The sequence below is a fragment of the Diadema antillarum genome, unplaced genomic scaffold (genome assembly GCF_040938485.1).
Source record: "Diadema antillarum isolate AM-2024a unplaced genomic scaffold, OU_Dant_1.0 scf00000000, whole genome shotgun sequence".
In the NCBI taxonomy this organism is placed as follows: domain Eukaryota; kingdom Metazoa; phylum Echinodermata; class Echinoidea; order Diadematoida; family Diadematidae; genus Diadema; species Diadema antillarum.
The window spans coordinates 296621-357869 of record NW_027270889.1 but is presented as its reverse complement, the minus strand read 5'-3'; the positions used below and the strand labels follow the sequence as shown (position 1 = coordinate 357869).

At 39.2% G+C, this 61249-nt stretch overlaps 1 protein-coding gene across 1 annotated transcript; it reads left to right on the top strand.

The window, feature by feature from the left end:
* Positions 1–33637: 33637 nt before the first annotated feature.
* LOC139717668 (uncharacterized) lies at positions 33638–57319 on the top strand. Its single transcript, XM_071629512.1, has 30 exons — positions 33638–38216; positions 38967–39005; positions 39404–39478; positions 39786–40067; positions 40622–40783; positions 41705–41843; positions 42184–42289; positions 42583–42733; positions 42939–43013; positions 43457–43597; positions 43955–44167; positions 44601–44780; positions 45240–45506; positions 45853–46051; positions 46668–46819; positions 47348–47580; positions 47947–48174; positions 48869–48977; positions 49412–49510; positions 50182–50342; positions 51177–51368; positions 51818–51944; positions 52135–52359; positions 52794–52944; positions 53465–53647; positions 54450–54610; positions 54837–55130; positions 55622–55690; positions 56520–56701; positions 57204–57319. Exons 1-30 carry the CDS (start codon positions 33638–33640, stop codon positions 57309–57311), a joined length of 9282 nt encoding a protein of 3093 aa, XP_071485613.1. The 3' UTR covers positions 57312–57319.
* Positions 57320–61249: the final 3930 nt, after the last annotated feature.

Sequence of the window (61249 nt, the reverse complement as noted above, 5' to 3'; positions counted from 1 at the left end):
TGCATGGGAATTCAGGAAGCTTTGTAAAGTATGATACTTTTATAAATAAATGTTTGTGGTAGAATTATTTCTCATTTACTTGGTAATTACTACTGTGGGAGAATTGCAGTCTGTTAAAACAATTAAATGACAATATACAAGTCACCATGGCAAACTGGTATTGCTTTTGTTAAACTGTTTTTAAGTTTTCCTATTATTTATAGATCATGGATCAACAGATTTTCATAAAAACACCCCGGCCCCCATCCTTTCTTTATGCCCCTGAGGCCTGCCGTTACCATGCCATAATCGGAATGAACAGATTTCCAGCAATCATATCACCCCTATCCGACAGAATATCTGCTCTGGTGAAAACATTATTTTAAATAGATATGCACTGAGACTTTTAGCCTGAAACAAGGCTAACTTTCCAGTAACCTGGCGTGGCGTTAATGTACACTTAACTACGTGTAGTAACCAGACGTTACGTGTGCCTACACCTCGCGTAACGCGTGGTGGAGTACGTGTAGTGCCAGGTACAACCACACGTTACGCCAGGGTACACGTCGCGTAACGTGTACCCACACGTCGCGTAACGCGTGCCTCACCACACGTAACGTGTGGTGGGGGCACGCGTAACGCCAGGTCAGGCTTCACTGTGCAAAGCCCATAGGCGAGCTCGACCTGGCGTTACGCGTACCCATACCACACGTTACGTGTGATGAGGCACGCGTTACGCGACGTGTGGGTACACGTTACGCGACGCGTACCCTGGCGTAACGTGTGGTTGTACCTGGCACTACACGTACTCCACCACGCGTTACGCGAGGTGTAGGCACACGTAACGGCTTGTTACTACACGTAGTCAAGTGTACCCTAAGGGGCCGCCAGGCTACTGGAAAGTTAGCCGTGCGCAAGGCTTTATATCCTTTAAAAAATAATAAAATAAAAATTGTAATACAGGTCTATACTTTAGTAGTCAGTCTACAGACTACAGTACATTATCATTATCTTTTATCTATCATTGTTACAAATCGTGCCTTTTATAATTTTCATCACCATTGACAATAAATTACCTTTCATATGATATACAGTAAGCTAACGTTGGCTGTGGCAGACTGCATGCCCATTGAAGAATGTAGACGTACCCTGTACCGCACCACCGCACGCGAAGTATCCGACCTAGCTAGGCCTACTCTGAATGTACTCGACATTGAATTGCACCCCTCTGTGACAGTAAGTTCATTTGATTTTTTGATATTGATTAATAGCAATACAAACTATTTGTCTACTACACTAATGTGTCTCATGTCATACAGAACTGCAGTTAATAGGAAAACTGTAGGTACACGATTAGAAAATACACTCCAAAATTACTCGACTTGTCCGTCTTCCAAGTTCCAGCCTTGTAGTAGTTGTACTTTCACTTTTCCTGACGGAGTGGCCCGCCGAAGCTCTGGGGGAGCGCGCCCGTCGTGATTGCCATGAATGAATATGTGACCTTGTGGGTTATACTATAGACGCTGATGATCTACCGTCGTATCCATGACCAAATCTCAATAATTACACAGAACCAAACTACATTAGCGCCTTATTTTGTACTAATAGTAGGCTCCTATGAATAGACTAGTAGACCTAGCGTTAGACCTACTTATTGTGAACAAGTAGGACTAGGAATATGCCTAAATATTGCTAGAGTCTATTCTGTTTAACGTTACACTCATACAGTATAAGATAGAATCCATGTATATATATATATATATATGTAAATATGTATGATATAGGTATGTTGATCAGTACGTTGGAGATTCGTGGAACACGAATGTAATAGACATGGAGTATTTCCCCAGCATACTGTATTACTAGCAAAGGCATAATATTTTGTTTTTTTAAATTCTTCACACATTGCTTATTTTCACATAATTAATGACATACAATGCACATGGGCCACGTTACTCCCCCCCCCCCCCCCCCCAGTTCACTTATGTTTTGAATTCTTAGGCAAAGAATATCTATTGATAAGCACTGTAATCTTCCTAGACTAGACTATTTTACTGATCACTAGCCTGAACAGACGCCGTGCAAAGCATTATATGGCATCGCAACTTCATTTACAGCGACATGGCTGTGTATGATCACATTTAAAAAAATGTGAAGTTAAAATCAATACATTAGAAAGGGTTGGGAACCACTTTGCTGTAATAAAGTCAAAGAAGATTGTGATGTTAGCCTGGACCATAGCAGCAGTACGTCATGTCAGAAAAGATAAGATAAATGTTAAAGATATCTTGGGCTGACAACAGTTGTTAGTGTGTTACCAATATGTATGCCATTAAAAAGGAAAAATCAGAAAATCAAAATATACAGTGAACTGCATTTACTCACAAGATGATGAAATTGGATCTTGAGGTGTTCAAATTTCTGTCAGGTGGCATATTTGTAACATGTTTTATTTTTCTTCACTTTGCTGGCTGAATCAGTTCTTAAACTATAAACAGTATGTTGTGTCTGCAGAATATCTAATGTGGATATGAATGTAGACGTATTATGTATGTGTGTCCCAATTGGAAGTTTATCATTGGTCAGTAACTAATATCATACTCCTCTTGGTCATCAAATTTCACTTTCCCATTCCTATTTCTCGTAACAAAACAATCTGTGATCATTCCTTCTCCCCACAACCCTCTCCCACTCACACAAAAATGTCATATGACAGGTGATCATAGACGGTTATGGGCAAGTAAACAAGCTTTTCTTTTTCATTCAGGTTGACTGAGTAGTGTGTGATCCTTAAGTCAGTAGGCACAAGTCAAAGCCAATAAACCTTGAATGCTACTTTGTAAGGTTAATCTAGATCTTTTACCCTTATTCTAAATCACTTAACTCCTCAAAATCCTTTGCCTTGATGATTTTTTGGACGTCAAGTTGTTGCTGTCTGAGGATGTTGACTATTTCATACTTTCATGGAATTTCAGTTTCCACAGTGATTGTTATTTTTTTGTTTGGGCAAAGGGTTGTGATCTGTCATTTACCACTGTCCTGAAGTTGTGTCCAATCGAATTATCAAAGTTTCTATTGTGTCTTATCACCATGATGTAGCTCAAGAAGTGCCTGGGACTGTATTGACATGACTTGAGAGGAAGACTGTCAGTCCATGCTTCACCCAGACATTGCCAATCTTCCTCATGTGTGTTTTGCTCATTAAAATCTAGAAAAGCAAGTAGCTAAGTGGTGAGTATGTCATCAAGTACATCAACTGATATAATGTATTATGAGTCACAATTTCTAATGAATTTATACAGTAAGTAAACCTGTAAATTTACACGAGGTTCAGGGTTCTTGTACATGGAATATGGGAGGATATTTCTGTTCAGAGCAAACAGCTACAGTGTAAGAAACAGTTTAACATTTGAGATAACATTTTTTTCTTCGTTTGTTTTTACCACCTTTTGACGCCTTTACCAAAGAAATAGGTCAAAAGTGAAACCTGCAATAGTGAGTCCCATCTCCCTGGAAATATGAACTGTTGTTACACCATGAGATTTGTCTTGTGTGGAAGAGTTAGCCACTCAGTATTGTTTATTACTTGTGTTAAGATTCAGTCAAAACTTTATGTTGTATGAATGATAATAAATTAAAATTTATAAAAAAATAATAAGAAATACACAAGTACATGCTTACATTAAGTTTTCACTTTCCAGTTGGTAATCTCTCATTAGGCATGAATTAAGCAAATACCAATTTCCAAATCTTGTGACAGAAATGCATACATGTTTACAAATTTCATGTGTGCAGTTTATGGGTTTAAGGCATAGTTGCAGTACGTGAGAATGTAATGCACATTACATTCTCATGTACTCATGTACATGTATAGTGTTTAATGAATCAGCATATGAACTCTGAAATTTCATATGCAGACATTTTGTGATGTGATGTTTACTGAATATTACCTCATTGAAAATAATATTCGTGACAGAAATGACTCAAAGTGTGTGAATGAGGGGTTGAGACATTACTCTATCTTCAGGCTCCTTTATTGAGTGCTTGAGGGCACTAAAACCCCTACAAATATGATTTGTTTGATGAATTCAGGCTTTCAAGTCATAGATGCTTGGGGATGTTGACTATTTCATACTTTCAGGGAATATCATTGTCCTGGGTTTAGTATTTTATTTGTTGTTGTTGTGGGGGGGGGGTGATCTGTCACCTGCCACTGTGCTGAAGTTGAGTGTAATGAAGTTATGAAAGGTTGACTCTTGTGTTTATTACTATGAATTAGCTCAAGAAATGCATCAGCTGGGGAATTGATCGACATTCAGAGGGAGACTATCAGTCCACCCATTGCCAAGCCATACTTCAACAAGACAGTGCCAATCTCCTTGACGTGCATTTGCTCTTCTGGTAGCTGGAAAAAAACAAGGAGTTATGTGGTGAGTGTTTTCATTGAGTACGTGAACTCATCCAAAGTACTATCATTGTGTTAACCTCAACTGTTTAGGAAGATAAAAGAGGGGGGAAGGGATGGATGGGGGTAATCTTAGTTAGGCTCCTCCCAGGCCCCCCCCCCCCCCCTCCAGATCTCAACAGTGTGATTGCAATTTGTAGTTGACAGTATTCGGAGCATGAAAAGATGTTATTCATTGATTTTAATCGAGATAAGCAAAAATAATCATGCTGTTGTGAAATTTGACTGAAAGCACAAATTTCTTTCCAACTGTATCACGTTTTTGAGCATATCTTGGTCTGACATGCATGTACATATTTTATATGCAATTTCCTCCTGGGTATCTAAAATTTGGTCTCTAAAGGGAGAATGCGGCAGACACTTGAAATGAAGAAGTTGTGAAACATCACAGCCATAGTTTTTCTGCAAAGACGACAGTGCTAGGAATGCCGAGGGGGACCTTCTAGCCCCCTCCTTGACAGTTTATAGTGAGGGTTAAAACCAATACTTTATATCATATTCTGGTTCTTACCTGTGTCATGCAAGAACACGAGCTAGTGTCAGTTTGGCATTTGAAGTTATTATTTTTTTTTTAAAAGGACCTATTGGTGTCTTAACCAATAGGTAAGAAAAAAGAACTTGCACTGATAGCAACATTAGGTTATTGGAGCATTGGATTTGTCTTGCATACAAGAATTTAGCCACTTGGTAATTATTTATTATTGATCTAAAGATGTTGAGAAAGCCATATACATTAAACTGTTGAAATATGATTGAATGAGTGTACAACGCTATGGAAATGTATCAGTAATTTTAATGAATTCACACACAAACCAACTCACAAGAACATGTGTATACCAATTTTTACTTCCCAATTGGTATTCTCACAATAGGTATGAATTACTGGTAAGCAAATTTTAATTTCAGATATATGGTGGCAGAAATGCACACGTGTCTACAAATGAATGCAGAGCTGCACAGACTATTTACAATACATAAGAATAATAATGCATAACATAATGATGAGACAATAACACTTTATGGCAGTTCATATGCAGGAATTTTGCAATGCAGTTTGACTATGAATAATGATTTACTCCATTGAAAGGACATTTTTTAAAAAATCTATTTCATATTCTGTGTATAAAGAGGTGAGACATCATCTCATATTAAGTCTCACTTTGCTTAAAAGATGAAAATGTTCTTCATTTTCTGATAATGATCAACTACAGCAGTCTACATAATTCAGATATCTTTTGGCCTATTGTAATGCATGAAATAGGCCTTCACAAGAGTTTTCATATTTGCTATGTCAAATCTTCCTGTTTATTTGTTTGTTTTTTTTTTTCTTTAATATGGGGAGGTTAACATCTCAGTGCATATATCTTAACACAAGACATGTGTTAGATTCTTGGGAGATGTTTTATGTGTGAAGTATAATCTCATTCTCTTTTTCCACTTTTTTTTTTGAAATTTCTTGTCTCTTTTGAAGGTATAACTCAGTTGACTCAATCATCATACTCGACAAGCTTGAACTTGGAAGGTGGTACTATTTAAGCACGCAAAGAATCTTGTGGATATTTCCCTTCTGGAAGAGCTCATTCTTTGTATAGTACACAGATGATGAGGCACAATGTCATTCTTTGTGTGGTTAAGCCAGTAGTCAAGGAATGGTGTGGAGCATCCACATAGAATATATGTTACAGCGCCATGCTTTGTTCATTTCTGTGGCAAGAAATGATCTCATCACTTAACTGTGCCCTATGTCCAGGGTATGTTGATGCACAGAAATGGGAGCCTTAGTTTCAACATTTCTTGAGAGTTTAGTGACGGTAATGGCTCCTTATATTGAATAATCTGACCATGCAACTAATCACAATAGCAGGTCAATATCGATTTCTGTTGTTGTTGTTGTTTGTCTCTGCAAGTGAAATTGTATACTACAGTTCTGAAACTCCAACTGTCCTAGAGGTCTTGCAAATAATTTCAATTTTAGCACTTTTTCACAGGCTCTGCTATTTTACATTGAACAACTCTTTCATATTATCTCTGAGGAGTAACATAATATGACTGTCTCTTCAAAACTCAGCAAGGCATGCATTCTCATTATCTACCTTTTCAAATTTACGATGTGCTTTCATTCTGGAATTTACTCTTTAATATAACTCAAAACTGACGATTTCTTTCACTTTGAGAGCATTAACTAAAGGGACGGTGTATAAAATGGTGATTGTGCACGCAGCTTTGTTCTTGGTCTACAGTGTAAAATGTATATAAGCATTCAGTATGGAAAGGACAAGATGATTGTTTGGCAACAAGTAGATTTTTTTAGTGGGGCATAATGCATTTCTCATATACTAGTAGTGTAATGAAATCATGTGCTTTTATGACTAATGATGTGACTGCATCAAATATGCAGACTGTGGTTGTGCTTTGTACATGGCGAAAGCCACAGATAACAAATGACATAATTATGTGAATAAGAATGTTTATATGTGCATGTATGTGTAGCCCAGTGGCTACTAGCGCACAAAATTGCCCGGTGACGCAAAAGTACACAGCCCTATACAGCCCCCTTCTTTGAGTTTATGCAATCAGGGAGGTCCCTGATGAAATCCTTTGTTTTGCTTCCTGTCAGACTACCTTTGTTTTCTCGTCGTCAATGCCCCTTCCCAAGAAAAGAGTGATTAACAGCAGTTTATGAGTTTAGCAATCAACTCCCCCATAACAGGTCCATAATCTTCAGCACCAGAGCCCCACTCCAAATAACTGAACGTAACTAGTGTGAGGAGGCGCCTCACACCCTAATTTTCATGTGCACTGATTCCGGTGTCTTAAGAAGTAGTCAAACAAATTAGAGACCATTGGTGAGCAATGCGGGCACTGGCTCTTTGTCTCCTGCCCCTTGTTTGATATCGTTAATTATAATTATTCAAGCGGAAATTGACAGGAAACACTACAGAAGATTTTGCATAGAAAATAATGGGAGGAGCTAATGGGACATGTCACCAATGGGGGTTTAATTATTTTGTGGAGACCACTCCCAAAGATCAGATTTAACCAAATGAAATAGTGGTAGGAAAAGAAAATGTGAATAGTTAATTAGGTATAAAAGAGCATGTTTGAGAGTTGTGAGTGTCAAAACTTGGTGAGTGTCAAAACTTGGTGAGTGTCAAGCTTAGTGAATGACTGAGCTGAGAGGAGAGAAGTGGCAAGCAAAATTTGACCGAGCTCCTACACATTATGTAGAGAAGCAATTAAGAGCGTCAGAGAATTTTGGAACTTTGAGAGTTGTGTGAAGCTTGAGGAGACAGGAGCAGATTTTTGGTTGGAGACCACTCAGATAGAGTTGGAAACCCCCTTCCTTCACCCACCATGTCCTCTCCAAACTAATTATTAACCTGCACTGACACTGTGTACCTCGCTGACATAGAACTGTGAGCGTCATCACGATGATGTTAATCGGACTGTTCACATGATTTCATTCGGCTCGCCCAAAGTCAGAGTGTAATGAACTCGAGCGACAACTGGTTTGTTGGCGTCATGGTCATGATGGTTGGAGCGTTCCATCCGACTGAGGCAAAGCATGGACCTATTGTAGTAGGTCCATGGGCAAAGTAAAGTAACAGCGACTGTGTTGATGCTGGACTCCCCACGCCCCTGGTGATGAACCGGCTGATGAGTTTGTGATAAGGGCAGATTTCCGACTGGACACCCCAGCTCATCGACGATGACGAGATCGACATGCGGAGGTCTTCATGAGTCGACCAAACAGACGTCGAGCTAAATGGCCACACCCCCACTCATTTCATTTACCCAACTAACCAAACCCCTTCCCCTTCCGTAGAGTAAAATGGTCGTAAAGAGTCTCCTGTTAATGAGTATTAAAGAGATGAGTGCGAGAGAGAGGTCCAGTTATATTATGTATTATTGATTAGTGTTGCTAGGGTGACAAAATGTCGTTCCGTATACATTTGCAGAAAATGTGTCATGAGTTGTAAAAAGGAAATTGTTTGTGAGCCATTCATTATTTCAGGCCTACGGGAAGGCCGGTGAATAAATATGCTGTTTGAAGCATTAGAGTTAATTATATAAAATTGAACCCTTGTTTATATTTTGTCCTCACCCCTGTGGAGAAATATTAGGCCCCTTTTAAAATTTTGGGATTGAAAGTTGATGATGATTGGTGTCTATGTAATTACCTAACCCCCGACCAGTACAGAGAGAAGCTAACAGACCAGACCAACATTTATCCGCCTCTGTACAACATTGGTCACCCCCTTGCCACAATTTGGGGTTTGTGGGGGGGGGGGGGGGGGGGGGGGAGGAGGGTTAGATATGTATGTGTCAATATACATATCAGGGGTGGATCCAGGAATTCTGTAAAAGGGGAGGGGGCACAACTAATATTCCTGGTGCCAATTTCAGGTTTCATTTCATTTTTTTCTTTTTACATCTTGTGTTTTTAACGAAAAATAAAGGGGGGGGGGGTGGTGTAGGCCAGTTGCGCACCCTGGATCTGCCACTGCATATATCTATATTTTGTGTACATGTGTTATACATCCACATATATATATATATATATATATATATATATACATGTGTGTGTGTGTGTGTGTGTGTGTGTGTGTATAGATAGCTTATGTCGGATACATTCAATCTTTAAAAGAAAAGTAAACAACCACTGCAAAAATACTAATAAAAAGATTTTCAATGCAGAAGTATAGCAGTTTGATTAATGAGTAAAAGTTGTCGCAGATATCGACATTCGTCGCAAGGTTAAGAGCTGTGACAAAATTTCACCAGATTTTGTTTGGTGGTGCTAATGAATAGTTTCATTCTCCAAATATATGTTTGTTTTCATTGTTTCCAATTGGATGATTTTGGGGAACAATGCAATGGTGTGCCAGGTTCCTTGAGTGACATGTTTATCCTTCACTGTTTACAGACTGCGACATGCACACAATGACTGTAACAAAGCAATTTAGAAATAACTTTCAATAACTGTGAATAGTAATAGTGATCTGCCAACACTTGACGATAGCTCAAATACACGCAATTAGTGAGCCGTGAGATCTACTTCCATTTTCTAGGCAAGGAAGACATGTAAGAACAATGGAAATACTCACAAATTTTCAGTGACCCGGCCGTTCATCTATTACTGTTGTCCCTAGACCAAGGATAATGTTCAGCCTTGTATTAGGTTATTGCAACAAAACCAACATTTCAAGTACACATTGTAATACATATAACTGAAATTGGACCAAGAATCAGAAGCATGTTCATTGGTACATACTAGAAGTGGCATGAGTATATGGACCATGGCAGTAATTGCATTACTGTATTTTATTGATATGTGCATTACATAATTAAAATGGGGATTTCATTAAAAATATGATTAAAAAAAGCATTGTAAAATTTGATAGGAGAACAATTGTTTTGTTGTTGTGAGTTGAAATGATTGCATGAAAGACAGTGATGGTTATCTGATGCATGTGATTGTGATAAAAGGGGGAATCTTGGAAACTGGCAAATTTTTCTGATAGATTCCATATTCCTTAGATCCACAAGTTAAAGTGAAAGTAGTAATCAAGTAATATAAAAAACTGAATTGTATGTATGTGATCGTTTGTGTGTGTGTGTGTGTGTGTGTGTGTGTGTGTGTGTTTATGTGTGTATGTAAGGTGTGAGTGACTGTGTCCATCAGTGTGTAGCAGCTCAAATTTTCTCTGCCTTTCTCTGCTCCACAAGCTCTCTTCTCTCCTCTCCTTTCCGATCTCCCTCTCCCTTTCTTTTTCCTGCTCTTTTTTTCTCAGTCTCTCTGTGGCTAAACTGACCCTCTCCGGTTGTTTCATTTTCTCCTCAAACAATCAGTTTCCAGTTGTGGTTAAAACGGAAAAATTTAATTGCTCAGCCAACGACCTAAATTAAACAATAACGTAACTGGCATCTATGTTCATCACCATTATGTAGACCAAATACTGTACAGGTACTGTAAGGAACAGTGCAAAGTAATACTGAAGAACAGTATACTGAAGAAGCGGTAAAAACAAATGAAAGTAACATGAAACAAATGCCTACACATATAGGATATATAACATAAAAAATAAGAAACAATCACAAAAATCATAATCTGTGAAATCAACGCCATAGGCCTATTCATTAAAATTCAACAGACTACACTAAAAAGTATCGATTTCATTTTAGAAGACACAAAGTAAAAAAGCAAAACACTCTCATTCCAAATGAAATAATGAAATCATAATTCAATAACTTAGATATTCATCCCCTACACAAGATATCTCAGCTCATCAAAATTATTTAGACACGTATTTTTCCCCTACACAAGTTATCTCAGCTCATCAAAAATATTTAGACACGTATCGACTATAGCAGATTAAAAAACAAAAACATATCCTGAAACAAGGCTAATTTTTCAGGCGCCTGGCGTGGCGTTGTGTACACTTGACTACGTGTAGTCAACCTGACGTTACGTGTGCCTACCCCACGCGTAACGCGTGGTGGACTACGCGTAGCGCCAGGTACAACCACGCGTTACGCCAGGGTACACGTCGCGTAACGTGTACCCACGCGTCGCGTTACGCGTGCTTGACCACGCGTTACGTGACGTGTGGGTACGCGTAACGTGACGCGTGGGTACACGTAACGTCAGGTTAGGCACGTGTAGTTGTTTTGGACCACACGAGGTGTTTGAGAAACCTCACGTACTTCCAAAACCTTACGCGTGCCTGACCACACGTAACGCGTGGGTACACGTCACGTTACGTGTACCCACGCGTCGCGTAACGCGTGCCCCCACCACACGTAACGTGTGGTGGGGGCACGCGTAACGCCAGGTCGGGCTCGCCTATGGAATTTGTACAGTGAAGCCTGACCTGGCGTTACGCGTGCCCACACTACACGTTACGTGTGGCGTGGGCACGCGTTACGCGACGTGTGGGTACACGTAACGTGACGTGTACCCACGCGTTACGTGTGGTCAGGCACGCGTAGGTGTTTCGAGGTACGTGTAGTGACCTGACGCAGTGAGCCGTATGGCTTGCCATAGCCGTGTGCGATAACTGTTTGCACACGGTCAGTTCTTGGAAGCAATACATCACATGCACTTTGAGTGAAGAGTGTGCAGTCCTTGCCGTGTGTAGCTGTGCAGGCGTGTGCAGGCGTAGCTGTGTGTGTGAGGTGTGCGAAAAATCAGCAATCCACCGTTTTTGTTTTGCACTTGGTAAAATGCCAAGTGCAAGATCTTTTTTTTTTCTCTCGCTTTCGTGCGAAGTTTTGCACACAGCTCTATAAGTGGAAAATTCCTTCACCAAATCCGACAAACTTTTTCTATGTGATTGAGCTTTCGATCTGCTCATGACCCCCATTAGGAATGAGAAACATTAAAATCTGCACAGCGAGAATTCTTTATTATATTTTTGTAAAATACACCGAAGATACGTTTGTTTCAGGTTTGTTTTATTTGTTTATAAGGTTTATGTATATGGGTTTCAGAAAATACAAGTGTAATGTTTTATGTCGTGGATGTATTTCTATTATCATGGGTGTAAAGGTTTCTGTGTCATTTATATTAGTAATTAATGAAAATAATGTGTGTTGTTGATTATCTTTTGTGTTTCATTTTGATTTAGGAATATATGCTCTATACGTGAGTGTAATCGTGTATGCCACTTGATTCATGAATATTTTTCATTTTAAGGACGATAGATGAAATGCGATGCAATGAATTGAATAGAATTTAAATGAAATTAGATCGTGTCATTGTCTCGTGTCTGTTTGATTTTCTCCTAATGACAACGGGACGTGTTGTCATGTATATCGATCTGCAGATGACAGTAGGCCTACGTGTCTCAGCCAGTATCTGATCTTTTTGTTTGGGGTGAAGAGAAATATGATTCACTCACATTTGAGTCATATTTTGTCAGTGGTTACGCATATGCGGCAGTTGGCCTTCTTTTATAAAAGTGCAATGTTCAATACCAAGTGTATTATGAGCTGATTCGAATTTAAAAAAAAAAAAATTCTAATAAATTACGTCTGAGGAAGTGAAACAAACATATTATAAACGGAAGTGAAGCAAGCATAAACTGAACTGAAGCAAGCATATAAACTGAAGTGAAGCAAACATATAAATTGTTTATGTTTCATCCAAAGCGGACATTTAATGAGAGGGTTATGAATGTTAAGTTTTGCATACATCAAACACTATAGTGACAGTGATCGCAGCCATAACACATCACGCTTTCTTGAAGTGGTGATATCATATACCATCAACTCAAAACCGCTCCCTCTGGTGTATAGACACGAATTGACTGATAAATATCATGCAAAATGCTTGTCAACAAGAAATCAAACATAACTTACACAAGGGTACTGCCGTCATCAGTTTTTCTTTGAAAAGAATCCTGTCATTATTATACAGCCCATCAAAAGAGATAGGTTGCCATTTTGGATAAGTGCAATATCTATAGTGTTTCCAAAAATATTTAATAATAATAGCAGCACATCCTATAAGGAACGGAATTTGCACTCGGACATCATCCTTTATACTACTGTATACTAACCCACGTTTGATTCTTAGTTTATATCTTCATTTGTTAATAGGACCTACATCAATCAATACCCGTAGAGGTATATAGGGCCTACATTATATATGCAGTTAGCCATTTATACGGCCATCAATCCATTTATTCCTTAACTCATTCATTTTGCAGGTTTCCAGAAGGTTCATGTATAATATGAGTGCGTGCTTGTTGATGGACAGCGCCTTAAAAGTTACTCTGGGACTTTGTTTATTGCATAACTCAACCTCATCTGTTAGACACTTGATAAATGCACCAAAGTATTGAAAAGATGGAAGTTAGGTTTGTAATTCAGGAGTCCTCTGCATGCGCGCACCCAGAGTGACGATTTGATGTTCGTCATTTTGGTTTCTGTTGTGAACCCAGATGTAATATGCTATGAGATTCTTCTGTATCTTACACTGCCAACGACGCCATTCACTGCTACATAAAGGGACTGTAGGTCATGCGTGCATGGCTGGCGAGGGGAGCTGAATAATAAGTCATTGGACTTTACGCCAATTTTAGGCACAGATAATAGGCCACAGAATAATGCTCGCGATTAGGTAATCGCAAGGGGAAAGTTGGTCAATGACAAACAGGAAAACGTACTGCATGGACGCGCTTCAGAAGGCATTGAAATTCAAGGGCAACTCTCGCTGCAATTAAGTGTGCTTCTATGACGTCATAAAGGGAGAAAATACCATTAAGCCAAATGGCTAAATGTAACCTGAATGTATGATTATTCATAAAAGACGACACTCAACATCGCTAAGTTAGACTCAGTCCTCAAAATATAAAACAGGATCTTGATCAACCACAACCCGGAAATATACTGCCATGGAAGCTGGAGGGCAAAATCGTGAAGATCACCCCTTACACAGAGTAGGCCTAATACGTCAGCAGTTCCTCACAACTCAAAGGTTAACGATAAACTTATAAACGTTTAAAATGACTTTCCGATACTTCTTCCCGCTATTAGTTCGAAACATACTTCACTTCGGACTATCAAACCTTCGGAATAACGAACCCTCTTTCTTTATGGGAACAACGAAGCTTTGGGATAACGGACTTCATTTTCGGGTCCCGGTTTCGGATAAACAAACATCAAGTTTTATGGAATTTGTGTGTTTCGGAAACGAACGTCACCAGTTTTATAGGGGATGGCTAGTAACAGATCAGTGAGAATCAGTGGGAATGCTGAGCGATGATTGTTCCAATCCTTGTGGGATTCATTTAAGAGTACATTAACAATAGATATATGATGTACTCTTGAACGAATCCCACAAGAATTGGAACAATCATCCCCCAGCATTCCCGCTGATTCCCATTGATCAGTTACTAGCCATCCCCTTGAAGTCCGAATGGTAATTGGATAAACTTAGGTTGTATCTTAATATAATCGCAGATCATTCATAACTACAAACAAAATGGAAAATGAAGGTTAGCAGGGGCAGGATTCTCCCTGGAAAAACAAAATGATAACAGGGTCACTTCTTCCCCCCCCCCCCCACACACACACATCGCCTCCTAAGTAAGCAGTAAACCTTGAATGTCCGCAATAGGCTATTTATTTTTAATGAATTGAGATTGTTGCTAACTCAGAAAGAATGTTCATATCAATCTGTACATTGGCATATCCACACAGCATGAAAATTTGACATGCATATTACATAAACGTAGATGTATTTTGATAAAAACCAACGAAAAGAAATATGCCAATACACTGGTTTTGTAATGCATTTAGATATTATACATGCTTTGTTCACAAAAGTTACACTTAGCAACTACAAAGCTTGCCGAAGGCTTGCCCTACATATAGCAACAACTGAGCGAATTCATACCTACATGGAACTTAATGGAAGGGATCAGGTGAATGAAAAGCTTCGTTACTGATAGGAAAAAAAACATTCATTAACTGTAATAGATTACAGAAACGGCAGAATTTCACATGCATGCATTATAAATCAATGGAAAATTCATACATATTATCATGGCATTTTCTCCATGCACTTCCAAAAGAAAATTGCAACGTTAAAACAACTGTTGGTATGAAAACTATTATTTTGTCAGGTACGGTGATTCTCTATCCCACAACCTCCACTATCAGATAAAACAAAGGGAAATCACTGCCACTGTGGAAGGACGTGGACTAGTTAAACGGTTATCTCCTGTGGAAAAAACCCAGAAAAACAGGAAAGCAATTAAACTTTGAAACAATCGCGTTTTTGTTTTTACTTTTGTATATCTCATATTGTATTTCACACAAAGTGCGTACAACTCTAATAAAATCCCTTTTACTCTTTTTCATTTCTTTTGGTGAATAAGGTTATAGAAAGAGCATTAACCCCGATGGCACTGCTGTTTTTAGTCCGAAGAATAGAAGTAATAAAAAGAAAAAAAGTAAATAAGTGTGAATGTTGACGCAAAAAAAGTCATTCAAAATTTATTAATCAATAATTAAACGATAAAAGTAAAGATAGGAAATATGCATGTGAATTTCAGTTCTCAAATTAATCTCCTCACCGAAGAAACTACAGTGTGCTCTTTAAAATTCTTCTTCAAATAAAATGGAAGACAAACTGCAGATACGTTTTAATTGTTTCGTTTATTTTTTCTCTTGAAATATCATATAAATATCCTTCCGCTCATTTGATAATTCATTATTGTCAAGTCATGGAAAATAGTTTAAAAGATGATATAAGAACTGCCTTTTTAGTACCACATTAAACCAACGTGACGTTAGGGTATTGTGAGGAACGATTTCTTTTTTTTTTCTTTGAGCCAGAGTTTTTTATTTTATTTTTTTTTTTTGTTGAACTTAAAGTTTAAGTTTAAGTTAAAAGATGTTCCAGATTCGGTGGCACGACAACAATTCCAAAACATCGTCATGTACATGTATAATGAAACAATACAAATCTAATCATAAAGAATGTGTGACTGCAAAACGTGTGTCCAAATAATTCAGTATTTCTGATGGGCTGGTATATCACGCTATACCTCCCTCCTCTAAGAAAAAAAAAATAAATCAAACCAACTAATTATTCTTGATATCCTGTAATAGTTTCTAAGCATTCATGTAATATTATGTATATACGATTACATAAAATAGTATCAATGAAAACAATGTGAAATGGGCAAAGTAGTTCAACATTAATTTTAAGTTTCACAGCATGAAGGGTAAACCAATTCATCTTGTTTGCATGATGAAGTTTATTTCTTCTGTAAAATTCCGTGAAGGGTTTTTACCCGCTCCGGAAATTTCAGACATCTGTGAGTCTAATCCACGGAAATGTAGTCTCTCTCTCTCTCTCTCTCTCTCTGCCTTTTAAAGGAATATACATATTTTATCATAGTATAAAACCAGCTTCCAGCCCGGGCAAACCTTGTGAAGAGTCTCACATTCATCAACCAAAATTAATGATAAATGATGATTGTATGTGTTACTATTCTTTACAACGTTTTTTTTTTTTTTTTTTTTTTTTGGGGGGGGGGGGGGGTATCTTGTTTTGGAGACAATATGTGTAATGTGCTGGTGCTCAAAATCATTCATCGTATATCTTATCGACTACAATGATGCTATACCTGCTGTCTCTATATGTTTGTCTGTGGTATGTGTACAGTGTACGTTTGTATGTACGTAAGTATGTGTATATAATGTGTGTATGTATGTGCATGTATGTGCGTAATTGTTATGTGCGCATCCATGCACGCATGCATAGAATAATTGGTATTGTATATGGGTGAATTGTCGAGAGATCAACAAGCTGAGTAATGGATACAGAATGTTTGATCAGCCTGATTCAAGGCGTTTACAGCTGCAAAACGAAGACCAATTTCTCAGACAAACTTTGTCCTCAATTGTTTATTGTGCCACTGTATGATACTGTTAACCTATACATGCCAAGCCAGCTCTTAAAAGATCATAATATAATTTATAATATTATTATAATCTTGTTGTTGTTGTTGTTGTTGTTGTTGTTGTTGTTGTTGTTGTTGTTGTTGCTTTGTCCATTTTGTTCACATACTTGCCAGGAGGCACTTTTCAGGAACAGGTCTGCACTTCAACATTCAATTCACTTTGCACAATATTCGTCTTTGTAACTATCATCAATATCATTCATTATCTTTGTTTGCTTTCTCATCTTGGTTGCCTTTTTCCTTGTTTGAGATCAGAAAGAGATACGATATAACAATGAATTCTTATTGTATGCTTTTTCATTCATGTCTCCCATTGTATTTATTGGTCAGCCGATATCATTGTTTTTTACTGATTTATGTAATTTCTTTTCTCAATCTCACAGAAAACTTCTCTTTACGTGGATGATGCAATTATCTTTTGTAAAGGTATTTGGATGAAAAGTATGACAGGAGTCTCCCAAAGTTCAGAATAAATGGCTGATGCTTTCAGTGATAGTAACCTTTTTTTTCTTTATGACGTATACGGTTAGCTTTAGCAAGTTTTTGTTTTCAATATTTCGTGTTTGTGACGTAGTTTTGTTGAATAACGACGAATGTGTTGACTTATGCGTAAATTTTCCCTCTATAATGCCAGGTCGATACCCAATTGAATTGTCTTTAATATGGAATATAATGCCTTGACTTTTATTAAAATCTGCTATGAAAAATATAAGTTGGAACATTGTTCCTTTTTTTTTGTCGCTGAGTGTATATTTGGGTTTCATTCCCCTTTAAGCAGGATGTAAGCTCTGACTCGTATTCGAAGATCAATCGTAAGACATGTACGAGACAGGCGCGTTTCCGCCGACAGCAACGGTGAGTCATTGAGCTCCGCGCGACCGCAGACTCACAGAGGACTTTCCCCCTATACTTGAGGAGGGAATACAGTTTTGTAAAATGAAATCTACAGGGTACCTATTTTAGCTACTATCAAAGTAAGCATTGCGCCATCACAAGAAAAAAAAAAAAGACAAAGATGAAAAACCTGACACGGGAAAGTTGAGAACAAAGTGACAAGAATTTCACTTTAATGTAGGCCTATTTATTTAACTCGAAGATAATTTGTCATACTTTATTGAAATTAAATCAATTACATACGATAACGACTTTCCTTTTCAAGGGTATAATGATGACTAAAAACTTGACACTCAATGCTGAATTTATAGATCCCTCATGAGATAACAGTCAACGTTGAGGGCGCAGTGTTGTTGGGTACAGTAGAATGGATTTTGTTTGGATGAACGAGAGCGGAGCGCACCCTGCGTACCAGAAATGTATTTTTGGTCAGTCATAGGATTTTGCTTTTAATTTAATTTCATTTTATTTAGATTATAAAATCAAAAGGATTTCATTCAAATAAACGATTGTTGTTAATTAATAAAACTGAAATAATTTATGATGACATAAACACATAGACCAATGATTTCGTATATACATGGATTATACGTAAGTAGGGCCTGTACATTAATTTTATTTTCCGTTTTCAAGTTATTTTTGTCAAAGAAAAAATTAAACTCATAAGAGTCTGCCAGTGAAATTATCATTCAGATTAGACAAAATTTAATGGTGAAAATAAAAATGTGATTTGTTTGACGTTGAAGGTATATTAATTTTGTTCTCTTGTTTGTTTGTTTGTTTGTTTGATTTTTTTTTTCTGTCACATACTTTTAGAGGTTCGAAATTGATTAAGCCCAAGGAAGCCTGGCCAGAGTACATTATACGAAGGTAGTCGTATAGGAAGGGACCCGGAGGCTGCAAGGCCACACTCTTCTCCCGCCCCTCCTCTCCCCCCTGTACCTCCCTCCCTTCTCGCTTCCCCTCTTGCCCCCCCCCCCCCGATTTCTTACTGTCTCTCTCCATTTCTTGAAGGTCCATGGAGCGGACTAAAGCACGAGCTCTTATTTGCAGCTTTATTATAGACCTGGAAAGCAAATACTCTCCTTGCTTTTAACCCACCCGGCATGCTACCAAAGTCGGTCTAGAGAATGATTCCATAGGGCTTTGTTTGATGCATCCAACCTTAAGGAAGGTTACTCGTTATCGTCTTTGGTTTAGACCCAAAAATATCTCTTTCTTTCCCGGGCCCTCCAGACGATCGGTAGGCACTGCTTTGGCTTCTATTGTGAGATTCCCCTCGATATCACGCATTATACGTGATTGTCATATGCGGCTCCACCACTTCTTCTTCTTCTTCTTCTCCTTCTCCTTCTCCTCTGTCCGATCCTCTTATCATTTTCAGACTTCTTTTTCTTCTCCTTTTGCTTCTTTTCCTCCTCCTCCTCCATCTTCCTCTTCTTGTATTTAAAGTAATCGTCTTGAGAAAAAAGAAAAATGTCGAAGGCGAATATGTTCCCCTTTTGAAATAATTTGTATGTAAACACTATGTACCCTTTTGAATCGTAAGTAAAAGTGATGTAAATAAAGAACCAATTTGAAAAGTTAAAAAAAAGTCTTCTTCTTTTCTTCTTTTTTTTTGCTTCTTGTCCTCCTCCACCTCCATCTTCCTCTTCTTCCTCATTATCATATTATTATTTCTCATCTTTCCTAAATCCAGTTATTATTGTATTCCATGTCAGCTGTCAACAATATTGTGCTTCAACAATAGTGTGGGACGTTGCCATAAAAAATAATGACACAGAAATACATCGGACGCCTAAAGTGCGAGTGTATGGAGCATGTTGTAATCGTCTTGAGAAAAACATCAACAATCACACACACACACACACACACACACACACACCCACACACACACACACATCATTATATATATATATATATATATATATATATATATATATATATATATATATATATGTATATATATATATATATATATGCATATATAACTGAGCATAAACGTAAGCATAAAACATAAACGCAACTATACGATTGCCTTCAAGGAAGACAAGATATGGATCATCTCTATTTATTAACAGCTACACATTACGATTGTTCGTATTAGTTATCATTCGAACCAAGAATGATCATGTCTTGAAAAATACAAATATATTTATCAATATCAATATCCTTCACAACCGTGACTTAAACCACATTGCATCTTTCATCACCACCATCCAACACGGACTCCTTTTTAGTAGCAATAACTAAGAAAAATAAAGCAAAAAATGGAGCGATACATCATATCACCATTATCATCAGAATCGCTACACTATGTGAGATGTGTGTGTTCCAGAGCTTTGCAGTGTAGATAATTAATGTAGATAAAACATGAACACTTACGATGTTGCGTTATGTCTCTGAGTCTTGGTCAACAAATGACGTCATGTTATTACCAGAAATACAAAAGGATGGACTAAAGTCACTAAACACTCCAACGAATCACACGCCGTTGCATCATGTGTACATCATAGTTCGCACTCCGGCATTCATGAATTCAAAGTCAATCTTATATTTATAGGTTCCTACATTTACTTTCTCTGCTCCAAACTGGTCAGAATAGAATTGCATCACATTGGTACCGATTTTTTTTTTTTTAACCATAACCCTGATCCTCACATCAAACTATACCTAATACCCTACCACAAACCTTGGAGGAAAAAATGACCTGAGCAATTTTCGCAGGAGCAAAGTGGCGTGTCACCCCAAAATGAAATTGCAAATAACGTCAGTATGCACACGGACAAAAAAAAAAAAAAAAAAAATGATTACCTCTGAGTTATGAAGGAGACAAAAAAAAAGGCAAAAAAGTAGTTTCCAGATGTAATTCAGCTGAAACACATTTCCCCTGTATATAGAGATGCACATGACAGATTGGATCAGTGAGAATTGGATGCGAGAGTCTAACTTTTGAACTGTTTAAACTCACTAGCACAGCGAGTGGGTTTTTACTGTTTCCAAAGGTCAACGAGACCAATCAGTTCTCACCGATCCACGAAATAGGCCTGCGCATCATTCGTTTTATTAAATGGGCCCGTAAATTCAGGAAATTCAACTTTTTTTCCCACATCATGGGTCCGTTACACCTACAACACTGCTTGAGCCATGAGTTTGGATTTTACCGGAAGCATGGCTCAATGTGGATTAGTAAACATCAATGCATGATAATTGACCAATCAGCCCGTTTTATAAAGAGTAATAAAAGATGCACTTCCTTTGGGCTCTATTTGTTTTTTGTTACTTCATTTCATAGTAGACATGGTAGAGAAGTATATTCATTACCAAGTATAAATGCGGGTTACCACATGATTGCAGTCATGTCGATTTCATTTCTCAGAATCACCGAAACCTAAACTCCCTTTAAAACCGCATTACTTTCTCATTACATTCGATCGATATCTTGTTCATTTTCAAGATGTTTCAAGATAGTTTATAATAATAGATATTTCCTCGTGAAGTAAAATGTTTTCATACAGGTTCCCATATGACATCCTGAATTAGGCAAACGCATGGTGTTTCAAAGAGTAGGTCTACTTACCGTACAACAGGCCTGACTTACAAAAACAATCCGTTTACATAACCGGTCGGAGAGCGTGACTTTGATTACGCCGGTGCTTTCGTAACAGTTTGCGCTCGAACACATCTATACAGGTCAATGCAACAAAAGAACCTCACTGGACTGCCTACACTGAATTCTTGGACTGCACTGATTTTAGGAGTCTTGTAAAAGTTATAATTAACAATAATTGTGATAAAACCCCACAAATCGAAAATACATGCTTTGATTGAGCAATGGACTACACTGCGTCTGTGGGAATTATTATACACAAATCTCACGTAAACGGACTCACGCACAAAAACACAACTGTTATAAATTATGTGTGTACAAAGACAGACAAACAAACACTCAGACACACACGAAACAAGCACACACTTAAATATTATGAAGAAGCCTATGGCTAATACATTCCCCTTCGAAAAAAAATGTCACGTTATCAGAATAGTCAGCATATAAAAGAAATCTTTTGCGCGATGGTGATAATTAAAGTCTCTTTTTGAATTTATGTATTAAGGGTAAAGATCTTAGCGCAACTCACCTCATTAGTTACATTATGTAGTTGAGAATTGGATTTCGTTTCTTGAAATACGTGAAGCTTAAAAATCGTTATCATTGGTTCCTGTTTACCATATTCTACTGAGCTTTTGACATGGAGTTGTCTGATTTATGTCATTTTCTAGTAGCTATGCCGTAATATGATAGAATACCAATAGGTTTCTTCAATTCAGTCGTAATACATGTGTATGCTGGCATGTGGTGCAGGAACATGTTTGTTTTTACACTCCTCAGAATAGCTACAAGGAAAGAAATGGCTATAAGTATACCACATTCACGGCAGAATCTAGGAAAACAGATTACCAGGGCATAAGGACGTATACTCGCTGATCGCGGCGTCTTGGCTGTTCCTGCTTCCTTCGCCCCAGCGCATCCCACGAGACGCGTGTGCACGTGACTGGACTGACAGTACGTGATTGGACTGAGCGCCGAAACACAAAGGCGCCATCTCGTCAGAGCACCATTATCACAAGCCGTTGCTATGGCGACGTGTATACAACAAACTTATCACAGATTTCTTGCCAGCTGACCAGCGAGAGAAAGGCAGTGTCTATTTGTAGGTGTTTGTATCTTTGATGATCGTCTGGTCAAAGTAACATACACAGATGCTCTGTTGAAAATTGACGCTTACGCTGTAGATTGTTTCTGTGCATAAGTATGCTATCTTGAAGATGCATGCTTGGAAAATAACTTGAAGATTTTGAGATCGGTATAACACGAGGATTTCATCATACGATGCTACATAATCATATAGCTCGTCTTCAAGTGTATGATATAGGAATCTGGCTGATGAGTAGTTAATAATATTGCAAAGATATTACAGTTAACATGTGTCATCTTGCTTGTCATAGTTTTATTTGCTGTGATTTCTGTCGTATGCCATCTTCAGCTTTTCTCTGATATATTAAACTTAATGCATCAAGCTACCGAATCTACTGAGGACATACACCTTGATAGATTATAAGGTTTAAGCATAAAAATGTTTTTAAAAATGATACAAAAGAAAACCAATACCAAAAAAAAAAAACAATAGATAAAAACGGATATGCAAAGATCGCCTAAAAGGGAGCATCAACTCTGTTAAAGAAAACAGAGTCCAATAGAGTCCTTCCATGGAAATAGCCACGAATTAAACGCTTGTTTTCTAAGGAAGAGATATGAGTGCTTTGTTTAGCAGTTTGGTGTTCTGAGCAATAACATTTGTGATACAAAGATATTGAATTATTACATTGCCATAATACAATTCGCAGGCCGAATAATACGATAATTATTAAATCATTGCATAGCATATCGACCCTTTCCCATTTTACTCGAACAGTGTCGACAGACGTAATGTAATACATGATTATCATATACCATGATGGACCATTATCGGATGCATGCGTATACGTAACTTTATGTTTGATATTAAACATTAAATATAAAGTTTTGTATGCAAACAGGGTTTGATTGATTTTTTGTTTTTTTATTTGGGGTGTTGTGCTCGCGTGTTTATGTTCGGTTGCTGAATATTAGGTGATGATAGAGTACATTGAAGGCGTCGCAAACTAGCAAAGAAATGATCATTATATAATATGCAAATTATGTATGTATAACAGGAATGCTTTTTAAGTTACAACTGACATCATGATTGTGTTTATTGACATGACAAACATAAATATAGAAGCCAAAATTTACTTTCTACAGGTTTTATGTACGGAGATATTAAAAGGCCATTATGGCGGCCATTTTAAATATATTTATATGCAAATTTATGCAAATTATGTACAAAGAAATACTTTTTAATTATTACTGATGTCATAATTGTACTCCTTGACCTAAAAAACATAGGTCTAGACACAAGAACTCACTTTCTGTAGGTTCTGTGTCCCAAAATATAAACATAGATAGGTTGTATGGCGGCCATATTGACTTTATGCAAATTAGGCATTGATCCACCACTCGAACTTTAGGGAACTTTTGATATGTTGTTTTGATAGCTCTTCCAGGTTAAATGCAAGTGGAATGGTTTCTGTTGCAATTAGTTTTGGGTCATTCCATATTTTGACTGGACTAGTAGAGTACCAGCCAATATGAATTCCCGTTTTACGAATTTCAAAGCCACATGTGCAGATTTAATTGATCGAAATGCTAAACTGAATGCTCAAGTTGCAAAATTTGAATGACAGACTGTGCGATAACGAGGGTTTTTTTTTGCTAAACTGAATGCACCTTCTATCAAATGGACTGACAAAAGTGCGAAACTGGTTGGAAAAAACTATACAATTTGCAGTCCGAATAATACGATAATTAAAACACGCTGGAACGCGCGGTTACAAGCTTTGCTTTTGCGGTTCCTTCGTATTTCACGTTATATAGAGAATTGTCTTTTATGTACATAAATTATGCTGACACACTTTCTTGTAATGACCAACCTTATGTCATATTTTGTATTTTGTTAAAATGCTTGTTTGTATTTTTGTTTCTTGGATTGGAAGAGGTTCATCGTGGTGAAGAAGGAATGAATAAAGTAATCAGTTGTCTCACGATGCGCAAACTCAACGTTTGCACATCGTGAGACAACTGATTACTTTCTTCATGCTTTTTGTTTCTTGCTTGTTAAGTATTACAGATTTAATGTGATGTGAAATATGAAAATAAACAGCTGGAACTGTTCACTGTGTCTCAAGTGTCAGACCAGAGCAGTTCCAGTAATTCAATTCAATTCAATCGAAAAAATTATACATCACTGCATAACATATTGACCCTTACCCATTTAGTCGAACAGTGTCCAAAGACGCAATGTGATACATGGTTTTCAAATACCTTGATGGACCATTAGAGGCATGAATACGGAACCTTATGTTTCATATTTGGGTGTTTTTTTTTTGTGGTTTTTTTTTAATCTGGAGTATTATGTTCGTATGCGTATGCTCGGTTGCTGAGTATTAGGTGATATCGGGCATTGTCGGGTGGATGAACTCGACGCAAACTAGCGAAGAAATAAATATTGTTCGTTGATCGGTAATCTACTTAGCTTTCATTTAAAAAAAATGTAAACCATATAAAGAGAATTATACGATTTAACACTGGACAAAAAATAATGATCTACAAAGAAAATGCCAATAACCAGTAGATAAGCATAATAATAAAAGAGAAAGTGTTCACATTCGATTAAAGTGGAGTCAAAAGCTACTGTGAAAACATCGAAAGATTAAAATGTATCTCAACGCATGTTTCTATAACGAAATTTTAGAACACTTGCATTAGTAGAACGTCACAGCTATATGTCACCATCCTCCCTTATAGCCATACATTGTCCTACTGTTTTGAGAGAAAAGAAAAAGGGGCAAGATTTTATAACTTTATCATAATCAAGTGGATATGGATGGGCTTAGTCTTATGGCATTAGGTTCTCTACACTCCCGTCTCTCAGGACCCAATTACCATTAGGAGAACAGATTGATGGTTGTTACTTGTTATCACCAAAGAAACGTCAATAGACAATTAGCACATCAGCGATGTTCCTTTCTCCTGTTCTTACTAAGTTCGTCACTCGCTGGAGGAGTTATTGAACTTGAGAGGAGCTCTCGGTCTTCAGAGAGACTTAATTTCCTTTCACGCCTTGGTGGATCGTTTCAGACCATGCACCACCGCTCTCCATGTATAGCCCGAATGTTCGCTTTCACACTGACAATGGTGGACTCTTGGATCACCATGGATAGCGGGGCTTTTAATCTGGTCCCGGATATGTTAAACCGCGACGAGCTGATGAGAGTGATTAGAACCGAATTCATTGATGCTTCTTTAATACGTCATAAGGTAAGATTCTTATGTCACCACTATCAGTTGTACGCAGGCGCAGTCTGTTTAACGCCGAACGCGCAAGACTCAACATCGACGACTAGATTTACGGGTCGTACCAAGTGCTGTGTAGTGGTATTGTGTGAAGGAGGGTGGTAGCGTGCTAGGCTCCGAAAACCGGCGCCGCAGAATCACCACTGATTCCTTCTTGGTTGGATAAAGTGGACACTCTTACATCACCTCCTGCGGGAACTCGGTACATTCAGTTCGATAAGTGGATCATGTGGAAATAACTTAAACGGGCGGGTATGGAATAGAGGTAAGATTCTCATATCTTTTTTTTTTTTACTATAAAAGGCTCCCATTTATCGTTATTTTGATCATTTCTTGTTTTGCTTTTTTTAGGGGAGGGTGTAATAAAAGAATAGAATAATCATAGATGATTAGGTCTCGAGTTCAGTGAGTTGTCTCACTGGATTGTTTTTTCGTTTTGTCTTTCGTTCGTAAGATATGTATTTTTCTTAGAGGATTCACTCTATCGAGTGTTTGTTTAGCGCTTGACTGTGAAGTTTGTCGTTATTATTCGCAGTAATTAACACAGCGGTGATGTATTTAAGTGGCAGACTGAGCTAAATTAATAATCAAGGTTTTCTATTCGAAGCTCTTCTGTGCAGAGTAATTAAAAGTAGCAGGTGGCTGTTGACTCTTGACAAAAGCAAGATATTATTAGATCCTACGACATCTTTTAAGGTGCCCTCAAAACACACTCTGTCATTGTCACTATCCTGATGTGTTATACATGCACCGTGCATTTGTTACAATCTGTATGAAATTGAATTATTATCATATAGGGAATTTTCTTTCGACGCCAGTGCAGTTGCCTGTTCTCTGATCTTAGTACATGTACTGTACTTTTACACGCGCTTGCCTAGTTCCTGATGTGTCTAGTACCTGTGCCTACCTCTGTTTCTCTTCCTCCGCCTGTTATTCTTAAGCTCTCGGATATGTGCCGATTTATTTTCCTATAATAATCGTAAGTCTCTGAAGTCCTGATATATGCCCCTTGTTTTCACCTGTAATTTTAGTTTGTGATTAACTGGAACTCTCGCTATATAGGAGTCCTCGTTATGTTCTGTTGCAAGAAAACGTGTCTTCTGCACTCACATTCTTCATTCATTACATTCGACTGCGTTCCCTTATCTTATACACTGTAACTGAACACATGTTTTATACTGTTTCCCAGTTTTGAATGTTACTTCAAAGTTTGGGATATCGTAAACAAAATAAAGGGTAAGTTCATGCTGTCCTATTCCATTCTATCATTCTATTTTTCTTCGAGAATAAGATTTCCAGAATGCCTTTTCCAAAACGATTATGTTCTTAGTAAGTGCTTGTCAGTATATTCTATAACTCATTTTCTGAAACAGGTCAGTTCCCTTCTGGCAACATTACATTTTCAGTTGACTACCATGTATTGTCCCCCCCCCCTTTTTCTCACCTGTATACCATAATAGTAAGGTTCAAGATAATGAACGAGCGAACTTGAGAGGGATGAGGGATCCCATCCATTTATTTTGCCAATTGCCAAGCAATGGAAAAGGTTGAATGGCTGTCCTGCTTAATACTTTATAGGAAAATGTACAGTGCGCATGGTGTAAACAAGCACATATACACAAACACTAACATACACAAACACACACCGTACACAACATTATATTTTTTTTCTTTTTATGAGGGGATGAATAGAATAATTTTGGTATACCTTTTTGATGCCTACCATTTCACGTCCTCCTGATGCCTGCCATTTTAAGTCCTTCAGTTTATCACCTCCCAGTTTTTAGTCCTTTTGATGCCTATATCAGTTTTATAGGCATACAGTTGTATATAAGTTTTTGCCTCATTCTTTTTAACACCTTTCAGAGTTGCCTCCTCTTTTTCCATGCTTACTATGGATTCATGATTATTGTCTCTTTTTTATGCCTATAAGCGCACCAGTAGTTTTTTTACTTCTCCGTCGACGGAAGGTTCTCATCTCGCACCCAACCCCTTTTCCGATTCCATTATTTTCCAAGCATAAAACATCTGCTTTTATAACATCACTACTCTTACTTTGCAATTTCAGAGTAACATCACACACAACTACCAAAAAAGAAAAGAAGGAAAAGAAGGGTTGTTTGACACTTTTACTGATAAAAGTTGTGAAATCTTTTGGAGTTGGGGTCAAGAAATGAATTTCATATATTTGTGTATTTCCTGTTTCGAAGTGTATTCAGTTAAGAAACACGACCCTTAATCAAGGATATATTATAGTGTAGGCCCTATGTTATGTGTTTATGTACAAAAGTAAATTTTGGAAATACATTGGATAAGACATTCAATTCCACCGCCAGTTTGTTTTCCCACCCTCGTTTCGACATGATGCATCTTGCCCGCAGCTCATAGAGAAAATACTACTACCCAAATATTGTAAATCGCAGCATCGTTGTTGTTTGTTGTCACTTTGACACTATACTTTATCACGACTTTTTTTATAACTGCAGAAAAACCCCTCACCTTACTATTTTTTTCCTCTCATTCTAAGGATAAAACAGCCGCTTCGAATCGAGAGCGTAAGTGCGTTACGAATCAAAGTGCCCCAATAACTCAACTCAAAAGATAAAGGAATCCGATGTTCTGTGTTCTGTAAACAGCCTAAAACAACATTTTTTTTCTTTTTTTTTTACTGACATACATTATAAGGATAGCCAACGCAAAGGAAGCATTTTTGATTAAGTTTAATCGCGTGATGTTCTACTTGCTATTATCCCCGATGATCAAGTTTTAGTTTTGAAGAAGGTGCCATCAGTCAGTGAAGCTTGAGTCAAACTTGATCTTTAAATATGCCAAATCCACCACTGCGTTTCCTTGTTCATTTAGTTTCATCTTATTTCATTTCGGACCAATGTATAGACACAATGTGATATTTGCATATACAAAAATAGAGTACAATATTACTTTTACATATACAAGTGAAATCAATGCACCTACTTTTTTTGTAACGATAAACAAAACAAAACATAGCTTAAGGAAATGCATATGCAAACTGTAACTGAATCGCATCAAGGAAAAATGTTGGGTACTACAACATTTTAGTTACATTTTTAATATCTGAAGACGCCATATAATTTCCGAATTTCCTGTTTAAGTCAATTATTGAGACTTTGAACTGAGTTTGGTACATTTTTTTTTGAGTTGTCGGATTACATCACTAAAATGACCACTGAATTTTAGACGCAGCAACGCTTTTCACTTAGTAGTCCTTATTAGGACTGACATAAGCTTTTGAATGCCGTTTCCATCTGTAGATAACGAGAGTACTGAGGCAAATACTATCAAGGAAATGTAACATGGTTCTCTACTAAGCACGATGTTTCTTCCTCTTCCTCATTCCTTGCATATTACGAGGACTAAGTATAATACTAATGTGTTAAATCAGTCCTTTTTGTTGTTATCTAACCCTGTTAGGACATACCAACTCGCTAGTGGTCAGACCTTAGGTATTTAAAGCATTAATTCAGACGAGTCTGGCACTTCACAGAAATCAAAACGAGTTTGCGTGCCAATTTGTGCTGCTTTCTTTCTTTGTCAGCAAAATTAGGTTTAAAAATAACGACTGTTAAAATGCCTATACCAAAATGGTTTATAATGGACTGTTTATACTTCCTGCGCTCATATTCGATATTACTGTATCCTTAAATTGAATCAGAGCCAAACCAAATTTTCATGATGCGCTTAATTTTTCATGTACACGAAATGTCGTCAATTTAAACAAAAACAAACAAAAGAAAAGGGGTGGGGGTGGTAATAAAGCGAAAATGCATCAGCTCCAAGAACGCGCTGGTCACATGCAGAAACACATTGCGGCTGTGAAAAGACATGTAAAAATGTTCAGCAAATTCTTACAAGTATACACTTTGTCGCATAGCTGTTAGCCACGAAAGGTACGATTATAACAGACATACTATTGATACCTCTTTATGTTACGAGGCAACATTGTTTAGAGGAGGTGCGCATAATTTTATTATGAACGTTAAGAGGTGATAAATTGCACATGAAGACATGCATTTTACGATTCAGTCAGAGTGCAAATAATAATCAAAATGATCATTGTGATGTCTGTGAGGTGACATGAATTCATGGTAACACTTCTAGCTACATCACGCTCTCCTGTTTGTGCAGCAACACCTCGCTCTCGTAAAGGCGAGACGGCATCATCCATTGAGCGTCCGTTGCCATAGCAATCGCACGGCACTGGTAGGACATCCCCCATATCGATCACTTCTTCTGTTGCCTAGCAACTCTCTCCATGTCCCGTGCTTGTCAAAGTTTGGAATACCAGGGCATTGTTTCCACTGCGTCGTCCCGACCTCAGAAAGCCGAGGATGTCGTAATAATGAGACAGGTGGGATGAGATACCAACAATGGCGTCAGATAGTGGCGCGGGGATGATAACTATCCCTTTCCCCCTGGAGACTCGTCATTTACCCTAGCAATTTAATCATGGAAGGCAATAGTTTGACTGACCTCCGTATTAAGAATCTTTTTTTTTTATTTCGACTCTTGATTAACAAGGCATCAATAACAAAAACCATCAAAGTCCACCTGCTATCTGATGGTGTTGGCCTTGACCGTTATATTCTTTCAATTTGCCCTCATGCTTTGCACTGGCATGTTTTCTTCTCTTAATTCAGTATCACTACTCGAGATCCGGGGTCTGTTCAGTGCCATTACACTGTCAGCTGTACGCCGGTCAATATACGGTATTTTACTCCAGTCACAATTAGATTGATAATCATCCTACCAATGCCAGGATGAATTGATATGATAATGATTTGATTTACAGTGACCTGTTGACTTGTCTTTCAAAGTATCGCTGTTTGGACGGAATTGTTCCACCATTGACGTTTTCATGTCAATTGAATGCGTTAAATGTTTGTTGGGCCAAAAGTTCTGCTTTTACAATGCATAAAATAACGTTTTGACAGAAGATATAGCTCTAAGTCTCTGATGTTTATCTCCGTGTCTCTCCTTTGCAAAGTCGAGAACGGATGGCATCAGGATATTGGAAATTGGAGACTTGCATTCCATACAAGGAGCGAATCACTTTAGTTTGATTTTATCTAATCAAAATCTACTCTAAGATTATGCCGTTCGCAGCGTGCCAATACAGGACCACATCATAATTCAAGGCTATCTCAAATGATCAATTCAAGCCGCATGATAAATTTAAGGTATCAGTGTAACAGGGTAAAATGCCATAAAATACAGTAGGCTGTTAGTTGAAGTGCGGAGAAAATAACACCAATTTTATTTTTGCTTCTCTATTTTGTAATCACTAGTTGATTTCGATTTTTTTTTTAAAGAAATTCCTCTCGATAGGGAGTAACGAGGACCAAAATAAATGATATATTTTGGTAAATCTTAGTTCATGATTTATTTCAGTTAAGTTAGATATATAGCTAATGCAAAATCTCGGATATACTGTTTCTCCTGCGACAGAGTGAAAAAAAGCAATTTCGCGCACCGAACAAGGAATCTTGCATACATTGTACAAACTGTTGTAAGTGGTGGCAGACAACATTATCACGATAGATCCGCTGTCTCATTCATGGACGAAATATCAAAAATGACAATTTATCATTTTGAATTCACTTAACTTGCTGCAGCTGTCCTATATCTCATTCAAACTAAAAATAAATCACAAAACTAAATGTTCGGCTTGTTTAACTAGCTTCATGTCCAACAAAGTTTTCTGTGTTCAGTAGCAGTCATGATGAGTTGACGCCTGAGCACAAGATGTTTATTGCGTTTGCAATCATTGCTGGAGGATATGTCTGCCTAGTTGCTTTGTTCTATCAATAGAGTTTGTTTAGCTCTGTTTATAGGAACAACGTGTTATAACACAAAAGGGTTCGCAAACAAGAACTCCACAGTGTTGCGAATTCTTATGTATTTCTTAGTGTGTCTCCCACGGCCATGAGTGGCTGCCGTGCTCAGCGCATTGTCTTCACAAACACCACATAACTAAAAAAAAACCTACGGCTGCTGAAGGTTTAACACATTCATCACGCTGTTCATTCTTTCTATTAGTGAATAGAAACCAGTCAAATCATGGGCCAGTTCCTACTCTGAGGTCACAGACGAGGCAGGAACATGACCATTTTTATGTTATCCCTTGCCCCCATTGTGTTTTCTTCTTTGAGATGCTTAGGGATGGGGTGGGGGATTACTTGGGGATGTGAAAGAAGACGCCGTTTCGTAGTAACCAACTATTATACCTCAGGCACGAACACGTCACGGTTCAGCCGTCTTATTTATAATTCTATGGACACTCAGAAGCTGTATCACCCTTATGTAGACTGAGATTCAATTGGATGTGAACGAAGGTGAAGATCCCCCCTCCCCCGCTTTGATTGCTCGAGTAGAATAAATTCCCATTGCGCAAGAGGTGTTTCATTGAGAGATTTCTGTAACCATGCTGTAACCATCTAATCTGTAGAGAGTGTGAATAGTTCGAAATTCAAAGGCAGTGTTTTCACTCCGTCATGGGATTGGTGTTGAGGGAATAGTAAAACCAACTTTACTCCATGTCCATCCCCAAAGTAGGGTGTGAAACTGATGTGAACTATACATTTCTTTTTAAACATAGTTGCCAGAATAAACAAAACCATAATAATCCACAGAGCATGTGATGCATATGCACGTGAGAGTTGTCCGATCAGCATTTTGTAGTGGGGTTAAAGAGCAGGATAAAGAGATAAAAGCGAGTGAAGTTCCGAGCCAATAGGACATATAGGTGGTTGCCTTGATCTATTTTGATGCTGTTAATGTGCAGCAAAGGTTTAACATTCAATGAGAATTACTTTATTCCTCCCAGTCATGTATCTGTAATCGACTTGCGTGTGTTTTTGTGCAAATGAATCTGGACGTCATCTTCATTTGAGTCAATTTTGAGTGAAATATTCATTTTCACTCATTTTAGATCTTCGAGTGATCCATGAGGTCATTCCAAAAAAAAAAAAAATTCACTCTTTATAGTTATTCACTCCTTCAAGAGTGAGTATTTTCACTTGATTTTTTAGAGAGTAATTCTTCATGGTTAATTACAATCATGATGGAGGACAGTGGCTGAATTTCTCACAATTTAACATCACAATATTGAACGTGCAAATACATATCAATGTAACAAACTAACCTATTATCAAAAATTAAAAAATAATGCATTCATGAAAAATCACGATTTACTATTAGTAAGGTAAAATAGTAAAAATCCATTGCGGCGCTACTATGTAATTCAATGACACTTTCACTTACTTGTTATAGCTTCTTGTTTTATATTTTCGACCTCATATATCAGAAATATATGCCATTATTCAAGGAAATGTGTTTATACATCATACTTTATGCAATGTATGTGAACTTACTGTGACATATAATTTCCGAAAGAAATTAAGTAGTCAAAAGGAATATCGCGCATTCATACTTGAAAGGCGATTAAAAAAAAATCAGACTTGCGCCAAAGAGATAATTCTCTCCTAAGGAAAATTACAATCTTTCGGAAAGTGAATTATGATGTCATTATTCTAAATCACTCACATGAATTGTTGCAACCATTCAGTATGCACTCAGAGTATTCAATTATACATTTTGATAATAACATCTACGTGGTTTCACTATTTGAAAGCATCTATAAAATCCATAATTCCGTAATGCTTAATTTTATTTATTCTACTTTATTTATTTTACATGATCTTCCAGTCTTCTATTGAAGAGTAAGCGCCAAACGGATTCCGCCTGTCAACGTGAACCGAGACTTGACATAAGTCACTTGTCGTCGCCATGAAGGGAAAGTTAGGCATTTTGATTGTGGCGGCCTTATTCTTCGCAGTCGTACACGGAAACGACGATTCCTACTGGAATGTTGAATGGACGACAGAAGGACAATTCAACCTAGAGTCAGCAGAAGACTTATTGTTTGCTTCTCCCGGCGTTATCGTACCGAACATCAGTGTCAGCAACATCCTTTCCATCGTCGGGTCGGCATGGAGGGCCAACGATGTCGTCCAGGCCATGGGGTATCTGTGTGTCGAGTTGGGACCACAGATTAACTGGATGACGGACGGTATTATGCAGGAATTGTGCGACCCGATCCTGGAGGCGCTGCGAAATGGTTCCTACGAGCAAGTGTATGATATATGCCTCGACACATGGTCACTGCTTTCGACGCTGATCGGAGAAGAATCGGAGTACGTGCCGCTCTTCCACCACACTAGCAATTACTGGGTTATGAGGACCCTGGTCCTTGGCTCAATGGGTTTGGAATACGTCAGCAAATATGATATGTGTAGGGGCTTTGATGAGCTACTGTCCACTGGAGTCGATGATTACAGCAGTGTCTTTGATCGTCTGCTCTACATGTTCGTCTACGAAGTGCCACAGTCAAACAGGTGGGAATGTTTCAACGACTGGAACGATGAGAGCTATCAGGCTGAACTGCTCGGGGCAACTTTCACTTATCTAGGTAACTTTGGGAGCAACGACGAGTTCTGCAACTATGCCCAAGAATCGTTCCGCAAAGCAGAGGATGAGAATGACCGAGCTGACCTTGAGGACATGGTGCAAGACCTGAAAAATGCAGTCTACGCCGTCATAGCCAACAAGAGCGAATGTCTGGCTTTAATGGCTCACATTGGCCAAGAATTGGATATCAGTGCCGTCAACATTTCAACATACGACACTAACCAAGAGCTTTGTGATGTTATCTCTGACAGTTTTAGTCTTCAACCCGATCTATCTCAGGCCATCAGCATGGTTTCTAATGACACCATTTATCTCTCTGAAAGGGAATGGTTTGATACTCGTGTCACGCTTGCGGGTGCACTATTTGTCGAAGATGACGTTGTTGAATCTGTGAAGCTCCTTTGCTACGCCATAGATTTATACGACCTGGACAAGAGCTACTGCGCAGCATTGCAAAACAGTTCGGACTTTTTCAGTCAGTGTAATGAAGATGATACCGAGGATCACACTGTCGATCAGTCTCTGATAACGTCTCCGTATTACTACGGAGTATCGGAAATCATAAACAATATCGCACATCCTGACGGACAGAGCCGCTGGGATACATGCTATGGGCTTGCCGGGTTACTCTTCGGTACAGAGTTTGACATGATTTTCGACAATGTTCTTTACATCTACCTGGCTGATTGGTTACGATCGTATGGCGACTACTGCGGAAGCGACGATGATGGCAGCGGAGATTGGGAAGACACGTTTTTCTGGGAAACCTCAGATGACATTCTTAAAGCCGCTCTTGCTGTACTCGGAGATTTTGGAGATATCAGCGAACTCTGTGACAATGCAATGGATGCATCATCTCAGCTGAATTCCGGAGGCGGAGATGACAAACTAGGCGAAATCATAGAACAAATAATGCACGGCATCGAAGTGACTACAAATGATTACACAGAATGTATGAATACTCTACAACGTCTCGAGAACATCACTGGACTTTCGGCGCGTAATTACTCTGAAGCAACCTCCAACGGAGCTTTGTGCACTACCATCACTGGCCTGTTTGATAGCACTTCCGAATCTATAAAGTCCGATGTCCTTTCAATGTATGAAGAAAACATCTACGGAGACTTCCTCAGCAATGAGGAATGGTTCAACAGGTTACTTGACACTGCTGGTGTACTGTATCATCTTGAGAACCACGAAGCTGTACAATTTCTGTGCGAAATATCGGAATCGACAGACGATGCTTTCTGCCGGTCTATCACGGAGTCCAATGACTACGAAGACGAATGGACATTTCAATCCATGTGTGATGGTGGGTATTCCCCTGGAGATGATATTGACTGGGAGGAGCTATTTGCAATGGTCGGTGACACTTTTGATTTTAACTTTAATGATTCCACGCAGACATGCTCACATCTCACTGACATGATATTTGACCCCACTGTCGCACAGACATACACGATACCGGAAGTTATGAGCAGAGCTCTTGAATTGTTTGCCAGGATATCTGGCAAGTATTTGTGTGACCTCAGTAAATTCGACAACACGACAGAGTTGGTTCCACCATGTGAAACACCAGGTGTTGAAGCATGCTTCAATTGGACTGTTCGAGGTGATGGTTATTACTCAGATTTAGAAAATTCGGATGACCCAGTTGGATTCGTCATTGGTACAATATTCTCCTTCCTCGGTGGCTACGAAAACGGCGATCATATTTGCCATCACATCAGCGTTGGACTTGACAACCAGACGCACATGGATGATTTGGTTGGCCGAATTCAAGGAAGCATTTATAACATCCTTGAAGAAGAAGCTTTTTGCTTGAGCATGTTCGGAGTGATTGACGGTATGGTGGGAAGCGAGGTCAGCCAATACATCGGGTTCAACGACAGTTCCGAGTTCTGTTCCACCCTCGCCGGTATCTACGAGCAAGACAGCGATTACTCTATAAGTCTCGATCCTATATTTGATCTGCTTGGACTTGAGGATACTGATACTGATGACAATGAGGAGTTTGTCACAGAAGGATACGAGTACATGGTCACTGAAATCGCAGGATACACAGAAAATTATGATGAAGAGGTTGACCCCGAGGCTATTAGAAATGCAACCATAGAAATGTTGAAAATTGTGTCGATGTTGATTAAGTCAGATCACGTTGGTGACGCCATAAACAAGACCTGCGGTGTTTGGGAAGATTCAGATATCGATTTTGAGGAATTAGGAGTCATTGATGACATATGCCATGTTGTTAAAACGGGAGACGAATTGGCTGCATACATTGCCTGTACAGACGAGCTGGTTCCACTCCTTCAGTACTTCGATATCGTTGGCTACGACGGTTGGTCTGATTTTGACTGGGAATGGCTCCTCGGAATGGTGGAAAATGTTTTACATGTCAACTTAAGCAGCTCCGTTGACACATGTTCCCATCTTACTGACATCTTCTTTGACGAAGAAGTCGGTGAGGCCTACACTCTCAACTATTTTCTGGAACAAGGTGTGGAAATTATGGGCAGAGTAGCAGGAAGGTATCTGTGCGATTTCAATCGCTTTGACAGCTCCACGCCACTGGTGGCGCCTTGCGAAACCCCAGGGGTGGCAGAATGCTTCAACTGGACCAACCGAGGACAAGAGTACTACTATTCAGCGATACATGAAAACCCAGATCCGTCAGGTTTTATAATAGGAACAGTTTTCTCTTTCTTTGGTGGGTACGATGATGGTGATCATATCTGTCATCACCTTTCCTTTGCACTGGATAACACCACGTACATGGAAGACATGGTGCATCGGATATCCTCCAGCGTGTGGAACCTCGCGGAAGAGCAGGAATTCTGCGAAGGGTTTATGACTGTACTTGATAATATGATTGGCATCAATGTCAGCCGTGAAATAGGTTTCAATAGCAGCGCCCACTATTGTGAAGTTATTACATCGATTTATGATCTGGAAGGTAATTATACAGTCAGTCTGGATCCAATCATTTCCTTATTTGAGAGTGAGGAAGAGAGCATGAGTTCCGAGGACATCAGGAACGGCGTTGTAGAAATCATCAAAATCGCGACTAAATTGCTCCACTCGGACAACATCGCGGATGCTGCGCACAAGACGTGCGAAATATGGGACGGCGCTGACATCGAATTCCCGATCGTTGATGAGATGTGTGAGACTCTGCTGTCTGGAGATGATTCCAGGGCATATTCAGCCTGCCTCAGTGATCTATTCCCGCTGATATCAGAAAGTGAGGACGAAGATCACGCAATTGAATTGTCCGATGTTCGAATCTGTCACGGCAACGGGCGCGTCAGCTTCGACGATTTCGAAAATGTTGACATGGAATCCTATCTCTTTAACTCCTTAGAGAAGCTTTACAATCTTACCGCCTTCGAGGAACAGGACATCTGTAGAGCCTTCACCGGTGTAGCAAATTCTGGGAAGAATATCCCCACTCTCATATCCGACTTTGCTGTCGAATGGTTGACCATTTTCTTGCCCTTAGGAGGCGAAATCTGCTCCTGTTGGGACGGCGTATTCAATTCACTCTTTAATTCTCTGGGTGAAGAGTCTCCCTTTGGCATCAACGAGTTTAACGAGGTCGTCCTGATCGCGATGGACGCCATCGGGTATGACAACCATGACGAGTTCTGCAATGAGCTACAGGGCCTTGAAGATGATGAGCTGTCTGAGTACGCGGCAGAAATGGTTCAGCAGATTTTTGACTTCACTGAAGATCTGGACAAGTGCGCATGCCTGGCACGGGACGCGCTGGAATTCATTTCCCCTCTGGTGAATATCAGCATCAGTGAGATGAACTCCTATATCCACGACTACCTTGGCTTTGAATCAACGGATGAATTGTGTGCTCACGTTGTGACGTCATTCTCTGGGGAAGAAGGTAAGCGCATATGTTTTGTTTCATAAACTCTCATGTTCATATTTCGTTTGTACCGTTATATATGCAGAATTGTTTTTTATCGTCTAAGTGATGATGAAAGGTGTTATCTAAAGAATGGTGGATCATGTTTTTTTTTTTCAATTATCGAAATGTATCTTCAAATGATTTACATACAGCTGTATATTGCTGCCATTGTATATTACACTTACCTTTACCAAAATTGCATCATTTCCAAAATATGAGAACATCATAAGATCATCAGATACTGGACCTCGTCCTTAACGCATTTTGATATGATCAAATCTTTATGGTAACATTAGTTTGCCGCTGACTATGAAATAAACAATAATCAATTATGGTATATTACATACATGTATTGCTTTCCTAGAATAACAAGACTTTGCAGCATCAAACAAAGATGAGATGTGTAATCGCCAGGAGAGAATACGAAAAACATAGAATCTATTTTGTCCGAAGCATCTGCACCAAAAGAAACTGGAGGAGGCTGATATTATCTTAAAAAACAAACAAACAAACAAAGATCAGCAAATCGTAAATCACCATCAAGCTTCCGCCTGTCTTATTCAGATTATTCTGAAAGCAGAAGATTGTCCAGTGTGAAGAACTAACATTTAAGGTGGCTGAATATGATTTAGAAAATGTGTGAAGCAGTGTGAATGCTGACCTAATGCAACATTTTTTTTCTCTCTCTTTGTCTTTTTCCAAACTGTGCATCTCTTTATCGCACAGTTGATGTGAACAGCATCCAGTGTCCGCCGCCAAGTGATGGTAAGTCATGGTCAACCATTTCATGCGCAATGTGTATCTATGATACGGTACGACAGCAAAAATGGAACAAACAATAGAGGTATATACACGTATATATATATATATATATATATAAGATATAAAGTAACGACAGATACAATGTAATGTGGCATGTAGTACAGTATGTAATTGGAAATATGCTACTTTTTTTTACATATCTAAGATACAGTGTATTTGTTTACATTTGATAATTTTTACTAGTGAAAGTGATTCCATTTCATGTGATGCTCATCATCAAGGAGAGAATGTTATCTTCGACTTTTGTTTTTTTTTATCATGTTATTCTTGATTTGGACATTGCACTTTGTATTACTTTACACGTGGCTTATGATTCCTATTTTCTAATGTCTCCATTTTAGACCTCACGACAGCACAACAGCCCGATGGTGTGACGGGCAGCACGCCGACAACTCAGAAGACTTCAACGGCTGAAGGTAAAAGAACGAAAAGTATTCCAGAAAAATTACATCGAATTTACTCCAAGCACTGTGTCTTGATAAAACCATACACATGCTGTTTCGTTTATTTCCAGACGAGCTATAGTCCCGAATGTTATTTCACACTGAATACATAAGTGAGAAAATGAATTGTGATTTTCAGAATTCTTTCAATAATTTGCCAAGTCCTTTGAACAGAGTTTGACCTTAAGAGATTCTCGGAGACTTAGTATACTTCATGGACTCTACATGGAAAGAGGATACCAGAAAATCATTATTTCTGAATACGATTTTGTACCACCAGCTTGTCTCTTGATCACTGACTGCAATGGAGTGTGCGGAGGAGATGCCGAAAGAGACTGTGCCGGGGAATGTGGAGGCAACGCCGTGCGCGACTGCGCATTCGTCTGTGAAGGTACGGCTTTCATCAACGAGTGCGATTGGTGTGTCAACGGAACCACGGGCAGGGAAAACAACTTCGGTTTCGACAAGTGCGGCTACTGCTGGAATGAAGACGGGGTGGACATCGATTGTAACGATGACTGCAACGGGACAGCTTTCCGTGATGCCTGTCAAATTTGCGTTGGTAGGTCAAAGCAATAATTTCCAAAACATTTCTTCATTTGTTTCCAAGAAAATAATAATATTTCATCTTCTTTATCAAGTTGAATTCTCCAAGTTTATATGCTCTAACTACTTAACCGTGTCTCCTAATATTTTAACTACACTTGTAACAGCCCAGCTACATACGTAATCATTTGTAAGTAACACAACTAACTTAACATAATGATACATAAGTGGTACTAAGCATTACATTGTTTTACTTAGCCATACAAGAGCGCTATTTCACAGCTCAGAATCAGAATGATAGCCAGTGCTTTTTTTCATTTATTGTGGTTTGCTTTGCGTTGTCATGAGAAACCGTCATTATCAAAATTTTATACTTTCGCCACTACAATAATGCGTTTCCGGTAGCCAATTTGAGGCTACATTTATGCACTTGTGTGGTGTAGATATTATGAAGGAAGCACTGTTATCAAACACAACCACATACAAATACACATGAGCTGTCTAACCATTCAATGGAATGCATTATTATTTTCATGAAATTATGTACGCTACTTTCTGGCTTCCTAACAGGTGGCGCCACGGGGTTGATGGTCAATGCCAGCGCCGACTCGTTGGACTGTCGCGGGGTGTGTAAAGGGCTTTGGGAGAAAAACGACTGCGGCGAATGCGTGATGCCCGATGTGAATGGTAACATCTTCTCTACGAAGGACTGCCACGGCGACTGCAATGGCTGTGAGTTTTAAGTCGTTCTTGCATTTTCTGAGTTTTAGGAACCAGCATTGCAACTAGTCCGGATTCTTGTCGTCAGTATGGTTTGTGATATATTGATGTTGTGCGCAAATGACATATATCGTTTCGCTCAAATCCGTGCGTCTTATAATGACTCTATACCCCAAGGCTTTGTTAATCTTTAATATTTAGTGCCATGAAAGTGAACCAACAGAAAGTGTCCTCTTCGATCATACTGATTTGGTGGTCTTACATGATTGTGTTCTACTTAATCACAAAGGAAAACTGTGTCTTTCCAGCCTATTTATCACTGCGTGACTTCCATTTGTTCCATTATTCCTTGATGGTTCAGATATCGTTCTACTCCTCGCATTGCGTATCACAAATATCTCGACTTTGTTGATGAAAACAAAATGTGCACAGTACCCTCACCCAAGTTGAGAAATCATTTACTGAAAGGAATACTTTCCAGCTTAGTAACTTCATAATTATAAAAGCTGTCTAGATATAGAATCATCGATTAGTTCTTTCTATGTTATAATATAAATTGCATTATTTTGGATACAATTGTATTAAGCAGCCACAGACCCGCTAGCTTCATTTGATTATATCCAATAGGAAGGGGAGTTGAGGTGGCGGAACAATTACGCATCAGACATTAAGGTCACCTCACCTCGCCGTATTCATTATCTTAGCAAAAGCTGTTTGGTTGGTTACGAAGATAATACAATTTGTTCACGCGTTCTTAATTTCCGTAGCGCAGTCTGTATAGTGCTAATTAATACCAGTGGGCCCATAGACGCCATCGCAACTATGTTACAAATATTGCACTCTTTTCTTGTTTTCTTTTTCTCTTTTTTTTTTCCTTGTTCGTTTCCCCTATATTCCTCTCTGCTTGTATAAACTTTGATTTCCCCCTACCAGTTGCTGAGATTAATGAATGTGAATATTGTACTGGTGGGAATACTGGCCTCAATGCTACTACGGGTTTCTCCGACTGTGGCGTTTGCAATACGACATCAGGGGCGTATTCCTGTCTCGGGTGTGACGGAGTGGCGAACAGGTGAGTTGAAAAACGAGGCATGTCTCACTTGCGGCGAACATTATTCATAATGACTTGGAGTCTTTCATTTTTTTTCTTTTGTTTGCTTGTCCCGTTACAAATAGAATTTAATTACAACAACAATAGCTATGAAAATATGTCTGCTGGCGACAAGATACATAGTGTCCCATTTTCTTTTCGATTCTTCAGTGCGATAAATAATTGATGTTGATTGATTAACGGTGGGATTATGAAAGAATTTTTAAAATTTCGGTATCAATAACAGATGGTCACAGGAAAATCATGTTGCAGAGAGTTTTTATATACATAATTATATCTGTGTTGTTGGTTTTTATTTCAGCGGTCAAGTCGTGGACGCGTGCGGGGTGTGTAACGGAGACGGCAGCACCTGCTTTACCGTTGACGAACTTTCCCCGTCTATCATTCCGGCTAATGCCAACTATCAGGTACAGCTTTTCTTATTCTTTTCTTTTTTATTTTTGCATCAACAGTTTATCAAGCTTTAAATTCTCGTAAATGTCTTGACAGATTGGCAGACTTTCGTTTTGTGAGAATATGACTGTGCAGTTTCTGTCCTATATGCTCAGTTTTCTTCTCTCACACTATGGTTAATCTATAGCTCACATATGTCCCATATGCCTGTATACATTTTGTACTGTCTTGTATTATAGTCCCTTAAGGTTCCTACCATGCGTTTAGGAAGTTTTATGATATTATCCCCTTTGACTCTTCGATGTAGATCCGTCTACGAGGCGCAGGGTTCCAGGATGCCTCGACAGTACAGTGTGTGTACTTGGATGATTCCAGCGAGCAAGTTGGTGATGCTGTGGATATATCTGACCTGGATGAAGAAACAAATGTTTTCAACTGCACTGCAAATCTTCCTCAAGGTAAGATCAAAGCTTTGCTCGAAATCCCGTCATTACGTGTATGGGTAAATCAGCATCGTCCAGATACATTGATTTCATGCGATTTTGTCGCATAGGGTTTTGTTTTTCATTCAATAAAATGTCTTGATGCGGGGCATTTATTTATAACAATGCTTTGAACACGTGAGATTACATTATGCAAATCAATTTCTTATCACTGTCGCAGGCACGTACACAGTTCATCTGAACACAGGAGGCGATTCATACTCCCAGAGTTCCGTCACACTCTACGTGTATGGAGGTAAGTCTACGATACCCTAAGCTTTTACCCTCATCCATCCCATTATGCCCAATATGATACTCCAATAATTCCTATAAAACCTTCAAATGGTTCCACCAAGGACTGATGCGACTGCCTTGAAATGCTGAACACTGCCACACCTTAAACAACATTCTGAAAAATCGAATGAAGTGTTTGTTCAGCTATGCAGGTTGCGTTTGGTTGTATGTTGAAGGAAATAAAAAAAAAACACCCGGAGGTTAATGAAGATCATTACATTATTTATTAATTTGGCCACTCTCACTTGTGCTGCGCATTTCGTAATCATGTAACGTGTTGTGTCAGGAAGGATAGGTGCATGAGTCGTTCTTGCCCCACCCCTATCCATTCACTCCCTACTCATAAATAAAGTAACTATGAGCTGCTTCCCAAAATGCAACATACTTCTGCTCATACACATCCAGAAATTACCATCAGCGAGATCACCGACACCGACTTCGACATTGACCTCAGCTTGACAAACGTCTACGTCAATATGACGTCATCCAACGGAGCATTCACTGCCTACAAGGACATCGTTGTTCCACTGGCCATTGTGTATACAGGTGAGTTCTTGAGACCGTTGTCTGGCCTATATCGTATGTTTTTATGATTACAAATAAGTTTAGACTCAGGGTGAAGTACAAACGTTGAAAGGCAGAACCAAGGTGACAAAAATTCACATCAATACACATTGATCATAAAGCAATCAAATTGCAAAAATATGACACACACTGCTCCAGAAAACAAGAGCAGGAGAAAAACGTTTGAGACTGATTTTCCAGACCTTGAATCTGTTCAGAGAAATCGTGTTAAATCTGGTAAGTGTCATTCATACAGCGAAGTGAAAGTTTTGGCGATAATGATTTCCGAAAGCTTTAACTCTTCTGTGACGTCATCATTCGAATCAATCCGCCTTCCAGATACCGAGAGGCTATTGTTCGAGGGAGAGTTTGGAGGAGAAAATGACGAGCTGCTGCTGTTTGTTGGCCCGATGGTTCAGTCCTCGACGCAAGTCACCGTCTACCCGTCCCTGAATGGAATCGACTACCTCAACACGCCCGGTGGAGAGGGATACACGCTGACGTATTATGCTACGTCACCAATCGTACAGAGCTTCAAGTTCTCACCAACAGGTAAGGACAGACAGAGAGTCAATACTGCAACATCTCAGTCTTGCGATGAACTTTTGTCTTCAACATTCACCTACTCCAGGGTCTTACCTTATATCAGATAATAACATTGCTTGCGACGTGCAGTTACGCGAGAAACAGCTTCATGTTGACCTAAACCGTGATGCTTTATGAAATACAATATATATTAAATCCGGGGGAAGATCCAGAAATTTCGTAAAGAAGAGAGCGCCTTTACAAAATTAAAGAGGGTGCGCAAGCATCCCCCAGTTTTCTTTTTTATTTCTTTTTTTTTTTGGCAAGAAATAAAAAATAAAAGAGGGCACCCGGTGCGCTTCCTCTGGATCCGCCACTGAAATCATACGGCAGTATAGGGCCTATTCCCAAATAGCGGTGAAATATCTAACTTGGTCTGAAATCTCATTTTCCTTCGCAGGTCATTATCTCACACTGGTGTTCGACAGATTCATCAATGAAGGTGATGTTGAGTCTTGCGACTCGATCTTCGCCAACACCACGAAGCTGGGAGCTGACGCCCGTTGCCTTGCCTTTGCCTACTCCAACAGAATATACGTCATACCGAGTGATGTCGACAGCTCGGTGTTGATGGCACCAGGTAGGAAAACGTTCTTTCGGGATCACCTCAGATTGTCGTTTGCCATGTAGTGCAATATGTAGTTAAAATATAAGTTTAAAGAAAAACTGACCTCAGTCTTTCACTAATTGTGTAGGCCTACTAGGACTATAGGCCAGGTGTAGGCCCTTCTTTAATAGTTGGCAGAATGTGACTTAGAATAATTCTACCGACACGATCACAGGACAATGATAACAGGTAACGAAAGAAATGTGGAAGGAAAGTATCAGAATAGTCGCACAATCAGCATAGTACAAATCCCTCATAGTGTAGGAACAGGGAAACTTTTTCAACTCCAATGGGATTGCCAAGTGCTGTTCAGCTGACGACATCAATTGCTGTCTAAATCTAAACAGGTACAAAGCTTTAGTTGCTATCTAAAACAGATATCAACGTTATCACTTTTGCCAACAAACTTAATCGGTGTTATGTTCCGTCCAGGTGATACGCTGACGTTCAAGGAGAACGCTCTGAAACAGCGAAACGAGGATTACGCTCACTTCGTCTCCGGCTCCGTCACGGCCGCCGCACCTGACTCTCCCGTCACAGTCCATGCCCACCTCTCCGGGACCACGACCCCGAGCGCCTGCGGCGACGTGCGACTCAGCTCTCTGACCTCCGTCGGCAATGCTGGGCGAGATTTCGTCTACACGTGGAATGTCTCCAGCGACGGATCGGTGTCCTCTACTGTTTCTGATGCGCTCAGTGGTATGAAAATAATGCCAATACCTATTCCTGTCTGTTGTCTGTCTGTCTGTCTGTATGTAAGTTCGTCTCGAACAAAGTATGCCACAAAAAGGATGTCGTTATTGAAAAGATGGGAACAGCTGTCTTGCGTATTTGCAGAGCAACATTTGTTTTGTATCTCTTTAATCTTTTTATTTGCCTCAAAGCCGCATCGGTGAAGCGTTGATAAGCTAAAGCTGGCTAATGAGTAAACATAAGAAACATACAAATGTGTGTAGAAAAGCAAGTAACTTTTGAAAATCTTATTTTTCTTAAAAAAGCAAATAACTTTTGAAAATCTTATTTTTGTTGGCGATTCTCGCAACAGCTGCCGACGGCGCATATTTCACGATCTCAGCTTCCGATCTCGATGCCAGCGTGGCGTACAACTTCAGCGTGATCGTAGAGAACTTCCTGGGTGAGAGCGACACGGCCACCCTGCAGGTCGTTCGGTCTGCCGAAACTCTGCCCGACGTCGTCATCATCCCTCAGAGGGTGGATACATCGCAGGCTCTCGTCTCAGAACCGTAAGTCAACCAGTGGTTTAATCGATAAGTCAAATGAAAAATTACATCATTTGGGGATGGCGATCAACAGATCAGACGCAAGGAATTTAGTTTAGCAAGTGGTGATAACTAGCGTTGTGCAGTGATTATATCCCCTTTAATTCACGTCGTGAGTCTAGAATGGGTTTTTTTTTCTGTTCAATTCATTTCAATTCAGTTCAGGTCAGTTCAATTCCATTCAATTCAATTCAATTCAATTCAATTCAATTCAATTCAATTCAATTCAATTCATTTATTGCATTCTCTTTTTCCCAACAAAAGATAACACAAAGTAAATAAAAACACAGAGTAAATCTTCTCTTGATATGACTAACGGGGTGTGAAAACACGGCAAGGATTTAAGCTGTGTCCTGCCGTGGACATAACCCTATAATAATTCAAACGGCTGTCAAAGGTCCAAGACAAAGAATACTATTGTTACTATTGTTATGGCAGGAATTAAAAGGTTAAAAAAAATCGTCACTTACTGCCAAAGTCAACTATACTAGACTATACTATAGAGAGGTATTTTGAAGGAGAAATGGTTGCAAAGGTCATCTGTACTGATTTAGTGTTTTTTTCTGCCTTTACATCGCAGGTTTGCTCTAACAGCCTTTGTGAACTTCCACGACGCATGTGGGGGCGCTTCTCAGATGAGTTACGAGTGGAGCGTGGATGACACGTCCATCGCCCTCAACCTGCAGACAAGGACCAGACCTACGCTCTTCGTACCCGGAAGAAGCTTGCCAGGTAGCCTACCATACCTCTTGATTCACGGACAAACATTCAACGCGACGTTTGTCCGCCACTTTAAAAAAGTTAGAGATCCAGAGAAGATCAACTTTCCAGACAGGTCATCTCGTTGTAATTGAATGATATAATCTGATTTTCTAACACCAGACCTTCTAGATACATGGACCCCATTTCCTAAGATGTTAGGATAGCAATTCTTAATAGAAGGAGATCTTCCCGTAGCAGCAAATTACTAAGAAGGATTCTTGTCTTGACCATGGCACTTACATTGCAGTACAAGTTACCATTACGTCAGCTGTTTATACTTGTAGATCCCTGAAACGAATATGTTGTCTTAAACGTGTATAACGTGTTCTTTTTTTTTTGGGGGGGGGGGGGGGTCGGATTACAATTGAGTGTATACTTGAGTTGATGTATTCATAAATAGCCTTTATCTAGATGACGTCATCTCCTGAAGACACCTCAGAAAAACAAATGCAGGATAGCACATTAACTGGAGTCTCCATGTGATTCTCTTCCATGCAGGTGATTCCCAAGTTACATTTACCGTCTCTGTGTCTGCCGCCAGTGACCCGTCCAAAGTGGCGACGCAGTCGGTGACGGTCACCACTGTCTACTCGGACCTCGTCGCTGTCATCGACCGCGGAGACGAGATCACGGTTGGCGTGGACAGTGGGGAGGTCGTCCTGGACGGATCCGAGTCCTATGACCCAGACAACCAGGACGAGGATATGACCTACGTCTGGACATGCACAAAGGTACAAAAAAAAAATCTTTCGTTTTTCGAATAAAAATCACAAAACTCATGACTCTGAAAATTCCGCCCGAATATTCCTCTCATAAAAAAAGGGGGAGGGGGTGGGGTAACATTGTAGATCTCTTTGATCGTCATCATATTTCCATCAAATTGCATGCCATTTTCATGGTCTTCAAAATGGATATTTGACATCCTGTTCCCTGATTGTATAGATGCCGTTGATTGTTGCACACTGATCTAAGCTATAGATTTTATCAATTTGCATTCCATCCTGAGACTTTTTTTTTTTTTGGTCAGTTGTTTTCTAACAAGTTACAAAGGCAAAGGTTGATCATTATGAGAACATTTTTCTCTCTACCTCTCGTAGTGGAACGGTGAATCGTACGAGACATGCGTATCCCGCGCCACACGCCAGGTGTTCCCCGCACAAGAAGACACCGTGTCAAGCTCGCTAGCCTTCGATGCCAACAACTTCTACCCAGATAGTACGTACCAGTTCACCCTTGACATCGCCAAGGTTTCCCGAACTGCGTCCGCCAGCATCACAATTAACACCAAATCAGGAAACCCGCCTCAGGTACAGCTAATAGGCTATGTTTACGGCCCTTTTTCCATGTTCAAATTTTCCAGCAATCTTCTTAGTTTATTCTTTGACTTTAGTATTTACCAATATGTTTACCTTTATGAGAACTTTAGGCAAGTATTCGCAATGTTTGCGATATGAATTTGCTGTCGATTGATAGTGGTGTCTCCCACTTGTGACTGAGTCATATTGGAATAACACGGCTTGTTTTCCTCCTAGCCCAGCACATGCCACTTTTCGACCCGATTTTGCCTCGACACGTTTATTCAGTATATAGCTCTCCTCAACTCCTCTGCCGAATTTCAAACTCAAGGAGTGTATGAAATCTGCATTGAGACTGACATTGCATTTACCGCGACGTATATATATGCATCTACACAGGGATGGTGAACACATACATTGACCTATATACACCTTCACACACTTGAAATTAATTAGAATGGCTTACCTCTTAAAATCAGATAAATTCTATATATCACATAATTATTGCATAGCGCTTTCTGCAGTGTTTACTAGTATTACGTGTCTGAATGACATGACACGGACATGAGGAAGAACAGCCGTCTGGCTGAATCATGTGCCGTGTTGAAATAAATAAATGAAATTAAATGATGCTATTCGAACGTTACCATGGTGATCGTATATAAGGTTGACGTAGTTCTCGTTCTCAACCGTTTCCAACGATCTTTACCGCTCCATTCTACAGGCCTTCACCCAACTCCTCCCGGAGAAGGTGGGCAAAGATCAGCCCCTCACTCTCCAGGCTATTGTCGTGCACACATCAGCCATCACCATAGATTGGTCGACAGACTCAAGTAAGGGTTAGAACTTTAAAAGCAGAAATATATGTATGTACGCATGTATAGAGTCTATGTGTTTATGTATGCGTAGTAAGTGTGTGCGTTTGTTCACTGCATGTATGTAATTATGTCTGTATATGTATGCAATTTTGTATGTCTCTGCCTACTGCCTACACAATCTGTGCTTTCCACTCTAATATCTGCATTAGTGTTGTTAATCAGCGTTGAATGCCCGAACACACTGTACGCAATTGTTTGGTAGCTTTGACAGTATTATTGGTGGCAATTACTCTGCCTTTAAAGTGATATGTTGCTCTTCTCTTTATGAAACAACTCGAGTCCGTAGCAATTTTCATTGATTAATTCTATCTCAGCTTTGAAAGATAGAAACAACATTAAAAATAAAACTTATTCGACATGCATCTCTCTTATTTGTGTGTGTTTTGCAGATAGTGGATACGTTGATGTAAATAGCTTCAACCCATTCCGTATTGAATTTGTGACTACATCTCCGTTCTACAGTCTTGCATACGTCACCATTCCAGCAGGTAAGGTTTGAATTCATCTTTTGTGGGAAATCCCGGTTGAATAAACTCCCTTGCATGCTGCAGTGGTAAAAATAATAATAACAACAACAACAACAACAAACCAAACCAGCAAAGAAACGTGCATTCTTTTTCTTTTTTTCATTTACTTTGATTGTCAAAATAATTTACTTGGTAGTAGCTGTGGCCGTTAGCTCTGACTGCACTTATTATATTCTGCAATTTACATTCCTCATTCTTCGAAATGACTAAAAGACAGGTTAACGTAACACATGATCAGACAGGTTAAGGTAAACCATGATCAGCTAGGTTATTCTTGTTGTTAATTGTCATTGCAGTGCATGAACATTATTTTGTTGCCTTAGCATTTAATGAAATATAGTACACGAAAGTAAGAAGACACTTTGCAGGAAAATGGCAGTAAACAAAAGAAGAAAGTATTATACGGATAAAATTCAATGAAAAGATGTAAACAATAATTGTCTTACATAATGTTATCGTGTTAATCCATTCTCTTTGACATGACATAATCACTCTGTAAGTGATGGATCCATGGCAAGATTTAGACCAACTTATATTACTCAGTTACGGGAGGGATGGGATTTGTTTGCCTCGCTAAGCAGAAGAGAGCTGATCTATTCCGTTCCTGGGGTAATACCCTGGTAACTTTACAGATAACCTGGATGAAGGCACCGCGTACACGTTCCGGATGACTGTCACCGATGCTGACGGGCAGGAGGCCAGCGCCACTCTGAGCACCACGACCTACTCGGGCGTTTCTCTCTGCTCCATGGCTCTGGAGAGTGGCGCCACTAGTTACAGTGTTCTTGACCAGGTCAGTCTCATATATGTCCATCTGGTCAAGGAGTTACAATTTTTAGCTCAATGATCTGATTAAGATTTACGTCAAGCCATGTGTCAAGGGAGTTCGTGGTTGTCAACGGTGTGATGGCTTTTAAATGACATTCTTCAAAACCTTAACATTTCTTGTGTGATCAGAAAGAGATTGTGGAAGCAGACTCTATTGATCAGTTGCCAATAGCCAGGATGGAAACTCAGTCTTGGTACTAGACGCAGCTTTGCTGTTTTAATTCTTTATTTTATCTGTTTACCGCTCGTATTTGGCAATTTATGCAATTCCTTGGAAGACAACATGATATGTTTTAAATTGCGCCGTTTAGGAACTTAATGAAACCTCGTATACATCAGTTTGATCTAAGTTAGTCTGTCGTCTTGTGAAATATGGATTATTCATCAGAAAGTGGTGATGGTGTACATGCATTGGGCATACGTGAGAAGTTATGAGATGCTGAATGGGCTAGGATTGATTATTGCTGTACCAATGTTTCAAAACAAATATAATGGCTTATCAATACTGGTTTTCCATCACTGATACTTCCAATAACTAGCGCAATAATCTTAATCAGTGTATAATTCTTGAATTATAATTGAATTGAACATTTCTGACATCAATATGAGTTTTATCATATACGAAGAAAACTAGTTAAGATTCCATGCATTCTGGTCGTTTTTTTATGAATACGTCCGATGTGAATGTGTATAACGTTGCAATAGTTTTGCATCAGTATGCTGATTTTGAATCTTTTGAACCATCGAAAGCATCTTCCTGTGCACTTTGTAATCTGTTTCCATTTCTTAATTTCCACAGCTCGTCTTCGTGATAGAGAAGTGTGTGACCGACGAGGATGCCTACCCCCTCACCTACCAGATGTTCATACAGACGACGGCCAGCGGCAACGTGCGCTACATCGCTCAGACCGACGCCCAGTCCGAAGGTCGCATCTCCCTGGTCGGTCTCCAGTCAATCGACGGGACGTACTCAAACTCGTTTGTCGTTGAGGTGTGTTTCTTCATACTACACAGTTATCTCTACTTACGTATTTCAAAATAATAGCTTATCTCTTTAATTTGGTAAAAATAGAAATATGAACAATAAAGCCATTTGAATGTTTCAAACAAAGTGTGCTTATCGTCGTTCAGTATTCGTAAAAACTCAATTTTTTCTTTACACAAATCTTTACTTTGTATTGAAGCATTTCATATTGTATATCAAAATGCTGAACATTATTTTAAACAGAATTTTCATTTCGTTCATAAAAACCACCAGAAAAGAGAAGAGACCGTCGCATATTCTGTGTTTATGTAGATTTCTGCATATTCTGAATTAAACAATTATATACTTCTGATTAGCTTATTACTGATATTCTTTTTATGAATTTGATATTCTGTGGCTTGTTCATTTTTTCTCTGTACTCAATTGACTGATTTCATTTCCTCCCAACGACACAGGTTTGTACATCATACGGCAGCTGCACGAAGTTCACTCTGACGTTGACTGTTAATGCCCTGGCCACGTTCACTGCAGAACAGTTTGACGAGAGCGTGAACAATCTAGTTGAACCAGAGAAACTGAAAGGTATCCATCACTCGATATGTTTCAAAACCAAATGATTAGATTCCGGTAATGAAACTTATCATTGTGATTTTCTAGTCTTTTTAAGGAGAACTCTTAGTCATCATATGGAGTTTTAGTGCATTTGAATGTCAATATTGTCTCGCTTCTGTCATTGTGTCAACCAAAAGTAAATTTTGGTTTATTGCCACAGAAAACTGGATGGTAGCTCTAGTCAACCTCAACACCATCGCTCAGATCGACCAATCATCTAGCAGGAAGCGTCGAGCTGTGTCGGAGACATCGAGCACGGCTGCCGAACAGCTGTCGCTGTTGGAGAACGCGATCGAAGCCACTGTCCTGGACACGTCCAACGCCGTCACGCTGTTGGACCAGAGCAACGCCGTGAATGTGGCCGAGCTGACACTGGCCGATATGGGTGAGTTTGATTTTTTTTTTTCTTCGTTACCTATTTTACACTCATGAATTGATACTCGCAAGTGATGCAAGTTGGTTGCGGACAGTTAGCAATGGCGGCATCAGTAGTCGTTGAAATGGAAGTGGCGCAGTATTAATAGTAATGCTAGTAGTAGTAGTCAGTGGTAGTAGTAGAAGTAGTAGTAGTAGTAGTAGTAGTAGTAGTAGTAGTAATGGTAGTAGTAGTAGTGGTAGTAGTAGTAGTAGTAGTAATGGTAGTAGTAGTAGTATAGTAATAGTTTATAGTTGTATGAAGTAGAAGAGGTGTTATATTAATATTATCATTAGTATGAGTATGCAATATCAACAATAGTTTCAGAAGTACATTGTAGTGGCTTGAAGACACATTTAACTCCGTTGTGAACACTTTCTATTCAAATTCCATTTCACATGCAGATACATTGTTGGACATCCTTACTACCTTGGTCGCTGTCTTTGCCGATGAAGAGCTGCCGGAATCGAGCTCGGAGATTGTCCTGACGAAGACAGCGGAGATCGCAGACGAGCTCGATCCTCAGTACAACTCCGACATGATCGACAAAATCAAGTAAGTGATGTTCCCTGTTCATGGTGGCAGCCGACGGCGTAACACAAATTGATATGGTTTCTATTCGTTACTGTTGCGATTGTACAATATGAAGCTGTCATAATATAATGGGCTAGACTTAAATTTAACACCAATTAAAGTAATCCTACATCGACATAAATTATGCAAATACGATATGATTACATTATCATTTACTTTCCATCACAGGGAGCTTGTGCGTCAATGACGGTAATGTTAATTTACGTTAAAAAAAGTTATGATGGTTTTTCTGTATCATAGAGATTCTTGAATATGTTAAGAATATATCGCTTACAATGCATAATCGCACTATTGGCCTACTCCTAACAAAGAATCGATATGATATAATACATTGTTGTTTTTCTCCCAACGTGTGACGCGAAATTTGAGTGCTCGTACCGGCAGATATTACATTGATGTAAGAGGACAGCCATGTTGTGATGCATCAAAATTTTTTACACAATCTGATATTTTCTCGCTTTTGCTCTGCGTCGCTTTACAGGGCGCTGACCGATACGTTGGTCCAGGGTCAGCTAAGCGAGCTCACCCTGGGAGCGGACCCGACGGAAACCAAGACCGACACGGTGACAACTCGCGCCTTTTACGTCATCCCCGACAGCAAGCTCAAAACCACTTCTGGCAACGATTCCTTCGACGTCGACTTCGGTGACGAAATCGCCAATCTGTAAGTACAGCATGATTGTCTCCATTCCTGTTTTCCTTGCGTAACAACTATAACGATCAATAGTTGTCAAAGCTAAGATGGGTGTTAGATCTACTACCATTAGACCTATCTTTATACCCTTCCTTTCAAACAGGGCTCCGTATTTTCCGTTTGCCTCCTGCTGATGTTTAATACTGGAGATGGACGTATGATAAGGGGAATGTTCAAATTCGGCTCTCGTTGTATGAACATCAGGTCATTTGTTTTGTGAGGACGTTGTAAAACCATTGTATGACTTCCGGTGGAATTTCTCATGCCCCAGTTGCAACTTCGTGAGCGTTGGTCAACTTTTCCGTGTGGATCGCCATTGTCTTCCTTGGCGTGACCTTCGGGTAAACTTCTTGATAAAAATTAACATCTTCGTGTAACTTTCGTGTGTGGTTCGGGCGCCATCGTGTGACCTTCTGCAGGCATCGTTCGTCCTTCGGCTGTTGAATGGCTCTTGACCATGTTTTGGGGCAAATTTTAGACGACACTGACAGTTCCATATCTACGCCATCTTGCCTTAAATTCGTAACAAAGTGACGCCATGGCCAATATGAATGAAAATATCGCGTTACGGTAAATTAGTGGCAGAGAGTGCATTAATTAAAAGATACATTTCCTTGCCTTGATTGAATAATCACTGTAGACTTACGTGAAGGAATACAACATAGCGTAAGAGGAAAATATTGAGAAAAGATACTTCTAAGATTAGATCCTGGTCAGCTGTATTGTGCTTTCTTATAGTGTCTGTAAAACGTTTCTCCTGTCTCTTTCCCAGTTACGGCGCCAATTGGAACTGCGGATCGACCACCTGCACGGGAGTCCAAATCCAGTTCACCCAGTACAAGGACGATGTTGACCACTACTCCGTGAGCGCCGAAGACCAGACCAATCGCGCCGCCGCCATCCTCGAGATCAACCTGTATAACCCCGACACTCGTAGGTTTATCTCTCTCGCAGCTTCTTCATACAAATTCTTCACACTTTGAGTCATTCATATTCTACGCAACTGTCCCTTTTGGCTTTGGTCGTCACAGAGTGGCATTTATCATGATACTCTTTGCAACGCTTTGTCTTACAATCCACTAGATCCCTTTTGGAATCGTTTCCAGATAAGCGTTTAATATATCTTATTTCTCGTTTTTTTTCTCTGATAAAATGGCAGTGTCGGAGTTAAACGTGACCGGACTCTCCAGCCCTGTAAGCATCAACATGACAGCTACAATACTACAGAGTGACAAGGTCTATGACTGTGTGTATTGGGACACCGACACTTCCTCGTGGAGTACGGATGGAGTGAACACGGTGTACCATTCGGCCACTGAATCGGAATGTTCCACCAGCCATCTCACAGCCTTTACTTTGATGGCGAATGACGCACCCACCACCATTGGCTTTCCCACCACGGCTGGAGAGACAACCGAAGGCTTGGACAGCATCACTACTGATAACGTTGATGGTAAAAATCTCATTCCCTTCATACTCATCATCTGATCTTTTTATTTGAAGCGTAGGCCTGCACTCTGTGTCAGCACACGTATGATATATCCTATTCCTTAGACAGCTACACAAGTACATCTCAATAAATTTCGTCAAGATGTCTTGTCTTTGAAAGTCATTATGTGAGTTGATTAGATATCAAAAGAATCAGTCGAATTCACTTTCAAATTCTAAAGAACATTTGCATATTTGTCCTTGATGTAAATGTTTATCATCAATGTTTTCTCTTATACCTGATTTTTTTTTTATTCCAACGGAGTTGAAGATGTTGACGTAATCTCATTTCCAGGTGTAACATAATTTTTTTTTTCCATCTGCAACTTCAATTCATACGATGATGACGTTCAAACTTGAATCTCTTAAAGCACCTGCCCTCATCTAAACAATTCGACTGGGTTAATAAAATCTTTGTTGCAATGACCTTCCCTTAATCCTTTTGTTACCACGTAGATATCACTGAAACAGATTCTGGAACCACCAGTTCCAATGAGCAAGGTTCATCAACAGTTGGTGCCGGAGGTGAGTATTGTAATAATCTTACCCAAGCCAAAGAAATTACGATGTGATCAAGTATGTGAAGACGTGAGAATGAAAAATGTAGAAGACATGAGAAATATTGTAAACCATGACTTTTTTATGGTAAACCATGACTTGAGTTTAAGTATACAAAGAGATTATAAAGGAGACTGTCTGTCACAGTCTCTATAACTATGGTAAAGTGCATTCACTTTTTTTCAAAATTGTAGCATTATTTTTGTTCGCGAAATTCTGCTATATATCTTCATTCAGAGGCGGCAATTTTTTGTTTAGTTTTGGGTACGGAAGATGCTCTTGATAATTGCCATACTCCCCCGAAATGACAGAGACCCCCCCCCCCCCCACCCCCCCCCAAAAAAAAGAAAGAAACACAAACAAACAAACAAACAAACAAACAAACAAACAAAACAAAACAAAAAAACAAAAACCTGAAACGCAAGGAAAAGTTCAATTACCTTAGCGAAGTAAAATTTTGATAAAATGTGGTGTTCTTTACATAGAATGTTATGTATGTAATGTGCTGTCGTGTAGTATTCCCCTGTTAAGTTGTCGAAGATGAATTATGAAGACCCGATATATGCAATTGATACAAAAGTATTCCACGAGTATCAGGCATTCACACTAAAGTTGGGTTACTATTTACAATGAGGAAATCGCCACAACCTGATCACAGCTTGTTTCAAACCAAGCAGCTTTTGAATTTCCTTATTACAACATGCCTTTTCCCCGTTGACAGATGTGCCTACACAGTATCTGATATGCCGTCATAATGGTCTATAATCATTATCTATCCCTTGCTTTTCACCCGCAGCTTCTACCGGAGGCCTCTCCACGACTTTGATAATCGTCATCGCAGTGGTCTGTTCGGTCGTCGTCCTTCTCGTCGTCGTGATCGCCGTCGTAGCTGTGGTGATCAAGGGCAAGCAGGCGGCCAAGGTCGGTGTGGATGTCGAAGAACCGGTGGCACCACGAGGATCAAGTGGACAGACCAAGGTTGGCGCTCCTATCTATCTTTACTCTATACTCAGTGTCCCGATACTGTGGTGAAATTGAGCATAATAATGCACTACATGGAGCAACGTCGTGTTGGACCATGCAAGACTTTATTCTCTTAGCGTCTCATACTAGTACAACCTGGTACATACATTACGATTATAATGTGTAGATTGTGATTACGTACGTTTGACCTTATTTTCCTTTTCACAGATTAAACTTATTCAGTTTTATAGATATTCTCGTGCATTCTATTATCAAAAGGGTTTGAGTAAAGTTGAAACAGACTATCAATTATGTTTGAGATTTAACAGGGACTACGGTGGTTTGCATACTCATGCTGCGATCGCAAATCAGAATAAAAACAGCTCCATTAACATTAGATTTCCATCAAAACGTGTAAAAGTCAAAGAGCGATATGAATCCTAAACTTCACACCATGCATCTCATACCAGTTATTAATATGATGATGTCTCTACCTTTGTTATATCCCTCTCTGCAGAGTGACTACCACGGCAACCCTGGTTATATAGAAGGCGCGGAGGACAGCGAGGTCGGCTGTGCCCCACCAATCGTCGAGGAGTCGCTCCCGGGGACGCCTGTTAATTAACCTCCCAGCAACCTACATCCATGCAGGCAGCTTCACGCGTCCGTCCGATCGAATCCAAATCATTATGTTTTCTTCACATTGTAAATGTGCCATATGATTTGTTTGTAAGATTCTGAGGTAGCGAGCATCTTATACTCTTAAAACATCCGAGTCAGAACTGACCCGGAACTGGGTCTGTTGGGGTCACACACCGTTTCGGGTCAAAAATGACTTAGACTTTGGTCATGAAGACCCCGAATGGGGTTACACTGACCCAATTCATGACTCTGAATGGGGTCATATCTGACCCCATTCCATGTCATTTCTGACCAGGAACGGTGTATGACCCCAACAGACCCAGTTCCGGGTCAGTTCTGACTCGGATGTTTTAAGAGTGTGTGGTTTGTGTCTCCCCCTCCCTCAAAGATAAAATTCAAGGGGTACAGTTCCTAAACATTATAAATGTATGGAATTACCATTGATGACCAGCTTTAATTCCTGCCCACGATTAAGAGGAACTTACGATATTTAGCGATCTTAAAATCAGGTGGAGGGTGCATACACATGGCGTAGATATTACTTAAAGTCCGGGATTTGTGAAATAACATTGCCGCTATTATGCGAGCAATATAGATTTAATCTATCGATGTACTTCTAGTGAGATGAAATACCCCTGCGAGCAAAGCCAGGCAAGAAAATAAAGAAACATGATTGCCCATCATGATGCAAAAAGCATAGAGATAAAACAGGGCTCCACACTAACTTTTTTGTTTGGTGGCCCGATGGGGCCACCAAAATCCTCAATTTCAAATTTTTGGTGGCCCGAGAGAAAAATTTTGTTGCCCGAAAATTTTTTTTAAAAAGTCCTGTTTTTTTCAATGAGTCAAATATTCAAGCTTTATCATTGTAAGAATTGGAAGTTAGACATAATCTACTCATAAATAATCCTCAACGCACTCGCAACACTCACTCTCAGGCACTCATTCAGTCCTTTTCATCCACCCTTTTAACAAATTTAAATGCTAGTTTCCGGCGAAAAAAGTTACGATTTTTTTGACAAACTTTTCAAAAAATTTTGGTGGCCCAAGGCGGGCCACCAAATTTGCCTTTTTTTTTGAAATTTGGTGGCCCGACTTTCATTTTTGGTGGCCTCGGGCCACCGGGCCACCGTTAGTGTCGAGCCCTGGATAAAACTTGTATGCGTAAAAAAAGAATCGTAAAGAGTGTGGATATGTTTTTTTTTTTAGAATAGATTATTCCCGTTTTACATTATCCGATTTAAGAAACCGGTGGAGACGTGTAGATTGGTGACAGAAATACTAGAATTATAGTACATGTACTTGCTTTTCACTTTATTCAGTAACACATGGACATCACCTCGTCACGTGAATTGATTATTAATACATAACACTTTAATGTCTACATGCGATCCACGGTGTATACAAACACATTTTCCTCATGCCTCTGCTTGCAAAAGGTTTCCTCGAAAACGGTATTTATTGTCAATAATTTTATCCATATAAACTCGAATACATTCCAATTTTATCCTAAGCGATATTGGTAAATTCCAAAGTTTTGTAAAAACCAGATCGTTTCCGTACTCATGTGTACAGGTGTGTTTTGTATGCATTGGTATAAACTGCACACATAAGCGGTACATTACATAGTAATATTGTCATGTTTGTAAATAATGATATATTTAGTACGACGAGTCATTCTCAATATTTTGTAAATTGAGAACACAAGGTACTCTCACTAGTGCTTTGCAATATGCAACCATTTCCACCGTTCTGAATGGTATAAAAAATTTGTTTATAACGTGTGTCAATGTGTCATGTATTGATATTTCCTACAAATCATGTACAATACAGCGTTTTTTTTTGAAAAGCATGTTTTATTGTACTTTCACGAGTACTGGTATGTCATTTCCTGTCATAGACATTTTAACGATGAAGATTGTCTACATGTCTTTATCAGGGATGACATAATAGCCCCCTGTAACATTTTATGAACAGAAGGCAATTATCGTCTCATGGTAGCGGTCGAGGAAAAAAAAAAATTACATAAATTCACAGTCAAAACTTATCAATCCCACTTGCTGTTGTATGACAATCATTTTCTCGATGATATTGGGCAATGGTAACCAATCTGAGAATAAGGTTAGATAGCTGATAGAAACAAGACCTATATTTGCGAAGTGTGTGGTAGTGCGATTAACAGAAGAAAAACATTGTTGAAATGATGATGCGTACATCTGGACGAGCAATGACACCTAGTTCCTCCTGTCGAATCCATTGTACTCGCTCAACCTACCAGTCAATTTTTTATTTGTGTGTGCGTGTGTCTTTGATTGATTTTAACGTCTTGCTGTGTCTAGTGATTGAAGTAGGTTTGCGGTATGGGGCGATCACTTCTTAAATGACTAGTGCAAAGTATAATTGTATTCATGACTACACGTGCCACATGGTAGCAGTTATAGGTCGTGTACGTCACAGATAAATGAGCTCTCGCCGTGGAAGGTATGTGTATAGCAAGGTGTCAAGTATTAATGCCGGATGGCTTCCATGACAGGATTTATACCCACCATTATTAAATGAAAAGGATTCTTGAGTAACAAATGTGACGGAGTGAGGATTTTATAAACTGATTTTTCTGTACAAAGGAAGTGCTACATCGTAGAATAAAAATTCAATAAACGTTAACGACAGACATTATCTATCTGATTCATTTGCGTATGTCATGTGTAACCTTTCGCCGAAGCATCTCGCTGTATCTCAGGCGAGCACGACAGCATATGTGTGTATATATATATATATATATATATATATATATATATGTGTGTGTGTGTGTGTGTGTGTGTATGTGTGTGTGTGTGTATACATACATTTACATACATATATATTTATATACTGCAAAGAAAATAGGATGTGATTTTTAAAAAGTACGTTTTTTATGAAAAAAAAAAAACACATTTCCTTGACTAGTTACTGATATAGGCCAAAATGTTCTACAAAGGATACAAACAGGAATACACAGATGTACCTCTCATCATACACAAATAAAGCACATTAACATTAAAGAAGGAATAATCTAATAATCATCATAACTACAAAAAATCATGCAAAGAATGTTAAGTAGAGGGGTGAGTGTTGAGATATGAATTTTCTTCAATTTGTCTCCCTCTAACATATGAAATTTGTTAAGATCGCAACTGCTGATCGACGATTTAACAAACATGATAATTGTCCGAAAAAATTAACCAAGAACTAAAAAAAAAAAGGACTCGAACCTATCATCTACTGCTTGCAGGGCAGCGAGACTATAAATACCACCAGGCTATTCCTGGTTGGCGGCAGTGACACGATGAACTTGCAACAAGATATTACCCAAGCTCTGAAATTCCGACATTGTTACGTTAAGTAGTGTAAGGCGGACATTCAATGAAGGTTGAGATTTTAATTTTGTTCAGTGTCAGTACAATGTCATAACAATGTCGGAATTTCGGAGCTTGGGTATTTCTTCTAAGTTCATCGTGTCGCTGCCGGTAGCAGGGATAGCCTATAGTGGTAGTGTCGCTGCCCGAAAAAAAAAAGAAAGAAGAGAAGATGACAGGGTTGAGTCCTGTGGTTCCTTTTTCAGATGCGATCTTATACAAATTTAATTTGTTACAGGGAGACAAATTGAAAACTCTGGAATGTGTTTGGTATTTCATGAGTAACCAATAGCTATACATCATTTAAGTGCAGTTCTGACGGAGATGTATTATGTTGTTTTGTTTTGCGGACACAGAGACTACCTATACAGAGACTGAATATAGCCGCTTATAAACTTGACATTGAGACAATCACAACGCCATCTTCATTATGTTTTAGGGTCATAAATTACGTTCAAAGGTTGATATCATAAAAGCTATGATAATTTATTATTTTAAGCTAAGGATTCCCTTTGAAAAACACTTA

What these genes read in the sequence shown, in the direction of transcription:
- LOC139717668 (XM_071629512.1), top strand. Translation starts at nt 33,638, where the DNA reads ATGAAGGGAAAGTTAGGCATTTTGATTGTGGCGGCCTTATTCTTCGCA. An exon ending in TGCCTGTCAAATTTGCGTTG is followed by an intron (nt 40,068 to 40,621) that starts GTAGGTCAAAGC and finishes GCTTCCTAACAG; the next exon opens with GTGGCGCCACGGGGTTGATG. An exon ending in AGGTACAGCTAATAGGCTAT is followed by an intron (nt 48,175 to 48,868) that starts GTTTACGGCCCT and finishes TCCATTCTACAG; the next exon opens with GCCTTCACCCAACTCCTCCC.